General features: G+C 39.1%; 1 long non-coding RNA gene across 3 annotated transcripts; it reads left to right on the top strand.

Annotated features, from left to right (window-relative positions):
- Nucleotides 1-10,006: 10,006 nt before the first annotated feature.
- Nucleotides 10,007-41,988, top strand: LOC115946803 (uncharacterized). Of its 3 annotated transcripts, none has more exons than XR_004080830.2 (3): nucleotides 10,007-10,096; nucleotides 38,009-38,105; nucleotides 41,864-41,988. It is a non-coding gene; the product is annotated as an uncharacterized lncRNA (long non-coding RNA). The 3 variants fall into 3 exon arrangements; XR_004080831.2 differs by lacking the exon at nucleotides 10,007-10,096 and adding an exon at nucleotides 20,680-20,782; XR_004549913.1 differs by lacking the exons at nucleotides 10,007-10,096; nucleotides 38,009-38,105; nucleotides 41,864-41,988 and adding exons at nucleotides 20,708-20,782; nucleotides 23,008-23,064; nucleotides 24,221-24,332.
- Nucleotides 41,989-72,089: the final 30,101 nt, after the last annotated feature.

Below are 72,089 nucleotides of genomic sequence, written 5' to 3' on the forward strand. Positions count from 1 at the left end.
GCCATTGATTACGAAAAGTATTTAAATGATAAACCTAGTTAGGATATTATGTTATGTCTTATTAAAATGTATTTGGCACTGTTCAAATTTAGTTTGCCAAGTAATTTGCTCCAATATTAACATCTGATGTGCTGTGGACTGTGTAGTAGCCTTGCTTGGAATAAAGCATAACAAACTTTCCAGGCTTTGATTACATATTAACCAGTGACTTGTAGAACAGATACTAATGGAAGTGATGATAGCTTCTTAAATTCATATGTTTCCAAATACATAAAAATGATCCAACAGTCTGGAGATCCCCTGTAACTCCAGAAATATTTTGAGAAGCACAGTGAAATGTTTGCCAAAGACTTAAGACATTGACAAATAGTCTCTTTTGTGCATGTGAGTTCACTGCCATTCAGCCATTCAGCTGAACCACTGGGAAATGAGGGCTACTCGTAAGCACCAGGGGAAGTGCTGGACTCATTTGGTCACGTTCAGAATGAGATCATGTGGCTTGATCTTATTTAAAATATAATTATTTTTGGTTTGGGTGTGACTTGAAGCTTGAATGTCAGGAAATGTGGGAAAAAACCCCAGGGTGGAGGAGCGCAAACTAGGAATTTTGAAGTAGAATCAAAGACAAAACAATGGCTGTATGTTGGTGTCTACTTGCTGAGTCAAAAGTAAGCCTGAATGGGGTCAAAATAAATAATCTTTTTAATTAAATGCATTTCTTATACCAAAACTGCTTGGACATCAGAAGAATTTGTATCCCTGCTGAGAAGATGCCATCAACTAAGCCTTATCAATGCCACTTCACAGTCACAATTGTTTCATAGCTACTGTTGTCTACAGTGTAGATAATGTTGTAGTGTTGCAGAGACCAACACATGGAGCTTCCCTAGCTTCTGTAGTTGTATCCTGTCTTTCAACAACATAAAGTGAGGTTTTGAATGTTCTCACCTACCCACAGAGGTGCACCTACACCAAAATGTGGAGGCAGTATAACATCAGCTTAATTTTTTGTAGCTTACACTGGTCTTGCTCTGGGCAGGTTTATTTTATTGCATGGTCTAAGAGTGGGGACTTTTAATGCCAGGGGTCAAATCACTGGGGTGAAATTAAGCCAGTGTTTGGAGACATGCTACCGAAGCAGAGGTTTGTCTTTGTGCAGTTGAGGGAAAGTCCACAAGTCAGACACTCTGAGGTCTAACCAACCAGAATGAATCATCAGATTTTTGTGATGGTAGGTAAGCACATGAAAGAAGAAAATAAAGCCCAGGGAAGGAAAGAAACTAAGATTCTAAGGATCATGAAGATGTTTTAGTGCTTGATAGTCATCTTTAAAACCAGATTATGAAGAAACAAAATAATTTGAGGGAAATTTGGTCTGTTTTGAAATTTCTTTCCATAAACAAATGTCTTTATTTTATGGTCAGGTGTTTGGCAGTACACCCACTGAGGGAAAAGTCAGAGCTGGCTGATTGATGTTCTGTGATGCTACACATTATTTTGGCAGTCCAAGGTGGTGATCTGGTTCATTATATTTTCTGTTCTTCATCTATTGCTGACAGTCTGAGGTGGAAGGACTGGTGCAAGTGCATTGCTCCACAGATGGCAGCTGGCAGTGGTCTCCCCACCCAGAGGCACTGACACAGTTCTACTAACCACTGTTCATCAGATAGTATCATAGAATACTTAGGATTGGAAAGAACCTCAAGATCATCAAGTTCCAACCCCCCTGCCATGGGCAGGGACACCTCACACTAAACCATATCACCCAAGGCTTCATCCAGCCTGGTCTTGAACACCGCCAGCGATGGAGCATTCACTACCTCCCTGGGCAACCCATTCCAGTGCCTCACCACCCTTACAGTAAAGAATTTATTCCTTATGTCAAGTCTAAACCTCTGCTGTTTAAGTTTCAACCCGTTACCCCTTGTCCTATCACTACAGTCCCTAATGAAGAGTCCCTCCCCAGCATCCCTATAGGCCCCCTTCAGATACTGGAAGGCTGCTATGAGGTCTTCACGCAGCCTTCTCTTCTCAAGGCTGAACAGATCCAACTTTCTCAGCCTGTCTTCATATGGGAGGTGCTCCAGTCCCCTGATCATCCTCATGGCCCTCTGGGCTTGTTCTAACAGTACCATGTCCTTTTTATGTTGAGGACACCAGCATGATGCTGTATCTCTCTTGCCAGCCCTCCTCCACCATTCAACAGGTAACTGGTTGAATAGCAACAGGTAGGAAAAAACAAAGGACCACCAGGAGCATTGTGTATCACTGATAGGCATATCCCTAGTTGTTATTGCATCTTTAATTGGAAGATACCCTTTTCTTCACTGCATGGCTATGTGACAGAGGAATGTGCTTCTCCAGTGCTCCACTGCAGAATCGCAGTTTGACTTGCACCAGGTGTGTCTTGCTGTTCTAGTGGTTCCTGTAACTGATTGCTGAAGCTATTGGGAGTGAATTCACTGTGTACAGGGCAGGATCTGCACCAGTCGACAGTGCTCCCTGTGATGAGCTATGTACAGCTCTTTGGGTTTTGCCATCACCTAGTACAGATTGCTGTGGCTTTGGAAAAGTCATGTAAACTCATAATGTACCAACAGTAATGCAGATCACTTCAACTAATAGAGGTAACTTCTGCTGGTAAACTGTTGTTTAAGCACAACATGAAAGGGGGGAGATGGAGAGACTTACATTGGCCTGTTTTAGGAAGCTGCTTAAAACTTTTTCCAAAGAAGTTACAACTTGTCATTGATAAATGATGTTCTGTACATCCCAGCATCAATTATTTAAATTCCATTAAGTTAATAATAGCATGCAATAAGTCTGCCTGCACACCCTTTTAACTTTTCTTATTATTATTAAATTGGTGTTTTGATTGATTTGGGTTATTTTAACATGCAGTAAAAGTGGGTCTTAGGCCATGAGCCTGCAAAAACCTTAGCACCCATTATAAACTCAGGATATTTTGTACTGAGGGTGAACCACAATAACAAGGCGCTGCTGAAAAGGAGGGATCCCACTTGCTCTTCTCTTCCAACAAACCTTCTCTTCTTCCCTGGTCTACAGTCAGTTACTTTACTTCAATCCTAAAAAATCTTCACACATTTGGAGAGGTAGGCTTTGATCAGGTTAATGATCTGGACTGACTTACAGAGAGTTTGTTGACATGATCTGGATAGACAGCAGGAAGGTGCAGTTCAGGTGTGTGGAAGGTGGGTACAAAGGGCTGATCTGGATCTCTGTCATTTGTCTGCATCAAGGTGTTTGCACATGCTGTCAACAATGGGAATGGGATCTTACTTAGTTCCCAAAATTAATTTTAATGAATACCATTAGGACACAACTCACCTTGTCAATAGGATCCAAATATTTTCAGGATTTAGATAACCATAGCTCAGTGTGATCTTAGCAAATTATTTGCTAGTTTTAATCTGCAGATGCTTAAAACAACAAGAGAAATGAAGGGACACTGACAGCGGCAGAAGCAGTCAATTGGGCTCATGCATACAGCTGAACCTATACTGAACCAGGAACCAGCAATGCTCTGGTCTGAAACAGGGACTTTTATCAAGATAAATGGTACTGCTTTTGGTGTCTTAGTGAAAAGCCTGGCATAGACTATCAGGTAAGTGGTTTATACACCAAATGCTGTGTTCCTTTATAGTTTCCTTATCTTGATATTTTTTTTATACTGAGAATTGTCCCCACATATTTTATATTGTTGGGTATTTTATCACGTGGGAAGGCGAGCGGGATGGTGAGCACTCGCCGTACAACCCGGGTCCGGTCTCGGAGCTCTGCCCTGGCTGCCCCGGTGGTGGCCAGCGTAGGCACCCAGACAGAACCGGTAAGTGGGGAGGTTGAGGTGCAGAGCTTGGAGTGTAGAGATTGCCTGCACTGGTCTGGTGAGGGGAGGGTGCAGAATGGGCAGGGCTGCGCTCGCTGCTCCCTGATGGAGGTCCTCCTCCAGCAGGTGGCTGAGCTACGGGATGCTGTCAGTAAGCTGCAAGATGTCAGGAAAGCTGAGAGGAAGCAGGACTGCTTGCTCCAGGACCAAACAGCACAGGGGCCTCAAGCTTCCCCTCTAACTCATGGAGGAAAGAAGGAGGCTGTTGATCAGGGAAGCTGGGAATTAGTAACAAAAAAGAACCAACAAAAAAGGAGGAAGAAAGCAACTAAAAGCCTCGGGCTTCCTCCTAAATCTGCTATACTCACCCAGAACCGCTTTGCTGTCCTGCAGGGGGCTGATGAGGAAATGCACTTGCATCAGATACAGTCGGCTGGTGCACTGGTACAGAAGATCTCTACTGGTGCCACCAGGAAAAAGCAGCAGGTTGTAGTAGTAGGGGACTCTGCCTTGAAAGGGACAGAAGCGCTCATCTGTCGGCCTGACCCGGTCACAAGGGAGGTGTGTTGCCTACCTGGGGCATGGATCAGAGATGTTGTGGAGAGGCTGCCTGCTCTAGTAAGTCCCACGGACTATTACCCACTTCTAATGATACATGTGGGTGCTAGGGATATAGATAGTAGTAGCCTGAGGAATATAAAGAAGGACTACAGAGCTCTGGGAGAGGTGGTCAGGGGTTCTGGAGCTCAGATAGTCTTTTCGACAATTCTCCAAGACACAAGGGAGGATCTTCCAAAGGCAAGGAGGATTGGACAGGTTAATAAATGGTTAAAAGGGTGGTGTCATAGTCAAGGGTTTGGGTGTCTTGGACATGGGGCCCACATTTGTAGGCCAGGCCTACAAGGGGCTGGTGGAACTGCTCTGATAAAGAAAGGGAAGAGTGGCTTTGCTGGGAGGCTTGCCAGACTTGTCAAGGATGCTTTAAACTAGTTGTGTTGGGGGAGGGGAGCATCATTCCATCCCAACACACCCAGTCAGTTGCCAGCACCTATAATAAATACTCTGAGCAATGTAGTAATATTCTAGCCGCTCCAGCCACTGAGCTGGCCTCATTTGGAGCTCGGATCAGATGCCTCTATACAAATGCCCGTAGCATGGGGAATAAACAAGAGGAATTAGAGATGTGGGCACATCTACAGGGCTATGATATAATAGGCATCACCGAAACATGGTGGGATGGCTCCTTTGACTAGAGTGTTGGAATTGAGGGTTATAGGCTTTTTAGAAAAGACAGGCCCAGTAGGAGGGGAGGGGGAGTTGCCCTTTATGTTAGGGGTAGGCTGGAGAGTATGGAACTCTGTCTGGGGACAGGTGATCAGTTAACAGAAAGTTTGTGGGTCAGGGTTAAGGGGAAATTGGTGACAGGTCACATTACTGTGGGGGTATGTTACAGACCGCCTGATCAAGAGGAACCTGTGGATGAAGAACTCTACAGACAAATAGGAAAAGCCTCACACTCACAGGCCCTTGTTCTCATGGGGGACTTCAACCACTCTGACACCTGTTGGAGCGACGGTACAGCCCGGCACAAGCAATCCAGGAGGTTTCTCGATTGTGTGGAAGACAACTTCCTTCTGCAAGCAATAAAGGAGCCGACGAGGAGAGATACCCTGCTTGACCTCGTGCTCACCAACAGGGAAAGGCTCGTTGGAAATGTGACTCTCCAGGGAAGTCTTGGATGCAGTGATCACGAGATGGTCGAATTCGAGGTCCTCAAGACAGTGAGAAGAGCATGCAGTAAGCTCACTGCCCTGGACTTCAAGAGAGCAGACTTTGGCCTCTTCAGGAACCTGCTTAGCAAGGTTCCATGGGATATAGCCCTTGAGTGTAAGGGGGCCCAAGACTCTTGGTTAATATTCAAGGATCGCCTGCTACAAGCTCAGGAGTGTTGCATCCCAACTAAAAGGAAGTGCAGCAGGAGGGCTAGGAGACCTCCTTGGATGGATAAGGAGCTGCTGAGAAAAATTCACAAGAAAAAAGAGGCTTATAAAAGGTGGAAGCAAGGACAGGTGGCCTGGGACGAATACAGGGATGTTGTCCGGGTAGTTAGGGACCAAGTTAGGAAAGCTAAGGCCCAATTGGAGCTAAACTTGGCAAGGGATGTTAAAGATAATAGGAAGGGATTTTATAGGTATGTAGCAGCTAAAAAACAGACTAAGGACAATGTAGGCCCACTCCGGAAGCTTTTGGGAGAACTGGCTACACAAGACTTGGAGAAGGCTGAGGTTCTGAATGGCTTCTTTGCCTCGGTCTTCACTGGCAAAGGTTCTGACCACAGCCCCGAGTCTTGGAGGGCGGACGCAGGGACTGTGAAAACTTGTAGGCCCACTGTAGGAGAGGATCAGGATCTGGTTCGAGACCATCTTAAGAAGGATCTGGTTCAAGACCATCTTAAGAACATGAATGTACACAAGTCCATGGGACCTGATGAAATCTATCCACGGGTCCTGAAGGAGCTGGCGAATGGAGTTGCAAAGACACTGGCCATCATATTTGAAAAATCATGGCAGTCAGGTGAAGTTCCTGATGACTGGAAAAAGGGAAATATAACCCCCATTTTCAAGAAGGGGAAAATGGATGACCCAGGGAATTACAGACCAGTCAGTCTCATCTCTGTGCCTGACAAAATCTGGGAGCAGGTTGTCCTGGAAGGCATGCTAGGGCACATGAAAAACAAGGTGCTTGGTGACAGCCAGCATGGCTTCACTAAGGGGAAATCCTGCCTGACCAATTTGGTGGCCTTTTAAGATGGGGCTATGGAAATGATGGACAGGGGTGGAGCAGTTGACGTCATCTATCTGGACTTGTGCAAAGCTCTCGACACTGTCCCACACGACATCCTTGTCTCTAAATTGGAGAGACATCAATTTGATAGGTGGATCACTCGGTGGATAAAGAACTGGCTGGATGGTCGCACTCAAAGAGTTGTGGTCAACGGTTCAATGTCCAGCTGGAGACCAGTAATGAGTGGTGTCCCTCAGGGATCGGTGCTGGGACTGGTCTTGTTTAATATCTTTGTCGCTGACATGGACAATGGATTTGAGTGTGCCCTCAGCAAGTTTGCCAATGACACCAAGCTGTGTGGTTCTGTTGATACGCTAGAGGGAAGGAATGCCATTCAGAGGGACCTTGACACACTTGTGAAGTGGGCTGATGCCAACCTCATGAAGCTTAATCATGACAAGTGCAAGGTCCTACACCTGGGTTGGAGCAATCCCAGGCACAGCTACAGGTTGGACTGAGAAGAGATTCAGAGCAGCCCTGTGGAGAAGCACTCGGGGGTGTTGGTTGATGAGAAAATGAACATGAGCCAGCAGTGTGCACTCACAGCCCAGGAAGCCAACCGTATCCTGGGCTGCATCAAGAGAAGGGTGACCAGCAGGTCAAAGGGGGTGATCCTGCCCCTCTACTCTGCTCTCGTGAGACCTCACTTGGAGTATTGTGTGCAGTTCTGGTGTCCTCAACATAAAAAGGACATGGTACTGTTAGAACAAGCCCAGAGGAGGGCCACGAGGATGATCAGGGGACTGGAGCACCTCCCATACGAAGACAGACTGAGAAAGTTGGGGCTGTTCAGCCTGGAGAAGAGAAGGCTGCGTGGCGACCTCATAGCAGCCTTCCAGTATCTGAAAGGGGCCTACAGGGACGCTGGGGAGGGACTCTTCTTTAAGGACTGTAGTGATAGGACAAGGGGTATTGGGTTGAAACTTAAACAGCAGAGGTTTAGACTTGACATAAGGAATAAATTCTTTACTGTAAGGGTGGTGAGGTACTGGAATGGGTTGCCCAGGGAGGTAGTGAATGCTCCATTGCTGGCGGTGTTCAAGACCAGGTTGGATTAAGCCTTGAGTGATATGGTTTAGTGTGAGGTGTCCCTGCCCATGGCAGGTGGGTTGGAACTAGATGATCTTGAGGTCCTTTCTAATCCTAACTATTCTATGATTCTATGATTCTATATTTAGGTGACTCAGTACACTATTGTGCTGAAATGGTCATTCTGTAAGTCACAAAAAGAAAGTGTGTTTCTCTTCCCCTTCACTGTTACCATTTCCTATGAGTTTATCTTTACTTATTCCTGAGCAAATTGTACGTTTATTCCCACTAAATGAAAATCAAGTTGTATCTGTTTGGCATTTCAGAAGTTTGCAAGCCATCACATCAGGTTTAATAACAGTTTATGTTTAAATGTATACTGAAAATAGCTGTGCTCTGTCATGCAACGCTGGGTGTTGACACAAGATTTACCTTAGGGCTGTTTGACTGTTATTGATACAGCTACTGATCACAGGATTCACTCATCATCTTCTTCCTGGCTTTCCTGATTAACTTATCTCCTCAGTTTCTTCCTACTGCCATAATGACATTTCTTTCAGCTTTATCTGAAAATATCTTCTAGTGTCCTGGTCTTCAAAAAAAAATACCCACAATAATAAAAACCTGTCCTAGGTGTCCTCATTTGATCAGTTCAGGTGTGTTAAACTCAACATACTTGACTCTGTGCAGAATTTGTCAAGGCTGATTCCTACCCAGGTTAATGACGAATCTGGGGAGCTCAAATGAAAAACGAATCCGACTACCAGTCTGCTTGGAGACTGCTTTGGGAGTGTGAGCCTGTTTGGCCCTTTAAGGTGCCATATAGTGCAGTGTTGTTTAGATATATTTTGTCTACCTACATAGTCTGCTCTCTTGAATTTCAAATACACCTCCATGGAATCATACCTGAATTTGAGCAGCTCTTAAAAAAAGCAAAAGCAAAACCAAACCAAAACATAAAAATAGCAAAATCTTACCTGGCCTTAGGAGCTGCCACTTGGCAAATGATAAATAGCAGTCCCTAATTAAGAAAACTTAAAGTATTATAGGAAAGTGGTTAGACAGCCATGGTTTGATAATCTTATTTTGTTTTCACAAGTGACATAACAAACCTCCTTCTAGCTCCATAATAGCTAATTAAAGTACAAAGATAAATGAGAGGGGTTTAATTTTTTAATTAAAACCCCTTACAATATAATTCTCTTTTTCTGTTATGACAAAAATGGCAAAACAGTTTATATTTTACATTTCAGAGTCTTTCTGGAGCAACTAATTTTGGAAATAAGGATGTCCATTAAGGGAAGGGTATACAGCACTGTATTCTTTGTCTTGTAACGTAAGCAGAGCAATTATTTTTTTTTTTTTAGTTAAGAATTGGTGCCTTTTGGAGAGATTTTCAGCTAGATTAATTATTTATTTGTTTCTGTCAGTAATTTTGGGGGTATTGGGGTGAATAGCGTTTCGAAAACTCACATCTAATTTGTGTTATTTATGGCAGTAATAACAACTCACCTTTTCATCCCTGTTGTAGGTTTAAAGTAGATTATATTAAGGTTGGTTGCATTGAAGTGCTTTCCTGCATTCAGCCTGGCCAAGAGTTTTGCAGCAGGAATGTTGAGTTTTAGTCTAAATGTACTACCTTGTATTGTGTTCCACAGCTCGCCCCCACTTCAGGCTTCCTTGGTTCCTGGCTGAAGGGAAGATAGGGGGTTGAAGGTCGCTGAACTTGGCCTGAAGAATCCTCAAAGTTTTGGAGGGGGTTCATGTAACTTTGTGGGCATATGAGCCTGGGGCCTTTGAGGAGCGGTGTGGAGCCAGACAAGCTCCAGAGGCGCTGAGGAGGGACTGTGACCCCCGAGGCACAATCCCTCACTCAGATCTCCAGCACACAGGTTTGTGCACGTAGCTGCACCATCCCTCTGGTGTATCCAGCCAGTTCTGCAGGCTGGTGCAAGGGTAAGTAGATTAATGGTCTGGCTCTTTTTCACTCCTCTGGGGTAACTTGGAAAGCCAGGAGAGAGCAAGTCTGTTCTCATGACAGGACTTGCCCATTGCCACATTGCACGAGGTAGCCACAGCCCACTTCTAGAGCTCCCGCAGCCCAGACACAGCCCCCTCTTCTCTCAGGCTGGAGGCAGTGGTCAAGGGTATTGCCAATCATACTGCAGGTCGCGATTTCCTGAGGTTCAGTGTTCTTGGCAAGGGCTGATATCTGAACCTCAGCTATAGCTAAACAGCATGCTGTGGACTGACAACCTGTATGTCATGGTGCTCAGCCTGCCTCTCCACAATGCAGTGTACACATGGGCATAGGTGTATTTTCCAGAGGGAACATTTGCTTCTCTGTCTCATCTATGGGAAGGATGTACTTGGAAGGTGAGGCCTCCAAACTTTTCTTCCTTCTTCCATAGATTTCTACTAGAACATGATAACAAGATATTCTGTGGGCTGTTAATATTTTGTGACTTCCTTTTTTCTTTCCTGCTTGGGTGCCTGATTTAACATCTTGTAGCAAAATGCTAGGCATAAAAAATAAATCTTCCCAATGTCTTTCCTGCACCTAATAAACATCCAAATGATTGAAGTTTTAAATCACCTAAGAAAACTAAATTCATTTTTTAATTTGCGCTTCCAAGGGAAAGGAGTGCCTTTGGGTCCTTGGCAGATAGAACATTAGTCTCTTTTCCCTTTATTTTTATTTTTTTCAAACATGATGATGATTTAATCTTTTTTTCAGGTTTAGAAAAGTGAGATCCTGCAAGTAGAGGTAGGAAGTTCACAGGGAAGTCAATTCAGGCTGTGTTCTATGGCCCTGAATCCTGCAGGCCTGGCAAACAGCAGATGACCATGTAGTTAACTAAGCAAATGTACAATAACAAGTTAAATATATTATATTTAAATCAGAACATAAATATAGGTATGCATAATTCAAGAGGAGGATGCCTTTGCAGTCAGAGCAGACAGGAGGTCAATAACCCTTGATGATAGTTCTTTCAAGTATTAATATTAATGAAGTCAGTCCTTGCACAAGGTTTTTTCTCACCCTGGATGGAGAAATAGGGGCATCATCAATTTTGAATACATGTGCAGAGCATGTGGTTTGAATCTTCCCTATACGTAATTTGATGATTAACCTTGGCTTTCCACATTCATACTCAGAGTTCACTAATGCTATGCCATCCATTAGAAAGGCTATGATGAAAGCATTTCATGCCTTGCTCCAGCAATGCCAACTAATTCTAACCCAGGTAGAACTATCTTCTACCTAAAATATTCTGAACGAACTTTCTTACAATAGTATCAAGGAGCTTCCTCATTTTTTCAGTTTGCTTATATAGCCCATAAGCATATCATTTAGTGCTGCTTCTGCTCTGTTTTAAATAATCTGCCCCGATGTTAGACATATTAACACTATCTGGTCTGTAGTGCACAGGAAGGTCTGCATTTTTATGGCTCAGCAGCCAAACAGCTGAGAAGCAGTTAAAACATATTCCATTTTACAGTAATTCATTTCAGCCCTTGACAGATTGATTTCCACGGGGTTATTTGCTTCTTTCTGCACCCTACTTCATAACAATGCTTACTAGAATGATTTATTAACTCAGTGCCAAATTCTTTGATACCTTAATAGTTAGATTAACTTCAGGACATGAGGCTAAGTTATTTTTTTCCCAGGTGCTTGGGGTGATGCTTTTCAATAATGAATGAATAGGGTCATGAACTAGTAGCACTTTGGTGCCTGTGTGTGCCAAAAATGTGCTTTCTCTAGGAGCATTCAAAGCAGACATAAACAAGCTGGATAATAGCTCCTATTCAAAATAATTTCTTCTTTTTTAATGTGTACCAGTGAGCACTCAAACAGGGCATCTAGTTTGCAGATCTCCCCCATACCACTGGTTTTTGGCTTCCTTACTTATTAGAACAATATGAAGTCTCCACAGAGGCAATGTGTCCATTAAATCAGAATAGGTTAAATAAAGCTGTGTGAGTAATTGCTTTTGCAGTTCACTGTTGAACTAGAGAAAGAAAAGGTTGTCTTACATTTATCTGAAATGATTCATTTTTATTCTTCTACCTAAATGAAAAATAACCTGTTTTGGTTCAAGCAAAACTTGTCATTTGTGATCTCTCCTTTTATTTTCCTTAGTTGAAAAAAATGTAGATTTATTTTTTAAATGAAATGCTTAAAAAGAGAAATAGAAAGGTTGATTTTGAATATTGTGAAACAGAACATTTTAATTTTTTAAAAATTTTTTTTAAAATAAAAGTTGTGGCAAAATCAAGAGACTCACAAATTGTTGGAAATTCTTGAGTGAATTTCTGGAAGTGAAGTTTGCAAGCAGAAAAAAACCCACAACCAAACCACAATGGCCATCCTAGATATCTATGCTTTACAAACAGAGAAGAAAATTAGTTATGTTACCAGAACATAACTGTTATGCTCCTATCTCAGGCTAATATTTTTTTCCCTCACAGCCTCCCAGAAGTGCCCATTTAATGATGTTGACATATCACATCAATTTCCAGATAACTGAGTGCAGACTCAGGTAGCATATAATTGCCTTACCCAAGCTTTTAACGTATACATGCTGGGTACTTACTAAGAAAACTGTTTGGTAGCTGCTGCTGCACTATAATTTTGAGTCACTCACATGACCTTGGTGCCTTTCCTATACACTCTAAGTGCCATTTTATGCCATCAGCAATGTACAGTGTAATAATATGAACTTGAAGAACATTGATGAATAAAAGTCTCAGCCAAGACCATTAGGTTTATTGAGCCCAATAAAATTCAGCACAGTGGTGGATACTAGTCCTAGGCCACATTCCAGTACTGCTGAAAAAACAAGAGTTAACAGGTAAGTGAGGTGACCACAAAGTGTCTGAAGATAACCAAAAAGCTCTTGCAGTAGAGTGGAAGTACTAGGTTAAAATCATGGGACCATAGAGGATGGAAGGGTTTGTCTAGTTCAATCTCATGATCGAACCAGGTCCAGCAATAAACTTTATGAATGTCTCCAGGGATGGAAACTCAGATAAAGAAACAGAGAAGGAGTGTGAGATGTTAACTATATGTATATAGTATATATATACTATACTAATATGTAACTTGTAATATCTGTTATAACTTCCAAAAGTCTATGCTAAGAATATTTATCCTTTATCTTTGTTTACTTCAGCTGCCCACCCATGTCTTTCCCTTGGACTTAGCAAACATTTATGTTTACCAGACTGTTGTCATTTTTTAAATGTTAATCAGACAGAAAATGACCTCATCCTTCTTCTTTAATTATTAAATCTTGTCCCTTAATGACGTGAATCCAAAATAACATCTCAGACCAGGATTGGTGACTGTGTGCAAAACCAGAATTTTATTAAGAAAGGTTTTAAATTCTCAAATTTTCTTTTTTCCCAATATCAGTGACATTTTTATGCTGCAGAAGATGGGTGTTTATTTCAGCTCTGGAGCGTCTTCTGATCAAAAACACATACACCAAAAAAGATGTGCTGTAGACGAAGACGGATTGCAAATGAGCTATGGGACCCAATATCAGCTTTCTAAGGTTCAATCAAGGTTCTGGCTGTTTAGCGTTTGTAGAAACAAAGTATATGAAAATCAAAGTATCTGAGTTTCTAGTGCAGAAACTAACTGTAAATGCAAATTTGCAGGAAGGAAAGCAATGTCCAAGTACATATGTTGTGGTAGATACTCTGAAATTTAGAGCATACCTTGTGAACAGATGACTGGATGGAATAGCATATATATTTTCTTATTATTACTTTGAAAATTACTGACATAATACACTACTAGTATTGAATAAATACTACTAGTATTGAATAAATGTTTAGGTAAGAGAACCAATTATCTAGCTTGGCAGGGTTCTCTGGAGGTCATCTGCCCCAAACTCAGCACAGAACCAACTTAACACCAGATTGATGCTTTCTTTACTAATCTCTTTGTCTCTAAGGAGAAATACAAAACTAACATGAAACAAAATGATGCAATGCTTGCAAAGCAAGGTGAACCAACAACCTTCTGCTCACTGTTGTGAGATCAGTTTTCTGGGTTTTGTTATGGTAACATTTGATATGACTGTGTGTTTGCTGGATGTGGATGGAAAATGAGCTGTACCAGTTATGTTCTCTGTTCGTCACTTGTCGATGCACAGACACACGCACAATCAATAATCCTTGACTACTTTGTTCCTGAAAGACAACTTAGCGCTTCAGCCTCCTCTAAAACCTCGTGCCATGATCTGACTTCCTTTCGGCAGGTCTGGGGCATTGTATAAATTTCTTTTTTTATGCAAATGGTTTGAGAAATGATGCTTTATAATCTGCTCTAATCTTCCTGGGTCAGTTGATTTTTCTCAAAACCTAACCTGCTGCCGGAATGGATTGTGTTTTTTGCCTTTTTAGCCACCATTTTACTATTAAAGGAAGAGAGGTTAAATTATCTCTAACAGCTGTCATTTGCAAAATCTTGGTTCCAGAGTGCATTTCTTTCCCCTGTAAATATTTGGTTGCTATGCACTAATTCCCAATGGCAACAGATACTCTAAAAGGTACTTACTGGTTACCTACTTATTGCTTCTCCTGAGATAAATGACCCTCTCATTCAAGATAGCTAAGAGCTAAAGTTTGGATTTATTTTGGGTAGGATGAGAGAATGTTGTCAATGTATTCTTTTCTATGGATTACCTGATTATTTTCTATTCAGACATGACACTGAAAATCAATCCCTGCCCTTGTGCCATAGACAGTTATATCCAATAGACTTAACACAAAAATAATCAATTTCCCAGTAGGTATACTGCATGGTTAGGATATTGGTTTCTTTTCAGTAGGGAGGCAATCACATTGACTAGATGAATAAATAAGCTCCTAAACTACTTTTTTTTCCCCTCAGACATTTGACTGTTTCATGCTCTGTACTGTTCTAATCATATTTGCACTCAGCACAGACATTCAAATTTCCTGAAAATTCCTGACTAAATGTGGAAGGAACATGGCATAGTCTAAAGATAGGTATTTCAGAAATAGATTTTCTGTTTTGACATATCTACTTTTTGACGCTTTACCTTGTTTAAAAGATGTAAGTAACCCCCTCATTTTGCTGAATTTAAGTGTCTTTTTTAGTGATTTCCTGTTTTGTTTCTTGTCTTACATTTAAAGCCAGAGATACCCAGAGCTGGTAACCACTTCTAAAAAAACCTTGGCTGGAGTAGCTGTCACTAGAGATCAGAGATACTCGTTCAGGAGTCAGCTTACATGCAAACAAACCAACTGCCCTCATTTTGTAGGTTAGAGGCAAATGCACTAATTGACTCTATTGTGTTGCATCTTATTAAACCCAGTTGACTTCCATGAACAGAACAGCTACAGAATCAGATGCTGTGTGCATTTAATTAATTAAATGTGATTATTTCGATTCACAGAAAAAAAATGCCCATCTATTGTTCAGGGTGCTTTCACGTTACACAATGAAACATTCTAGGGATTTTTTGCTCACCCTTTTTAACGGAGCTGTTAGCCATTAATGGGCATTGCAGACTGACTCACTCATGAGGGAGCATTTTGTTAACCTAAAGTACAATCCTGTTCAAAAGTTCTGGTTTGTGGTTTTTATTTAATTATAAAAAAACTATATTGTAGTTCCAGGAGGAACTAAAGAAGTAAAACGAAGGGTGTGGTTATGGGTGTTGGTATGCTTTTAAAGCAGGTTCAAGCAGCCCTGGTAACTTTGATTTTTTCTTTTCAGCATTTTAATTTACATTAGTTGCTTATAAAAGCATTTGATTAAATGAACCACTGCTCTTTTCTTATGCTCATCAGTCAAGTTTGTCTTGCTTTGCCACATTTATGTTGTGACTCAGGCCAAACTCTCCTTTTCAATGCAGAGAGAAGGAAAAGAAACATCCCACTGCCATAAAAGGCTGAGGTTGCTTGCATTTCTTTGGTATTTCTTTTTTTTTGGCGGTGGGTTTGACTGTGGACTGAAACAGTTTGTAGGTGAGTTTTCTCTGCCTACTCACATAGCTGTAGCACTCCTCTTCAGCTGGTGGTCTCAAATGAAACAAAAATCTTTCTGAAAGCTTACGTGTGAAATCAGCATCATCTTCTGCATACTGGACTCACATTCTCACTGTGCAGCTATAGGAGACCTCAGAAAGCAAAGGGCATCTGGGAGAGGGACAAGGCAGCTTCATTCCCACAAACACTGCTCTCAGTAAGCAAAACCAGGGTTGTGATTACTGTGACAAAGATCCATTCAGACCTTCCAGTCACAGCCCTGACATAAATAGCCTAACAGCAATGATTGGCTTCATACTGGTGGCCTTGAAATGAGGAAGAGAATTGGGCAAAACTATACTGTCATCAGGCAAACAGATAGACAACCTGTTACTAATCCAAATAGCTAGAAAGAGTTTATAAATATTATTTTATGTCCTGGCAATGTAATTATTTATGTGCTGAAGAGAAAAAAAAAAGGCTCTGTTCTTTTGTGTTTAACTCTGAGCTGCTCTGAACGCCACAGAGGAAATTGTACTTATATTGAATTGGTTGTACATCTCAAGACTCTGTGTGTTGCAGTATTTTGTCCCAGAGTCATTAAGCATTTTATGAAGGGCTATGTTATGTGACACAATGGTCTTATCATTAGGTGTGTACATATTACATCATATACGGAGAAAGGACTTAGTTTATGCATCAAGTTTTTCAAATTAAGAATGTCCATGTCTCTTAAAAGGGCATCGGTGTTATATTTTAAATTATCATTTGGAAAGTTTCTAAGGGATTTCTTTCACGTGACAGTATGGTTTCTCAGATTTTACATCACGAAAACATGGGCACCATTTTAACATCCTCCTGTTAGAAATGGTTATTATCTATTGCTTTGGACTGGCAATCTAGATTAAAAAACCCCAGTATCTAGATTAGAGTCATGATCCTCCCAGGCATTTCTGCAACCTCACCTGAAAAAGATAGAGGGTTTACTTCATGATACAGCAGTGAGACTGATACACAGGAAGGATATGAAGAACAAGATAAATGTTGTTCAGTCTTAAAGGACAAAATTATCATGGCTGATCACCAGTATCTCATAAGCTATAAAACTGGGGTGGGCTCTGAAGGGGATTTTGAAGTTAAAACATTTACCTGATGCATTTAATTTCTATAAATGCTCAGTGAAAAATTACTTGCACCTAAAGAACATCATGAATCAAGCTTACTAGTGGCCCTTTACTGCATCCCATGGAGAAACAAACTATGGGCTGGTGACTTTATAGGAGCCTCTATTTCAGACTCAAAATGTGTATTACTGTTCCTCCAGCAAAAAAAGAAACAAACTGAACTTTCATGGAAACTCTTTCCTCTTCAGCAGTTTAGTAGGTTGCTGTACCAATTTGCAGGGGAAAGGAGGCAGAAAGACACAATGTGATTTATTACCCTTTAAACAATAATTGCAGTTCCAGAAACTGCTGCTTACGATCATGCAATGTAAAATGTCTTTGCAGAGCACAGGCAAAAGATGGTTAGTCATGTTTTCCTCAAAAAAAAAAGCTGTTACAAAAGGTATCTTTGCAGAATCATATTATCGATCATGTCTTGTTTGTCTCGTTTGGGAAAATCTTTCTTCTGGCAGAAGAAATTTTAAGTATTCAGGCCATGAAGCTTCTCCAGGAGGAGCTGCATAGATTTAGTTTCACCCAGAAAAAGGCACCAAGTAAGAGAGGCATTGAGTTCCAGCAAAACTCTGCCTAGCACTGACAACAAAATGATACATCCTCTGCCAGGCTGTTTGCAGTAAGTCAGTCAATTTTAGGAATTAAAAGTAAAGTTAAATGCGTCAATTCTGCCTCAATCCATTGAGTGCTTGGCAAATGAGTTTTCACTGCAGTCCAGGAGCCACCTCATCTCAAAGTCAACTGGACACTTCTCTGAGTTATTAATGTTTCTAGATAGAGGGACAGGACACAGGGTTACTTTGTTTGTGCAGAACAGACTTTAAAGCTTTCCTTTATTTTTTGCCTAGTGCAGAGTTCCTTTAGTGGGAGGTTTTCAGAATTTCTTTCAATTCTGACTGGGTTGTAAATACCAGAGTAGTCTCTGCTGTGGTATCTCCAGTTTAGAGGGAGGCTGGGAATTGAAGAACTGTTGCAAATTACTTCCTTAGAGAAATCAACCAAGTTTTTGCAAATGTATTTCCTTTGCAAGTTAGTCCTCACTGTTTACCAAGGGCTTCCTGGGTCTCAGAAAACTCACCTACCTACCTATATGAAGCGGTTTTGTGCAAATAAACAGTCATCTTACAATCCCTTTTCATCATGGCTGTATACAAAATTCTACTTTTTCTGCAGTTCTGAATGCTATCTATAACTGGATGAAGACTCTTTAATGGCCGCACCCCAGCTGTGAATAATCTATATCAATTCTCTGTATTCAGAAAATACCTTCTTGTCCAAAAGCGTATTTACTTTTCTACAGTTAAATCAACTGGTCTCACTACCTATTTTTCTATACAAACTTCTCTTGAGAAGATATTTGCAACAATTCATTATGATTTGCAGCTCCATACCTGAGATCTGGTTACACGCTTTTAAAGACTTGCAGCTTCATTATTTCTGACTTGAAAAACTTAAAGAAAATATTTGTTCCAGTCATGTTCAGCTGGCATTGTAATAGTTTCAGTTTCATGATAGATCCTCAATACAGCAATATGTTCTGAGCTTCTTTCTCTTCTCCTGCTGAAATCCCAAAGAGTATTTTTATGAAATTAGAAAATGCTTCAAATATTGATTTCAGCAGGGCTACTTTGGGAAAACTGAGTGTGAGCACAGGTGTTTCTAAACTAAGCTTTTACTTGTAACTATAATTCCTTCAAAATATTTAGGCAGCAATATGATTTTTAAGTTTGCTCTATACCTTTAGCTGATAGCTTAAGGTATGTGCAAATGATGATATTAGTCAACTGATATGTACAAATGTGGTAATTATCATATTATGTTGACGTCAAATCTGAGCAGCTCAGACTTTGATGAAGTTAAGAGTGAATTGAACTATAATTTCAGGACTCAGGTGCAAAGACTTTAATCCAGACTTTCATCCCACTGTGTCTTTGATTTCATCCTTAACTGTTTGCTTTAGTGATAACAGCAGATTTAGAAAATATGCTAAATTTTGCTATGTTCTTAGGGACGTGTATGTCTTCTTACTCTTAGACAGTGCAGCACGAGTCTTCGTGTCATGTAAGGAAATACTGTTTTTGTTAATCTTTTCTATTCTGTTAATCTTTTGGAAAATTATTTTGCATCCCACTTCCACAATGTAGTAGGTGAACAGAATGGGGACCTTTGCAGAATAACTAGTCATTACTCTTTCTAGACTGTTACAGCCAATTAATGAATTAATAATGTTTACAGGTCAGATTTAATGTTATGATGTATTTCTTTAAGTGACAAGAAGGGGGAACCTAGGCTGAAATAGTGAAATAAGCACAGGAGCTTCAGAATGAAAATGGCATTGATTTTATTTTATGAAACAACTGCTGTTTCTATGTTCATAGGAACATATTCTCACAGGCATTCTTTCTTGCTGTAGCTTGACAATCTGGATTTACACTGTCTTGGTTATGTGAAATACTTACTAAACAAAAATAAAAAGACATACAACATCAGTCTTGATATTCTTGGACATTCTTACCCATGTGTGGATAAAGAATGGTAGTCAAGCGAAAGTAAAGCTGTCTAGTAGCTAGGCACACTCACCCAAATAATCTGCCTGTGAATCAAATTCAACAGACAAAACTTAAATGTCTTGTTCTGAAGCCACATTTTCATTCCAAGGCTTTGTTGTCACTGGCCAAGCAGAGTAATTTAAACGGACTTTTTATTCAGCATCCAGCTTTAAATTATAGCATTACAACCCTACTGTTTGATGATATCAGAAGGCAGAAATACAGCCTCTCTAGGAGATCTTTTCTTTGCAGATTGGAAGCATAATTTCAGAGATGCAGTGTTTGTGAAAGAGGGTGCAGGGCCAAAACATCATAGTGAGATGGGGTTAGACATCGTGTGTCATAAATTCCATGAAATGGATAGGAAGTTTAAAGGCATGATTGCAAAGTATAGTAACAGCTACAAAAGTATGCCAGTGCTGTTTTTACCACTGATTCTTTTTTCTTTTGAAGGAGGCAACAGAGCAGGTACCATGGGAGAGGACGGGGTACCCACACTCTGCTCATTCAGGCTTGGTATCTGTATGAAAGAAACTGCTTACCAAGGGATGTAGCTTTGTCAGATGTGTGAAACCATTATGGTCTTTCATGGAATGCTCATTGATTATTTTGTGGATTTTGGCAGCAGTTCCTTTTTTATCAGTGAATGTCTTAAGCCCAAAATCTTAAAAATTCTTAAACATTTCAGATGAATAGGCAGAAAAATGTTTTTGCTGATACTGAGGGAAGTTAGTCCATGAGAGCTGGGAGACAAGTCAGTGGGAGTAAAGCTGGTGGGACAAGTATCCTGTTGCTGCTTTATTACAGCTTGTACAGAGCCTGCATTTTGCTCAGTATGATAGAATATTCCGCAGTTAATACTTTTCCTTTCCTTTTCTTATTGCTTTTCCTTTCTCTTTCCCTTTCTTTTTCTTTTCCTTTTCCTTTTCCCTCCCTTCCCTTCCTTTTCTTTCCCTTTCCTTCCCTTCTTTTTTATTTTGTGGGTCAGAAACACATTTATGGAACACTTGGCCCACTGGTGCTGTTTTCTACTAGGCATTTTTCACTGCTCTTCAGTGAAGAAAGGTTTAATATTTTTCCTACACAGAATATTTTTTCCTTCCTTTAGTTCAGTCTCAGTCCAGCCAATGGCTAGGGAATGTCTTCAGGCAAAGCTGTCTCACAGCCCTGCAATGGCAGCTGGGCTGGCTGCAGGCAGAGGTACAGTAGGTTAACAGTGATGAGGCAGCCCTTCACCCCTTCCTCCATGTGGTTTTCCCTCCTTGCTTGTATTTGCTTCTGTGTATATTGGCAATCTCTTGGAATAGTGACTCTCCTGACTGGTATGTAAAACCTTAAAGAAAGTCATTGTTTTCACTGTAGCTCTGAATCTCAACTGGGGGTGCTGGAAATGAAACTTGCAGTTACTGAAAGTGTAGCAAGATTTAGAGCCTAGAAACTGATTTTTCAAATAGATTTACCAGATTTGTGTGGTATTTAATAGCTTGTGTCTTGAAAGCCATTAAATTTACATTATGCTTTATCACATTACAAACAGTCATGGTTCAAAGTTACTGTTTTACAAGAAGTCACAAACTTGGATGTGGATACAACTTGTTGCTTTCTTCTTTTACTTTTCATTAAAAACAATTTTTTGTATATTGTTGCTCTGATAAAAATGTAACTTAAAACTGTCTTCTTCCAAAAGAGTTACCTACAGAGCTGAACAATGCTTTATTGATAATAAAGTTGGGTTTTTTTGCATTAGTTTATTCAGTGTACCCCATCTCATTTTCTGCAGCCCTTGGAAACTTACTGAAGCAGCAATACAAGATTAGACCCTTAAACAATGTCACCAAGAACATTGTATTTCTAGCAGTGCAGTCCAATGTGCAATAGCATGAGTATGAAAATGATTCATGCCATCTATTAAAGGCTAATTTAAATACAGTAATACTGTTTTACCATTCAGATGCTATAAATTACTGCATCTCCTGTAGTTTGAGACTACATCAAGCCAGCTTTTACAACCTGCCAACAAACTCCAAACCCAAAGGATTTTTAAAACATTGTAATTGTCACCATAGACAGATTTTTTTTTTTATTTTACTTGTATGGATAATAATCTTTCAAACATTTTAATACAATCCTAATGAAATCTAAGAAAAATGGATTTCATAGTTCATCTGCTCGTTCACTGCAGAAACTGCAGAACAGTATATTAAAAATGTATTTCTCTCTTACTCATTTTATATTATCAATCAAGTAAATCAAACTTGGAATTCTAACTTATTAGCATAAAATCTCACCCAGACACAATCTACTTGATGAACAGGCTTCTAAGTTTTTGTTATGGAGTCATAAATTATATTGATATTACTGAGGAAAAGAAATTCTCATACTTTACTCAGTGTTTTTGACAAAATACTGTATCAAGTTATGGCTGCTTGAGAAATATAATGTTTTGTTTGAAAAACAGATCTAAGCTGATTAGTTTATTAGTTGTAATACCTGTTACTCATGTTTCCTGCTTAAATATTCACCAATATAAAACAATTTTAACATTCCCTTGGGCATACAAGCACACACACACACGCACACATGAACGCGTATATCTGCCATGCCACAGAAGTCTGCCAGCTATGTACTTTTATATGAAAGTTTCTGGACTATTTAGTTCAACTGCACAGGATATTCCACTTGGTATAAATTAGAAAATCATACTTTGGGCCTAATCCTTCATTTCTTGAACACCTATGGATTTCTGCAACTAACGCAAATTAGAAAGGGGTCAGGCTCTTGCCTGCTTGTATTCAGGTAACTTTACATCTCTTATGTATGCAGGGATCCTGTAAGATACCGGAAACATGCAACAAAGTTTGAAGATGATCTTCATTTAAGCTGTAATTACAGAGGTATTAGCTGCCTGCTGAGATTGGGTCTTAGCAAATCCCCATTTGCTCTTTACACAGTGGGGCTGCTGATTTGGTCTTTTCATGGAATTTTCAAAATCTTATCTATACATCCCATCAACATGTACAGTAAGTACAGTCTCTGCCTGACTGCCATACAGAAACTGTTCTGCTATCTTCTTTTCTCTTTGCTTCCCACCCCCCCACCATGGTTGTCTTGGAACTAATATATAAATAATTATGGAAGGATTAATTGCGCTTGTACAGAAATCTTTCTTTTCTCTACAGTAAGCTATTCCTCTGTCTACACTTGAAATTATTTAGTCTACCAGAAAAGTGTATTTAAACCATTCTTGCATATTGTAAACATTTTCCTTTTGGAAGAATTCAGCACCCAGAATGACATACCTTACTGGTGCAAGTGGTGGCACTGAGCCTGCTTGTCTGCACCAAGGTGTCTCACTCTGAGCTCATCGAGTTCACAAATCCAACCCCAGCAGAAGGTGCTGAGCACTTATGCATCTGGCTTTGATGTGCCCAAACCCATCGCCTTCTTACTCTCTGTTCAAGACATATGGTGTGGCCTATGGGAATGCCACCGACAACTTTCACAGAGAAAGTGTGAGTCTCAGACTATTTGATCCCTTATCTTTTAGGAGGATACCTTTGTCCTTGTGAAAAGCTGCTATGCCCTGAGGAGAATCACAGACTTGGTATGACATGTTAACCTTTATTTGAAGTACATGAGAGATACAAGCATAATACTCCCTTGTTCTCTGTGCTAAGGCGCAGCACCCTCAATGGACAGGCACAGTACCTTGTAATGGGAAATGAAAGTAAGAAACACACTGCCTGCTGTCAATACCTCTTGAGCAAGTTTCTGTTCCTCCCCACTGTATGGAGGTCTGACTCACAGCCTATCTCAGATGGCTGTCAGATTATCAGTGACCATGATAAAGCTTTCACTTATCCCAGCTGGGGAGGCTTAGAAGCAAATAAGAATTGCAGTAGGAAACAGCTGCTCACATGTCTGTGATGAGCAGGCTCACAGGAAGTTTTTTACTCAGTTTCTGTGCCATTCATTATTTAATTTACCACCTGATGTTCCTGTCATGCAGTAAATCCAGAGAATTACTATTTGCTGAGACTTTCACTGTGTCAGTTTGTGCAGATGCGTAACACAGTCTCCCAAGTTTCTTGAGAATTTCAGATAACATGAAGGAATTTTAGTGCAACATTTTAGCTGGTTTCTATTCTGCGGCATGCTGCTCCAGCAGTGCCTACGGCTTTCCGCTCAGTTTTTGTTACTGCAGTCTGTAAGGATCTACCCTACAGTATCCCGATCTCTGCACAGGCAAGTCCCGCAGGCTGATAATAATCATGTACACATGCAGAACAATGATCATGATAAAAATCAGTGTAACAAAAACAATTTGCCTGATGATCACAAATGTTATTAATTGATTAGTGCAGCAGCTTTACACTGTGATTTAAGACAAAGACAGGTATTCCTTTTAAAGACATTAACTTAAAAATACAGCTCAGACAAAAAAAAAGGTCAAACTGTGACTCAAATACAACTATGATCTGACCGTACCAAATACCACATGTAGCAATATCACCATATTTCTACTGTGTATAGAAAACTGTAGCCACTCACAGAATGTGAGGGGGAAAAGATTTTAAAGTTAGAATTTGTTCATCCATTCCATACTTTTCAAACAAGATTACTGTTCATTAAACAAATTCGCAATAGATTTTCAATAAACCTCCTGAATTTTGACGCAGTCTTTAACACTGTGTAGTGTCACTGAGCCAGGTAGTGACACTTTTATTTGTAATAGATGGCATCTTTTTCTACATTTACAGCTACTACTTCCGCAGTTGTCCAAATGTGGTACCACTGACAACAAATAGCTCTCATTAGTGCTAATGGTGTTCTGAAAAACCTTTCCCCATCTACAAAACAGGCAAAGCAACAGCTTCTTACTTCAGAAGATGTTCTGAAGGTCAGTTACCTTACCATTTCCCTCCAATGAGGCTATCTTCAGCCATTAGCAGATGGAATAATGTGTACTGTAGTTGATATTTTGTTGGTTTGGTTTAAGGGTTTGTTTGTGCTTTTCTGTTTTTTTTTTTTTGTTGTTGTTGCTGTTGTTGTTTGTTTTAATAGCATTTTGAAAAGCAAGTAATAGTTCTGAATAAAGGAGCAGAAGAAAGAAGTTACTGCCTCTGTTGTACAGTATTGCTTAGGACTATTTTTCAACACGTTTTTGATGACACATTTTCAAAGCCTCTCAATTCTGATATCTTGTTTTATTTATTACCAATGAAAACATTTCTGACAGGTAGGTAAGTGAAGCCTTCTAAACATTGAGATTGTGTCCTCATCCTCCAGGGAACTGCTAATGTCTTGGAAGCAAACTGTGTGATCTGGTTCTGGGAGGGATTGATCATTGGAGGCTTAGTAAGTGTTACCTATCCTCTTGAAGGGAAGGGCTGGTAATTCAGCCTTTCACCATCCTGTGAGTCATCAAGCAAATAGTCCAGCAGATGGATCTGGGGTTACTCCAGGCTTGTGAGTTCCTGACGATTCTCAATATGCTCATTAACCTTGTGCTTTTGAAGAGAAACCCAGTCTGATGCCTGAAGGCTTTCTATATTGACATTTCTGTTGCCAGTAGAGTTGAAGGAAAATACCATTTGTTTTTCATGGGAAAGCCTGGGAAGTTGGGAAAGGAGTAAAAGAAAGAGTTGGTTTTAATTTATTATTTATGCTGACATTTCCCATAAATGAAAACAGGAAAATAGTCAGTTTTCAAATATTAATTATATTTTTCAAAACTGGGGCTTCTGTATTAAAACCAAATATTTTCCAGTATTTCATTTTCAACAAAGAAAATATAATTTCTTTGAAAAATGGTGGGGGGTACAATAAGTATTTTTATATGCAATGAAGGGGGCACTCTGTGTGTGAATAAGAGTTCAAACTACTTAAATATTATGTTAATGAATGTTGAGCTTTAGTAGTTTTTGGAACTTCATCTTTTTTTCTTTTCCAGCCATGTCAAGTTTAATTTTCAATAAGATAGTATTGGTGGGCAACAGAAAGTTGATGCTGAATTTGCCCCTTCTCTGCACACAACTGCCACAGAGAGTTCCTTGCAAAATGCAGATGCTGCAGGGAAATCGTGCTCCAAGTTTCCTTCCCTGGTTCAGGAAGGAACCTTAAGACAAAGTCAAGCTGCCTGGATCAAGTATTTGACACCCAAATGCTTACTGCAAATGGACATAGTACTGATTCTAAACTTACCTAGCTGTTAACCCCAGAATATGAAACACCTCTGATCATTTGTGTGAGGCAAACATGCTCTCCCTGAAAACTGTGCTACCAGAAAAACTAGCAACCTCTGCATACAGACTTATACATTACTTAAACATAAATGATAGTGTCATAGAAGAAAAATAGGGGAAAAAAGGAGAAAAACAAATGGGATCAATGACACTGTGGAAGTGCCTGCATGGCACATGGGTAATCGAAAGTAGTGAACCGCATCATGCAAAATCCTGTTCTCCTCCACCAGTGATACCTGAAACATGGATGCCTAGTGCAGAAACTGTAGATGGCCAACATCTGACCATATGAGGTCTGCACAGAGCGGTTGCCATACCCTTGAGTGTTTGTTCAGGCTTGCCAAATGGGAGCCAACAGGGGCTGAGTTTTTGCTCAGTCTTGTTATGTCCCCTCATCCTTTTTACATGGGTTTGTTGCAACTGCTGTTTTCTGTCTGGCTTTAGTGTCTTTCATCTCTTTTTCTGTACAAAGCACAAAAACTAAGACAAGCATCTATGGCCCCAGGAGGAGCTGTAGCCATGAAGTAGGCCAAGTTTTAATTCTGCTTTTCAAGACTATAGCTGTTTATGACGTCTGGCTATGTTAACATCGACAGTGTGTTGGTTAGTAAAGATAATGACTAGTACTTGAAAAATTGACAGAGTCTCCAAGAGATGTAGGGTAAGACCGGATCAAAAAGCTAAAAATAAGAGTAGTGCTATTTATTCTTTCCAAAGGAACAAAACTGAAAATGAGAAACATCTTGGTATAGCCTACAAGAACACTGACTTGTACAATGTTAATTTATTGATGGTACTGAATGAAGTGCAATGTGAAACAAGGAAACTAAAAGGCTATTAATGTCTCACTATATTTCAGAACTTGTATCTACCCTGCCACAAACTTTTTGCTTGGGCTAATATTTCTGAGAGGTCTTAGGAAACAGAGGTTCTTTTCTTTGTTTCATGTTTTTCACAGAGGTACTTTTCACTTTTTCCCTCTTACAGATGTCTATGTGGGTGAGAGGGACAGCTTTTTAGCAAACTGATAATGACTTGCAGCATTCAGTGAAGCTGTTACACACTGTACATTATTTCTACAGCTTCTATGTTTGTAGCTGTTTCTGCCTTCAGCAGGGGGTACCTGTAGTGTAGGAGAATGATAAGAAAGGAAAGAATGAAGCTGGAATCAAGAGAGAGCAGGATACTTTAATAAAACAGCTCAAAGTATCTTTTCAGACTGACCTTACTATTCTGATTTCTAAATTGGGTGCAAATCATTCAGGATTTATTCTGTTGTGTAAGGGAAGCATAAGCAAACATCACAGGAATATAGCTGTGCTATGTAGCTGCCTTTTCTATTCAGCACCTTTATCTTGTCACAAGCCATCTTGCATAGTGACAGTATAAGCAATAAATTAAAACTATAGCACTGTGTCTTTCCAAAGCTAATGGATGTAAGCCCACAGTTCTCACCCTAGCAGGCAGGCATTTGTCCCATTTGTTCCTTCTCTTTTTTACCACTAGTATACTAGTATACTTTCCCCTTTCATCCACAGGAATTATTTGCTATCATCAACACAGTTTGTTTATTACTTGATAATGGAAATGAATCAAGTTGTATACTGCTCTCTGTGCCCTGTACAGTATCATCATTATATGATAATAGCAGAGATAGATCAGAATGGTAGAACATGTTTGATTAGTATCTCCCAACAAGGGCACAAATTTTATTGGTATTTAATATCAAGAGGCATAAGAACAGAGATCATCAGTTTAGGGAGAATCTATGCTAGGCTTAGTACAATTATCACTTCTCATAGACTTGGGTATTGGGTATTATTATGTTGGTAGATGTGTAGAGTTTTAATGCCATGCATGTAGATTGATATCTATCTTTTCTGAATTTTGTTCAGCTTTATGTATCTTAAATATGTGCAATATGGAAAACAGAAGATACCTACATGCCCAGCAGGATGGTGATCACAAAGTATGCTCCAAAGATGACATTAATTGCACATTTTTCAAACAGCTGAACTTTTACATCAAAAATCCTGGCTGACTGCATATTTTAGTTCAACAGTTCGATAAGAAATAGTACTACTAATATCATAAAGGTAAGTCAAAGAATTCAGTATTCCGAAGACTTACTGTAGAAAACTCCCATAGGAATGGCAGAAATAATCAGAAAACATAAGTTAAAGCTGAATTTGATATTTTAATATGTCCGATAAGACAGAAACTGAGCAAAAAAGTGTTTAAAAGATTGATTTTTTTTTCCTGCTGCAACATCTCACTAGTTCATTAGAAATTCAATAACACTTATCTTCTGACCACAGTCTAACTCCCCACATGTGGTATCCTTGAAGAAATCATGCTATTATTATTACTATTTGTTAGTAGTACTTCCAGAGAATATATGTTTAACCATTCTACCCCTGGGCAAAATCTCCCTTTGCACCCAATGCTATATTAACTCAAACCAAAAAGATATCCCAGCCAAAATCTTAGAAATCAAAGCGCAAGACAACATCGGTAGGCAAGCCAGTAAAAGAATGAGCAACAGTCTGGCTCACCATCACATTTTGTGGAGAAACTATGGAGAAAATGTTATGATTTAAAATGCCACACAGGCATAAAATACCATTACAGGTGAACAGGAGCGAAATGACAATTAAAAGATGTGAGAAAAGGTTATTCTGAGTGGTTGTGGAATCAAACACATTTGCCAGGGCTGCAGAAGGAGGGATCATGAGAGAGGGAAACAGACACAGGCCTGGATACTTCTGTCACCTATTGAGAGCTTGGCACTAAGCTCGAAGAGGTGCTGCATGGTAGTGCTCCCTTGTAAATGGTCATGGTAGGTTGTTTTGTAACATACACGGAGTTTGCATGTACCATGCATGAAAGAGGCTAAAGGCAAGAGACACTCTTCAGTGAGATGGGCAGTGCAGGACCTGGCCATTGTCCCACCCTTGTTGAAGACTCTCCAGCAGATGCAGATCAGTGGGACACAGATTCCTGTTGCTACAGGGTCACTCATTGAAAGGCCTCTGAAGAGGAATGCTGGTGATATCTGTACAAAGAAAATAGGAAGTGAACTTTACATATGCAGAGGAAAATGAAACAGTTCTGTGTGTCATAGCTATTCCTTATTAAGCTGTTTGTAAACAACTTGCTTGTTTAATCTGGCCAGGAGTATGTGTTACAGGATAAAATGTTGCCAGTGAACAAGCCACCATAATTATAAAGACCATGACATGATGCTTTGCAGCATAGAGTTGATCATGGACAATTTACCACAAGGTGAACTAATTATATTCATTTCTTGCCTAAGTCATCAGGAGGATCTGCTTCAGGGAACTGGAGCATTTTCAGTGGAGAGCTTGACCAGTCAGAGTAAATGAATGCAGTTCAAAGATACCCTGAAAGAGAAAAAACCAGTCCTGGGAAATAATAATGTGGGGTGGTTTTGAGTTCTTTGGGCAAACTAGCCAAGCAAAATTACTGGGTTATTTAGCTAGATAGCTTCTCAAAGTGATTTGGAGCCTATTGAGAAATCCTTATTTGAAAAAAGTATGGGGTCTTCTGTTAGCCTAAGAATAACTCTAAGAACTTGCTCTGAGGGATTTTGTGAACTATATTTTAGAAACTTCTTTTCCGTTTTGGGTGAACTGATTTAAAAATTATCAGGAATACCAAGAGCTTTCAATAATTTTGGAAGGGGCAATAAGCTTACTATGAGCCCCAAAAGTGAGTACCATGGGTGCTAAAAATGCACATGGGCATCTAATTTTACACCCAAGGATGAACATAAAAGCAGTAAGATAAAAAGGAGCTTTAATCTCAGCAAAGGATAAAAGGAATGAGCTAGTGAGAATGTCAGGTAGATTAATTAAAGGAGTCACAGTGAACAATATTAGGCAGTAAATAACATTAGGGCATAACATAATTACCATTTCTAAGAGTTATTTATCACCAAGTAACCCTTTTTGGTCTAGGCCAGTCTTAATCCCCCTGGGCTCATGTACTTTTCTGGAGCCGCCACACCTTTAATTATGTAAAACCTTAGCTTTCTTAATTTTTAGGTCTGATCTGTGCTTGGACAAGTTATTTTTCCACTTTGGCTGGATGCTTCCAGCCGTCTGGCCCCAGTCCCTCATTTCTTTGCTAGATTTTGGACTAGAGTCTGGGGTAGTTCTCGCACTGAAGTGTCATGCCTTTGTAACTCACTGAGATTTCCAGGGCCCCCAGGTACCACCAACTGCATTTCTCAGGGATTTCCTCGCAGCACTCATTTCCAGTTTGATTTGAAAGGTTTTTTTCTAATGTTTTCCTGCACCTGTTGTTCTTCAACTGGGAGCACATGAGAGTGTCCTGTTAGGACAGGGGAAGGTTTCCCTGAAACTCTCTTCACAAAAGTAGGACATCTTTTGATTCTGATGTAATATTCTTTGCATTATTTTGTAGAACCAGCCAAGCAGGTGCCCCAGGAAAACCTGCAATTTTTTTCTCTACTCCCAGTGCCCAGTTGATTTGTATGTCTTTCAAGTTAGAATGAAAACCATCCCCCAGTGGAAAATGACTACTTGACTCCAGGCAAAATGTTTACAAATGTGGATTCTTTACAACATTTGGGTTTAAAAAAAAAGAAAAAAAAAGAAAAAAAAAGGAAAAATCACTATGAGTTGGTCAGAAATGACCAGGTATGTTTCAGGTTTGCATTTCAAAAGATCTTTTTTGTACAGAATTCTTTGTCTTTTAATATATATGAAAGCTTATTAAAATGATTTTAAGGTCAAAATCAGAGAAGAATGATCTGATCTTACTGAAGCAATACTCTTGGATTAATCCCAAAATAAGTCTTTTAAAACTATTAAAAATTAATTCCTCAAGATATGTCAAAAACTTTATATTTTTTCATTTTTAATGGATGAAAAGAAGAAGCTCCATTTCTTACTGGAAAATCCTCCTTGCTCTTCCCAGACAACATCTCCATAAGCTATTATGTCACTGGACCTTCTTCACCTTTGCTCCTGAGGTTCTAGGGCTGCAATTCATCTGACTTTGCCCTTTTAAAGGTTTAGTCAAAATTTGATCTTAGTCTTCCTCTGTAGATATTGAAGAAAGCTGAGGAACCCCAGAGAGCCCATACAGCTAGGAAGAAGTCCATACAATTTATGGTGAAAGTATCTGCTTTGCTTTAGAAGAGGCCTAAAGAACCAGATGAAGTTGAAAAAGTCTGGGAGATGAACTTTAACAGTAAACTGCTTTGTTGTAGTGTTAACCATAAGTACAAAAGAAGCAATACCAGTGTTGCCTTTTCTCTCTCTGAAAAAAAAAAAAAGAAAGCAGAGAGGAACAAGTGGAACTCAGACATTTCTGTGGTGATTCCCTCAGACCAGAAAATTCCTGAAAAGGAGAAAATTCCTTTTCTTCTTTCTTCATGTATCCCTTACGGTCATGTATATCACTATACATATATTACATTTTCTCATCACAAATGACATAATCTTTCATCAGTGAAATTGAGCAATTTTCTAAAATTGAAAGATCTATATTAATTAGTCCATTCATGCAGGAGCCTATTTTATTCAAGATTTTCTTGAACACCTGAATGAGAAGCCAAGGTTGGTTTAGGATGAAAGCTGACAGTACATCTGAAAATTTCAGTCTTATATGTATAATGATGCAACTGTACTACTACAACTAACCTTGTTCCAGCATTCTGAGTCCTTGTCTCCACTAGACATAGAAGTCACATTTTTATCTCACGTTAGCGAAGATTACAGTCATTGACATGTAGTGAAGACCAAGGGTGTACTTTAGCTAAGTTATATAAACCAAGATACTCTTTAAACTCTTAGCCAATGCTCTTCTCAGAACATTCTTAATTGTAAACAATTGAACAACATGTGAAAACTCTATCTTCACTTGGACTTTTTGTTTCTTTTTACCTGGCATGTGGTCAGAGCACTTTTTTTTTTCCCTAGCTCGGGCATAGTATTATCTGTGGTAAGTCTAAGAACATAATGGAGTTTGCCTTTTATACTAGCTATGCAAATGAGTAAACACTGAGAGAAGCTCATCTTGGTAAATTTAAGACACATTATGAATATCCTGATCTAGTTACACTATGCTCCTCACACGCCTTAATTGGAGCCTACTAGCAATATATTTAGAACATATTTAAACATTGAGCTCCACACAAGGGCTTGTACTGCTTGGAATACCTAGAAATACTGTATAGCCTCTTTTCCATACAAAATAGCCTTGAAATGGTTTTAAACAATGTGAGGATGAAGGTGTGAGTGACTTGGAAAAATTTACTTCCTTTATCAAACTAGTAGTGGAATACTTCTTTAAAGATGGAGCAATTGAAATGAATACCATAAAAGCACTCATTAATATATTGTTGTATTAATAATAGTATTCCCCATTTTGATTACCACACAGAACTGCTGTTACATCATTTCTGCTAGTTGCAACTCTTTTGCAAATGGCCAAGACTTTGTATTACTTAGGTAAGAAGATACATAATGCCTAGTCAATAGTTCTGTCTACTTCTGACAAAAACTGTGGAGAAAGTCTGTGTGGAAGAAGGTGCTGAGCATCAGGCAAGATAACAAGTGTCTTCAGCTTCCAGCATGAATTAGAGCACTGAGCATCAGGCAGGATTGACTACTGCATAGAAAAGCCTCATTCAAGGTCAGCACGTGGGACTGTCACATTTCCTTTGATATTCTGAGTCCATAAATGTAAGTATGTATATGTTGCCCTCTTCAGGGAGGGTTTTTCCATCTGCAAGAGATGGCAGTATATCTAACACTTTTCAAATACAGATTCAACAATGGGCTTCATGCAACATGATATCCAGGTATCTTCTAAGACATGTTGCTTACAAGTTAAAAGTATTTACCTTTCTGATTTAACTGTTTCAGAGTGCCCTTGACAAAGCTGAGAGTTAGGAGCATCAGACATCTCCTCCCATCCATCCCCATCACGAATTCTCATCACAACATGGCAGGGAGAGGCATATGTTCTGACTGACTTCAGTGGAAAAACTTACTTCCCAAATCAAGTAAACAGTGAACCATTCCTGGAGCAAGTGAATTTGAGGACAAAATTTTGGCCCGTAGGCCAAGTTCCTAAAGACAGAAACATTGGAGGAAAGGCAAAATGCCACTCACATTTGCAGTGTGGTATAAATAAATAATATCAGTGGAAAGTGAAACTGCACTGAAAATCATCCTTCCTTTTAGTACAAACAAGGAGTTCCCTGTGCAGCGAGCAGAAAAAAATGAAGCCTGGATTTCTACGGATTTGTGCCTCATGGTTGGAATCTCTGGTGTCTAGTAAAGCATAAGCCCCATTTGAAAGTTTTTCTTGCATTTCAGGCATTTAGGCCATGTCTCCTCAATGGTGTGAGCTCATCTGAAACCTGTTAGTAAATGGAGCATGCTTAGGAGTGCTTTTTCTCCTGGGAGGCAATGTTTTTTTATTAAACATATAGAACTTTATCTCTGACACCCTTTTGTCACTGACAAAGGCTGACTGACAGGTTTAAACATTATAGATATAGTCACATAGAGAGAAAGTCTGACAAGCACAGGCACAAACAGATACACATGTATATGTAGATAATATAACATTATCAGAGATCTGTCAGATTAATCTGGGCTACCTGCTGGTTCAGTACTAGCCCATAAGTGGCCCAAGTGCATGAAGTTTAGAGAACACCAGGTAGGCTCCACTGACCACACATTACAAGAGTCTGTCTTGTAGTTAAATTCTTCACTTCTGGCACAATCTGCCCTCATGAAACACCTCAAAATATAAGTGGGCCTATCAGTGCTGTTTTTTGCGCAGCTTTCCTATGATGTCCTCCATGTGTGATGCTTCCCTGTAGAGGGGGACCATGAATGTCCCCTCTCTACTGTGTAAGATTGTAATGGAAAGCCTGAAATATGTTAATGCCCACTAAAATTACAGAAGATGAGGGATATAGGGAGATAACCCACTTATTAAGACCATTTTTTCCAAGCCATTACCACTTAAAAGTTTCTTTTGTGATATTTCTTGCCACATTTTTTTACTTGTAAAAATTTTTTTACTTCTAAAAATGTGACCTTTCTTATGGATCTAGTGACCTATTCTGGAAATGTTAGCCTCCTTCAAATTGTAAGGGAAAAAAAGGAGTTCATGTGAAAAAAGAGAGTTTTTTTGCCTAACAGAGATGTGAACCCTGGGATGAAAATCCCTCTAAGGCTGTGGAGGTCTGTGCTGCCTTGTACCAGTAGAATTAAGCTGTCTGAGTAGATTGTGACCCCCAAAATGACTCAGTAGTGTAAGACAAATGGGCGTTGCCAGTTTACAAATGTTTTAAAAATAAAACATCATCTGGTCACTGCCAGTTATTAGGCAACGTAACACAATATCAAAGACTCAGGGTGATTACCTGATTTCTTCCATATCTGCTGAGTTAATTTCTGGCCAGTCTTAAAACAGAATGAGAATAAATATTGCAGAAATAAATTAAAAGAGATCAGTGAGAAAGGATGTTAAATGCTCCTCATTAATCTGCCAAAGAAGCAAGATTAAAATAATTACAGTTTAAAATTTTACACAGGTTTCATTAAACTCTAACCAGACTTTTCAATAAAGGATTACTGCTCAATGGCAATTGCTAGAGATGCTATCTAAGAGGGCGGATGCATTATCTGTATTTTATAGTTATGTAAAAATGTAATAACTTTTGGTCACAATTAATTACTATAATTCTGACCTAGAATATCGATTGGAAATCACACATAGCAGCCCTAGGTGATTAAGAGGAGATGTTGGGTTCTTCTAATGGTGGTTGGCCATGAATACTCTAGGTACTTAGTTATCAGTTACATTGCTGACATTTGCCAAGGAAGGAGAGGAGGCTTTGCAAGCTGTTTTCCTCTTCTGCCCAGGTTGACACAGAGAGAAATGGAGTATTAACTACATGCATATTAAATACAGTTGTGCTGATGCTGAGGAAGAGGAATTTGTGTGGTTCAGGATATCACTACCTTTCTTGCAGAATCAGCAGGGGTGGAAGAAGATAGACAACTTTCTGTTTATGACTGGTGCTGGCAGATGGCACAATTGGCAATGTGTCCCTAGTGCATTGATCATGCTACACTATTTACCCATTTGGTCCTTTCCTGATGAGCAAAGGAAACCTGAAATGAAAATTTCATTACACAGAAAATGAAGTACCGCAGATGTGAGATTGTCATTGGCAGTTCTTGCAGTCCTTGTGTGTGCTTTTATTTGGATGATATGTAGTTCACTGTAGGTAAAGGTTTTTCCTTGATCTAGGATAGTACTCCAAGCTCTGGGATAAAAGATGTATAGTTCTTCCAGATCCACCATGCAAAACCCATTTTCTTAGTCGGTGACTGTAAAGATTCTGGCTAGTCTTGGGGTTTTTTAAACAGCCAAGTTTTGGAAAATTCTAGAAAAGAAGCAGAGAGGGGAAAGAACATTTGAAGACAAGAGATAATCACATTTCTAATCTGTTAAAGTTCTCAGAAGTGCAACCTGGTTTAGATTACAAAGCCAGGAGAAAGCAAAGCTTCAAGTCTTTATTATTCTCTTTATGAGTTAACATGAAGTTAGGATAAGAATTTGGACATAAACCAATTTTTTGCAGTTTTTTTACCATAATATTGTTTTAATTTGAAACCAACAATTCTCACAAAGACAAACCTGGCTCTTCTGCTTACAAAGCAGATGAAATGATACATACACACTTGTCATACCGTCATTTTTTATTACATCCTATTGGAGATTCTCTTGTGTCTTTCTCCAAGTTCATGATGATCTTTTATTTCTTTTTTTTGTTTGTTTTTCTGTATTTCTGCATTTCATTGTTACATTAAAATATAATTAAGAAATTAAGGTGAATAAAAAAAAAGAGTTAGAAAAATCCATGTTAAATGAGCAGACTTATTCTTACTTCTAGTTTCAATATCCCTCCTTGGTGCTTGAAACATCTTTTCTCCAAGAAACAGCCATAATTTTTAATTTTAGTTCATCAGCTCTTCAGAAAAGACGAAAATTGTCCATCATATCTATACTTTTCTTAATTTTTTTCTTTGCTGTTGAGTACAAAGTCAAATTCCATACAATAGTAAGAAAACCTCTTATTTTCTCATTTTCTCAAGCTTAAATGTATTAATGTAATTTTTGTGTGTTATTTTAAAAGTACCTGACAAAAACAGGCATAGAGATATAAGCTTTGTTGAAATTGTTTAATAATTAAGTATGCTATAATTTATTTTTTAACTCCTTACAAGACTGCAGACTGCAGCCAAGGCTGTTGAAAAACAACTGAATTTGGCTTTTTTTTTTTTTGGTAAATACCAGCCATGCTACAAAATCCCACTAAATTTATTGCTGAGTATTTAAAGCCTCTATATAAAATGTATTTCTTTATTTAAAGTAAAATAGAAATGTCAAAGCAAGAGCTAGCTTTTGAAGAATACACCAAAGGCAGTACAAGACAAAACCTTTTTATAGTTACGCTTAAATTTACTCACAGTAGTAAAATGTTGTATAACAGAAAATGAATTAGGGTTTCTTTTTGTGAGTGTAGAAAGTAAAATATTTGACATGGAGTAATGAGGTGGTAAAGTCAAGATCGTCTTCTTTCATGGAGTCTGGTGAGGAACAATTTGGCCTGCTGTGGTATGCTGAAATCATGTGTAGGTTCTAGCCCTTCTAAGACCACACAGCTGAACCTAATTTTACCCTATTGCAAAGACCAGGATCTTCAGTTAACATCTACCACATCCTGGCCCCTTAATCTGTGTGTTATATGGTGGCACCTCCCACAGTAAAAGTTCTAATACTTTTACAGAACCTCAAAGTAATTGTTCTTGCATGAAAAACATATGGAACCACAATTCATACTTGTATTAGTTGATAGCACTGAATATGTTTAATATTGTTTTCATCACTCAATTTTATCAAATGCTGTTTAAAACTTATGTTCGGGGTATTGTAGCTTATATTAAAATATGCTTTCAAAGTTATATTTGTTTTTTTAAATAAAATCTTTTTGAAAGTATCATACACTGGAAATAGGAATAATGTAGCAATAAAATAAGTTAATGCAGTTCTGAAGTTCTTCCACAGACGCTTTTCTTTACTTGGAAGATACCTATATTCATAGCGTTAAAGACGTAATGTGTATAGTTGGCTTCTCTGCACTGATATCCTCAGACCTTCAGGCTGAACAATTCATACAATTGGTCATGCAGTCAAATACATTTTACTCATCATGAGTCAGACCAGTTTCAGAGTTTAAATAGGAGATCTCTGCTAGCTTAATACATTTAGATGAAAACAGGTGAAGAAAAACTTACCTAAAGAGCTGAGTAGGTGGATTTTAGCAAGGTAGTTATCGCTGCTAGGATGGCGCCAAGCCGGATGGAGTAAATTGGAAGGTGAGGCTAAGGGCAGTGCAAGAGGATCAACAGCCAAGCCCATAGCTTCACTAATTCTCTGCACTGGGATGTAGTCTTGTGTGTCAGCAAGGTTCAGAAAACATTCTTCTGGGACATTCTGGGATCTCTTTTGGATGTTTGAGATAAAGAACAATGTCATATAGTTCCTAATTTGGTGGTTCCAATGTGGGATGGAAACAAGAAGCCAAATATTTACATGGGTTACTCCTCAACAATAAGGAGCCATCAAGTTTTGCATTTGAATCCTAAATGATAGAATTATAATTGATTTGGTTTATTGATAACCAGACACTCCTGCTATATGCTTGGAGTCTGGGAACATTCAGGCTTGGAGTCTGGATTTGTGGACATCTTTGATTTAATTCACACTTGCTACTTGTGTACTTGCTGCCAACATTGTTTAGATAATGCAGCACATCTGACAGGCTCTGTAGGAAAATCATGTCAAACAATGATGCTCTTTGTTGTGGCCAGGCTGGAATGTTAAACCAGGCTTTAAACTATACTGGAGTCAAGAAAAGATTAAAACATTTTTTAACAAAGGCTTCAAATGTAGAAATTAAGCAACTTAATTCTTCCACATCACAACCCTTGAATCACAGCCAGGGTAACATTTACAGTGTATTGAAGAGGTTCATTCATCCTGTTTTGTTTTAGAAAAAGCAGTTTATTTTCAGCATAAAATCTTGATCTGCCCAAGTGTGCCAGGATTACACTACATGTCAGTTCAGAATTTTTTTTATTGCTTATGGAAATATAACAAGAGACATTTTACACTCTTTTTATTGTTTTTGTTGTTTTTTTTTCTCTGTATCATTAGATTCCTACGTCTGAAGACAGTGACGTCACCAATTGCTTTGACCTTGGGTGTAACCCAGACCAAAGAACATCAGACAATATTTTGCATTGTGTTTCAGGTGAAATGTTTTTTTTTTAAGGCATCTGATACTAATTTAAAGTCCCCAAACCAGATTTCACAAAAATATACAAGCATTTTTGAAAAAGAGGAATAAATAAATAAAAACAAACCCTAAAACCAAACTGTATGGGACTTGTTTTCAGAAGATTCTTTTAAAAGCAACTCAAGAAAAAAGAAACTTTCATGTACGACTCCAGCAGCTAGTGCACTCAGGATGTGTGAATACTTGCATCACTTCACTCAAGAGTGAAACAAGTTTTGAATCTCTGCTTTTTGCTTCAGAGGAGACTTGTCTTGAGCAACAAACAGTAAGCTCATTGATGAAGGGAGCTTCATTCTGCTGAAGGTGATTTCTTCCAACAAGAGAAGAGTGAACAAGATAGCACATAACTCTATCTTAGCAGAAGTGAGGCTTAGGGAAAAATGAGGCTTGAGAAGGATTTTTCCATAACAAACACAAATTAAACTTTGAATTTGTGACTGAGTTATACCCTAGTTTTGAGTTAGATGACAAAAAATCACGTCTTAGAGAAAACGCAAGATGAGAGAAAATCCATCATGTGTCTAGAAAAACTAAATAATACTAAGATGTAGGTATACTGTAATGGACTTTAACTTAATAGAACAAAATCTACTCTTATTTCACTGGGTGGATGAAATTTCAAGGAAAATAAAGCTTACTTCTGTGAAGAGAAAAAAAAATCATATTGTCTTTCACAAATTATGCAAGAACATCTAAAAAGGACACCAGTAATAGGATTATGAACCTGTGTGATTATGAACACACATGAACTATGTGTGTAGTTGTATGAGTGAAAGTGTCTTCTCCATTACACGTTGCAGTAATATCAAAAGGATTCCTAACACTAACAGATTTTAAGGTTGAATGAACAGATACAAATGCATCACCATTTGTAGCTGTATGCACGTGCCCATGGTTGATCCAACTAGCAGGCAAAATTCCATCCAAGGTATATGCACCCTGCCCCTTGACAGTCTTACAAGTATCCCTCTGGCTTTTCAGGTGCCTCCCTTTAACATGAAACAGACCAAACCAGCAGTACTTCCACCCTATACTGAAGCTGCTCTCATTTTGCTCCAGCAATCACCTACCTGCTTCATTTTTAACTTATAGTCATTGCTTATGTCAGGCATTTTTAAGTTGCAAACGTGGGCCACATAGACTTTTACATGACTCTCATTATTTTTGTCAATGGACCACTCTTAAACACTATGAACTATATTCATAAACAAATTTATCTCACAAACCAAAAATTTGTCCTTAATCATTTATGACTATGCAGCTGGACATTTCTCTCCACAGCTGAGTTTTTACATGAAACAATAGGCTTACTGTGGGCTAAGAAGCTGTGTGAAGAGGCCTTTGACATAGTAATGATATAATATTTGAAACTACATTCCACAGTCTGTTCTTTTTGCAGCATCTTCCTTCATACTTTTTCATGTTCTAAATTCATAAGTTGTTTTATACAAAAGACTTGAACTTGTCTTGAGCTCAATAGCAAGTATCTTAGTTTACCATTTGAATACAATTATTTAGTGCAGTGTTTCCCAGATATTTGAATGTCTAATCAAGGTTATTAGGAGACAAAGTTACTTCCAAAGAGAAAAATAGCAATTCCCTTTTGTTAATGTCACCTGTAACTGGAATTAACAAAGTGATTAAGAACATATAAATGAATTTTGCAAATTATATTCTGGTTGTTTCGAAGTATGAATATAAGTGAGAAAATAATGGGTTGTTTCAGCCTGGTGACTCATATACCTGCCAAAATATGAGGGAAAAAGATCAGTTATAATGGAAGCAAAAGTTCTTTTTAGGGAGAGAAGAGAAACAACTTTTTCCTTAATAGGATTCTATGAATTAAAAAAACAGTATTTTTCAGCCCATAATTTTTGTTTTGTTATGTATTTCAAAATTATTTAAAAACTGTATTTTTCCTTCATTTCTTTTCTTCTTGTTGTCTTTAATAAGAAATGTATAATTTAATAAGAAATGACCTTTAATAAGAAATGACAGAAAAGCCCAGAAGTTTTACTTGAAAATGACAAAGCAAAGGTCAAAATATTCTCAGGCACATATATTTTTAGTTTAAGTCAACTTTTTCACATAGTTTTAGTTTGCAAAGATTTTTTTTGGCAAATTCAGTATTCATTAAAAATTTTGCCACACCTCATTTACAGACATAAGCTTACCCACGTAACACTCTTTGAGGTAGCAAAGTGTCGTTGGCCTATTCTAACAAACCAAGATGCCAAATTATTTCTGGGTAAGGAAGGCAGAAATGAGTTTCATCCATTGAAATAATTCAAGTCAATGAGCTAAGTTTCCCACCAAAGGAGCCTGGCATCCTGCAGACTTCAAGCTCTTACTTGTCTACATGCTTCTTGCTCTGAGGTTTTGTGTTCCCAGCCATATACTGGTAGGTCTTGTCTCATGACAACATACCAGAGCTCCCTTTCAGCTTCCATATCTGAACTTTCTTCCCATTTAAGCAGGACAGGGAGGGTGGTACATACCCAAATCTTATCATGTTATGAGATTGGGCAACAACCAGGTTCAGGACCTGAAATAGTTTGTGAGTTCAAGTCTGGGATGTAAAGTTCTGTCTTTCCATTCAACATAAAGTTCTCCAACACTTTCCTTCAGCCCCTCCTGTGGGTCTTCACTTGGAGAAAGGGATGAGGCTTCAGTGATCACAGCTTTTACAAGCTTTTACAAATTTTGTTTCGCAAATCTCCCTTTCAGATAAAATTGTGATAGACAGTTACAGGAGGAGAGAGGAAGGTAGAAGCACATCTTTGCCCAGACAGGAGACAGGATTAAGTGTGAGATATGTATGCCTACGGTGGAGGAATTTACTCCACCTGTGTACACAGCAGCATCAACTCTGTGCACATATAGGTCTTGGGTGGGGATGACAGTCTTGTCTTTATCTCCCCTCAGATAAACGGGGCACACTGTTCTTGAAGTCAAAGGTAGAGCAAGGAAATAAAAACAAATTGATTTTCAAGTAGGGACTTCAATTCTGCTAGTAAATGAAGGTTCCTGCAGTCAGTCACCAGGTGTAATTCCAGAGTCTTCTGAGATATTGTGCCAAAAGTAGGAGACAGAAAAGAGTTATCTCTCCAGGCAAATAGATATAAAATGCATGGATCAAACTAATGAACAGGGGATAAAAAAATGTTTTCTATGAAAAATAAGCTGACTCAAGCACTGTGTGACACAGTTAATGACAGACAGGAACTGAAGTCTACTTTTATTAGTATTTGGCCTGACCTACCTGGCTTTAGAAAAGGGCCTCAATTATTTCTTTAATTGAGTGAGCTAGACTTATCGGTGAGTTTACTCACATGAGATATTCCTGTAAAAGATTAAACAATGTGAAATGATTAGAAATTTGTTAACCCTATCAAGGCAATCCAATATTTTTACCAGCTTTCAAGTGATGGTGCAGTAAATCCATGCAGGCTTTGTGACATTCAGCAAATATTCTAAATCCATCTCCCACAAATGCAAGTACATAATTTACAAGGATGATGCATGCTGTGGGATTAAACAGAACACCAAATTTAAACCATGCACTGCCTTGGGACCCTCTCAAAAAACTTTATCATCTCTTTGCAACAAACATCTGTCAATATGCTAAAGAAGGTTTTGTCTTTATATTTTCCCAATGTCCTGTCAGGTAAATCTCTGGTTTTAACTTGGTCATTCTGTGTGTTTCTTCCTAGGGTTTTGCTGGCTTCAGGGTTTGCTGGTAGAATATGGAGTCTTCCACCTGTAAGGCCTTTGGTCTGTATCCACAGTAAACTGAAAAGTGCAAAATCTTTTTTTTTTTTTTTTATTTTTCTCAGTGCACATATTCTGAAGACAAGACAGAAAGAGCTATTTGCAATCCTCCATGCCATTTAGGGCCTTAGTTGTTCAGCTGAAGCTCACAGAGGTGATGAAACCCGTCTACACTAACACTAATTGGAACTCCTGTGAACAGTTCCAGCATATGTCTTTCTACTTGCCACTTCAAAGTGGAGTGTTGTTCTGCCAAAAAGATACCTCCTCTCAAGTGACAATGAAACAAACATTACCACACCATGGAGAAATTCTTGTTGACTCTTTCATATATAGACTGAATTTGAATTCCAGTGTTGTCCATCAGGATCACTTGAAAATTATTCCTATAAATCCTGCATGTTTTCTGTTACTAAAGAAGACCACCTTTATGTGTAAAACAGCTTACATGATGGCTTAGGCCCTGTTCTATTAAAAGAGAAAACAGAAGTAGGAGGAGGTACCACCTCAGAATTCATGGGGCTATGACAGAGGCTTTTAAGTGCTTCGAATAAACCACAAAACATAATAGGGGGTTTGCTGACAAGCAAGCAAGGAAAAGATTAGGATTAATTATTTTTCTCTCTGTATTAGTTTAACAGTTGTACCAGTGGGAAGAAAAGAACCAAACAGTTTGAATAGAGTTAAAGAATTTCTAACCTTTCCATAATAACTGCATGTATCTCGACTATTAGCAATCATTGATGCTGATGCAGATCACAAGGCGATGTGACAGAAAGAGTGGACAGTTTAGTAGCAAATTATTGTAACAAGTAATGTAAAGAATCAGATGAACTTCTGCTGAGATATCAGCAAAAGAACACATGATATCATACACATCTGGCTTCTTCCTACAAATTTTTCTAGTTGTTTTTGTAGAGTTTCACAAACGTTTGTATTTATGCTTTAGAATTCCTGATATGGACTTGAAATGCAGTATTGTACTAAAGCCTGCAGTATTTCTTCCATGACAAGAGCTGGTTAGATGTTAGCTCGTTGGACATCTTCCTCTAACATTCAGTTTAGCCCTTTCCCTGTTGGGACTCAGGCATTATAATTCCTTCCATGAGTTCTCAGTCAGGGTCTTTGCTTAACAGGGAAGAGAATTAGTAGTCCATCAGAAATCAGTGCTCTTTATAAATCTCTACCTTGATTAAGAGCTGAAACATTTTCCAGATAGAAAATGATTGCTGCAGTCAACATGTTTGCTTTTTAGATGTTGCAAAGTATTCACCTGTATTGGTGGGCAGGGATGCTCAAACCCCACCAAAAGCCATGTAAATAGTTGAAGGTGGATATCAGTATAAGCAACAGAGCTTTCCTACTATAATGAAATTTTGTGCTTTAAAAAAAATTAAACAACAAACCACTATTGGAACAACTGAGGATCAAGAAGTAAAGATAGCACTGTAACAGCATTTGATTACAGGGGCTTCAAAGCACTTCTGTTGATTCAGATTGACCTGAATAACTACTTCACTTACAAGGGAGCATGCTGTGGGATTAAAAAGGGCACAATACCTAAACAGTGCTCTGCCTCAGAGCTATCTCAGCCACTTAATCATCCATTTGTAATAAGTGGCTACCTATATCCTAAAGGAGGCTTTGCTCTTTATGATAAAAGACTCAAGGACGCTGTCAATGACTACAGCAGCAGAGCAGAAGAACTTGTTTTTCTGTAAATATTTAATTTCTCATTCTCAAAAAGCTAATCCGTGTCAGCTTTTCCACAGCTGACTGGGGAAAAAAAGTTCTGTGCTACTAATAATGCATCTGGTACCTTATAACACACTGGAGACATGGGTATCCAAAAGACTTGTTTAAATATATAGTTGACTCTGTTGGCAGCTGGCCTCATCTGAATAATCTTCACTGAACTAAGAGCTCCAAATTATAGTTATGAAAGCCTAGACTATCATCTGTACAAAGTCTTTAGATTTTGCTCATACAAACCTCCCTCACACTTCTAATATGTCAGCACCTTGAAGAGCTGAGCACCTATTTTCTGTCCAGTTGTTTCAGAGAAAAAAGCTGTCCAAACCCACTGAAATATGAAGTGCATATGTACAAATGCAACTATACACTTTGGTTCTTTTCTATAGGTTTAGCTTTGGTTGTGGTGTACAGGATTAACTTGCATACCAGCAAGTGTTGGAAAAGATCTGATGACTCAAACAGGGAAAGGATAGGCAGCTTTCTTGTTTTCCTTTTAATTCCTTCAAAGAAGAAACTAATCTTTCCTGTTTTTAATGGACAAGCTCTTTGTAAGCACAACAATAGGTTTCCCTTTCAAAAAACCTTGCCTCAGTGAACCAGACGCTTCCTGGAGCAATAATAGAAGCGTTCACACAGTCACACAGGCTGGGAAGGGGCATCTGGGGGTGGGAAATGGGGAGAGATGGAGACTAGGGAACTACAGAGAGTAGTGAAATGCCTAATTCTTGCCCCTACAAGATAATCTGGGAATATGATTTGAAGTAAATAAATATTCAAATGGTCCTTACTGAATTTGAACTTTTCTCTTGAACTGCATTAAAAATAGGTACAAGTCTTGTTTTCCAAGCATCATTGCTTTACAATGTGCATGTCACAAAACAAGCACATATACAAATGCTGGCCTTTTTGCTGCAAAATCCTCATATGCTTTTATTCAGCCTGGACCTGATTCTACGAGAGACCAAGCTATCACGAAGCTCCCTCTAAGTTCAGTGGAAACTGAAGGCCTGAAATTATTTTAAATATTGTGCTTTATGGTAGCTTTTTTTTTAGGCTTTCATTTTCAAGTCATCTTTGAAGCCTTGGTGCTGCTATAGCTTTAGCTTTAAGGAATGGTTGTGCTCCATTTTAACCTTTCACATTTTATTAACAAAATCAAAACCAGGACAATTAGATACCTCCTGATTTTCATTTGTTTTAATATTATGGGAATGTTTGAAATGGCACAAATCTTAGGGAAAGTACTTCAAGCCGTGGCTGCAGCAGCATTGGAGTTCTGGTCACAGACATCAAAGATAACTTGAAAAGAAGAAGAAGAAGAAAAAAATTGAAGCCAATAATTCTTTACATTTGGGGATACTTCTGGATAATTTAGTTACATGTATCAAAAAACAAAAAAGAAAGAAAAGAGAATTAACTACTGTTGAAAACCAAAATATTTTAAACTTGCAACTAAGTAAAGACATTTTCCTATTCTGTCTTCTTCAGGAAAGACACGAGAAATAAAACTTTCTGGCAGCAGTAAAAGTTTGAGTAAGCAGGCATTCAGAATATCTGTTGAAGAATATCTGCCACTGGCTTCCTGTATGGCCATTAGAAAATTAGTACTTTGCTCTTGTTCTTTGACTCAGATTTTTCTGCCTCAAATATCTGTGCACTAGCAATTATAGGTTGGTTAGTAGTGTTGGTAATCCTACATGTATTTAAGATAGATCCATGTCTTAAATGCTTAAACCAAAGAGTGCTTACTGTGTTGCTCTAATAATGGCACATTAAAGAGAAACATGGCAATAAATATATAAATATATAATATCTGAAATATCTCTTTTGTTTGTATTCTTTCACCTTATGTTAGACCTAAATAATATAGTCCAATATAGATTCAAAAAATATTAAGAAACATATGTTTTTATTATGTTATTTTTAATTGCTTCTTCACTGCTTTTTTTTACTGTGCCTCTCCTAAACTTAATTTGCAAACACTTTGGAACTCAGATAATGACTGAAATTATGATTCTGTGAATTAAGGGCATTTTGCATGTGTTTTCATAAGTGCTCTGTACCCTTTACAGTAAGGCTTATAAAATATTAAGGAAAAGTCCTTTTTTCAATGTTCACTGACAGTGCTGGGCTTTTGAAGGACAAAGTTTTGAGAAGTCCATGGGCATGAAAAACAAAAACATTATTCACTGATAATTGAAAATAACATTTGCCTCACAAGTTTTAAGGACTGCACTAAACCTGTACAGAAGCCAAACTTATGAGCTATTGTCAACTAATAGGATGTGGCAGAAGGTTAAAAATAAGCAATTAGACTGGTCAAACACTAGTAGAGGCATAGAGCAAAGATCACATATTCAGCTGTTTTGTAAAACTGACTCTTTCAAAGATTAAAAACAATAATTTAGAACTTTGAGAAGCTATTTTCATTGCTGTTCTTGTACCTACTTATGTAAATGCTTTTAGACTAACAACAAGACATTGTTCTAGAAAATTACAGATTTGACTGGAATATGCTAGATTGAATTTATAGCTGTTATTGCTGTTTAGCTATTAACTGACAGGCTTCTGTGCTTGCCATGAGTCTTCCTTGCCTTAGTGTGTATTAGCATCTAGTGCTCATTAGTGGCTGCTTTTTGCTTTCGCTGCTCATTGTACCACTGTACTGCTTATCACCTTACTCTGCTGTGCCTGGGAACCTTTTGATAACAGCAGTGATGATGAGCCTGGGCTGGCAGATGGCCATGGCATCACTGCTGTTTCTGTGCTGCTGTACAGGGCAGGCTGGGACTGCAGAGTGAATTCAAGTCAAAGGGACTGTGACCTGCAGAGTTGTCCACATAGGAACAGGACACCCCATAGTGTCTGTGATTATGTCTGTGCTGCAGCACATGTACCCCTGAAGGATAAGCTCATGCTGACGAAGGTACACCTCTAAGCATCTGTGTCTTTAGGTAAGTCCATGCTGCTGCAGGTAAAACTTGAAGCATCAGAGACTGTGCATGAGGTCATGCTGGAGCACCTCAAAGCATTGGCCATGGATAAGCCCATTGCAAAACAGGTATACCACTGGAGGGACTGAAGCCATGAGCATGTCCATGCTGGAGCAGTTATATCTCTGAAGGCATTGTGACACTTAGAGAAGGGCACACTGGGACAGGTGGATAAGTCTACACCATAGCAGATATACCCCTGAATTGACTCTGCTTCAGGTAAGGCTCCATCTAGAGAAAGTATGCCCCGAGGGGACTGCAGTCTGTGGATAATGCCAGGCCACAGCAGTGGCAAGGGGAGGAATTCATTGCAATGTTAAACCCTGTGGTCCAGTCTACAGGAGCCAAGAGTGAAGATTGTAGTGCAAACACCTTTAAATTGTTGTAACCTGGGATTTGAGTGGCATGTTATGGGAATTCCTACAGCAGGAACCACCTGAACCAACTGAGAAGAGGGCTTCCAAGAAGCAGTGCAACAGCTACCTGACCTGAGCTGGCTTTGGTGCCCAGTAACACAACACACTACCTCTCCTGTTCTGAGGGGCCACCATAACAGACAGAGCCCAAAGCCATGAAAAAAAATGAACCTAATGGACATTTTGTGGGTATTTTGCAGATATTATACAGGGGTAGTCCATAGACTAAGGGCATTATACCCATGTACTGTGTGCTGTGACATATATACTGTACTTATCACAGGATGTGAAGAGGGTGGTGGTGGTTAATAGGAATGTATTGGATAGTGTGGGGCCTGAATATGATGTAAATGTTATGGAATAAAGGGTGGAGAATGTGCTGATTTTGGTTGGGATAAAGTTAATTTTTTTCACAGGAGCTAGTATGGAGATGTGTATTCGAGATTCAGTGTTGCTAACACAGCAGTGTTTTAGTCACCGCTGAGCAGTGCTTAGACAGAATCAAGGCATTTTCTGCTTCTTACCCCACCAGCACGTAGGTTGGGGGTGCACAAGAGGTCAGGAAGGGGCACAGCTGGGACAGCTGACCCCAAATGGCCCAAAGGATATTCCACACTATATGGCATCATACTCAGCATGCAAAACTGGGAAAAGAGATGGAAAGGGGGGGGATGTTTGGAGTGATGGCTTTTGTCATCCCAAGTCACCACTATGTGTGATGGAGCCCTGCATTCCTGGACATGTATGAACTCTTGCCTGCTGATACGAAGTGGTGAATTAATTACTTGGTTTGCTTTACTTGTGTGTGTCTCTTTATTTTACTTATTATGCAGTCATTATTTCAACCTATGAGTTTTCTCACTTTTAGCCTTCTAGTTCTTTCTCACATCCCACTGTGGGGAAGTGAGTGAGTGGCTGTGTAGGGCTTAGTTCCCTGCTGGGCTTGAACTATGTCAATGGGATACTTCAAAAAATGTTCCTGACAAGAATAAAAGGTAATTCCGCAACATTCATTAGTGAGAGACATCTTACAACACCAGTGGCAGTAATGGAGATGTATGATTTAGGATCCATGACATTCACTCTCCCAAATTCCACAGATCCTTATAATTTACCACCAACTCCGCTTTGCTCATAAACATCTTTGAAAGTTGGATATTGTTTCAGCTTATGAGCATTCATTTGTCTTTCACTAAACAAGAAACAAGTACTTGAATCCACCTTACTCTACACAATAAGTTTTAAAAAGTAATAAGAAGCTATATTATTTTAGGTGAGTAAGATTTTGGAAAAGCTTATCTATATCTGTAGGTCTTGGTGTGGTGCTCTTCCTAATGAAGTGTGGTGCTTGATTTCCTCTGGCAAAATAGTAACTTCAGTTGATTTCTTTTGTGATTGCATTGCGTCTGGTTGTTCAAGGCCATGTTGGGCAGAGCCTTGGGTGCCATAGTATAGTATGAGGTGTCCCTGCCCATGGCAGGGGGCTTGGAACTAGATGATTTTAAGGTCATAGAATCATAGAATAGCTAGGGTTGGAAAGGACCTTAAGATCATCTAGTTCCAACCCCCCTGCCATGGCCAGGGACACCTCACACTAAACCATATCACCCAAGGCTTCATCCAATCTGGCCTTGAACATTGCCAGGGATGAAGCATTCACAATCTCCCTGGGCAACCCCTTCCAGTACCTCACCACCTTAAAAGTAAAGAATTTCTTTCTTAGATTCAATTTAAACCTCTGCTGTTTAAGTTTGAACCCATTACCCCTTGTCCTATCACTACAGCCCCGAATGAATGAATAGTCCCTCCCCAGCATCCCTGTAGGCCCCTTCAGATACTGGAAGGCTGCTATGAGGTCGCCACGCAGCCTTCTCTTCCTTTCTTAGCCTATCTTCATATGGGAGGTGCTCCAGTCCCCTGATCATCCTCATGGCCCTCCTCTGGACTTGTTCCAACAGTTCCATGTCCTTTTTGTGTTGAGGACACCAGAACTGCACACAATACTCCAATTGAGGTCTCACAAGAGCAGAGTAGAGGGGCAGGATCTCCCCCTTTGACCTTCTGGTCACTCTTGTTTTGATGCAGCCCAGGATACGGTTGGCTTCCTGGGCTGTGAGCGCACACTGCGGCTCATGTTCATTTTCTCATCATTCGAGAAAATGTTCTCATGTTCATTTTCTCGTCCTTTCCAACCCAAACCATTCCATGATTTTATGATTCATAGCAGCCTATATGGTGCTGTGTTTTAGATTTGCAACCAAAACAGTGTTGATAGGACACAAGTACTTTAGTTACTGCTTAACAGTACTTGCAGAGAGTCAGAATTTCATTAACCAGCAGGAAACTGGAAGGGGACACAGCCACAATAGCTAATGTGAATTGACCAAAGAAATATTCCACATCATATGATGTCATGTTCAGCAATGAAACTGAGGGAGTTTTTCTAAGTAGCTGTTGCTTGGAGACTGGCTGGGCATTAGTCTGCTGGTGGGAGGTGGCTAGTGGTTACCTTTGCATCATTTGGGTTTTCTTAATTTTTTCTTCACTTCTTAAGCTGTCTTTATCTCAACCCACATTTTTTCCCCCTTTACCCTTATGATTCTCCCCCCCATCCTGCTGGGAGGAGCAAGCAATTGGCCAGTGGCATACCTGTTGTGGGCTTCGCTGTGGTAAGCTGACTATAATGGTCCAAAGTAAATGTTAACAATTTTCAGTACCAGAGCTCCTACATTTCAGCTGTAATATGAATAGTGTTTTCATATTCCCAAACAAAAGAAAAATGCATCTATCTATCTGTTTTATCAAAGTCTCTGGTGCAGTATTTCCATCTGTCTGACCTGGAGGTCTTTATTCTTTCTTATGGCAGGTGAGCCACCTAGAACAAATACATGGAGCTCCCTGTGACAGTGACTTTGCTCTGATACTGTTTTCCAGATGTTGGTGGTCTCCTCTTGCAGAAAGGTTTTGAAGTGGTTCCTCTCTCTCTTCCTGCTAAAGGAATACTTGCAGTTACCGTATCACATAGATAGTCACTTAAAGAGGAAAGGGCACAGAATTCTTTCAGTTTCGGGACTTTTGTCCACAGGATCAACACTGCATTGCCAGTGAAAGGAGTCTATGCACCTGAAATTCTGTGCGGAGAAGGAACTGAGTAACCATGAAATTTAGCAAGGAGGAATAAAAGATGACAATTATTATAGTCCTAACTAATTAACTCTAGTCTATGTGGAACAAGTGGAAACCAGTGATCAAGTCTGTGTGGGCCCAAGCCATTTTTTCTTTTTACACCTTTTTTACTCTCCTTTAAACCAGAATCCTACTCCTGCTGACTGGCTAAGAATGATTTGTCTTTCTCTACTAGTTTTTCCCAAAGGACTCAATCACTTCCACCAATGGTTCCTTGTTCTGCCTTCTGAATGACAGAGGCTGCATGTGGATTTAAAGAACCAACGTATAAAATTATGTAGGTATTCTGGCTTTAAACTGAATTTCACTTCTCTTGCTTTGGGTCTGTATTCCACCTCTAGCCATAACTCAGTGGGTCTCCACAGCACACAGGGTGTTCCAGAAGGTAAAAGGGTAATGAGATATACAAAAGCCCTGCAGTTCTCAAAATGCAACTCTAGGAAGCAAAATGGTCCCACTGCTCTAATGAAGGTAGGGCATAAGGCCAGTCTGGTAGAGAATTCATTTTGTTTTCCAAATTATGCCTGGCCATTATAACTTTTGAAAATATCAGAAAGTGGACTGCAATCTCCAGAAAGATTTATTGTTTCAGTAAAACTTCAAATGGAGCCAATAATCTATCGGCACTTGAAAAAGAAATGGCAATCAAGAAAGTACTGAATCCACTAGACATATAATTTTCTACTGTGGTGTGAACAAATGACTATGACAGGGTATCTTGGAGTTTCTAGCTGAAAAGTAGACTGCTTTCTGTTTAATTCCTCAGCCGTGTATGTGTGCTTGGACAAAGATGGTTGGTGCATCACTGACCAGATCTGCCAACATACTTTAGCCCTGACTTGTAAAATAAATTGCACTTGATATTTATTTAGTCACTAGGTTTGGTTTCCTCTGAGTTACAAACCTACATCTTAGACAAAATGCTGTGTGATTTTGTTGTGAATTTAGTCCATAAATTCACACCAATATTTGTTTTTATCAGTATTAGATCAGTCCTGGCAGCTCTCCTTGCAAAAGTAATCCCTGTGACAGAAGTAACTGTTTTCATTTCCACTGAAAATAACTCAGAAAATTTTCAGTAAGAGATGGGCCTGAACCAAAATTCAGGTTCCAATCAGCTCTGTGCACCTTCTTGCCCTACAGCAACTGAGAAAGAATGTTTTCTTTGTTTTAGCTTAACAGTCAAATCTAAAGTGACCTACAAAAGAGATAAATGGTTTCTGCAGAGTTCCTTTTGTGGTTTATTTAAGATGATTTAAAAGAGATTGCCTTTAGAGTATTTTTAGCAGGTTTTGTGCAGTCAATTTTTCTAATATTTTATGGATAAGCGAAAGCAGTATGCCATACAGTGAATGTAATTATATATGAGGAAATAGTATATATTTAATTGTGGCTTAAATAACAGGCTTTTCCATTTCTTGCACATAGAAAGAAAAGATGACTTTGGGAAGGATTTAACATTCTGTTTTTTCAATTAAAACCAGAGGTAGTCTATAATTACATCCTAGATCTCTAATGGGTCTTCTAGAAAATCACCAAAAAGCAAACAAACAAAACCTTAGAGCTCTGAATGTTCATACTTTCATTGTGTAAGGAGGTTTTTGAGTCAAATGAAAAAACTTAGGAATGTTTCTGACAATCTAGAAGGGTAAGGTTTCACAGGTCCAAGAAATGGGTTCAGGACTAGCCATTAGGATTTGTGTAGCAATCAGCCAATTTGTTCTGCAGGTTAGGAGTGGGAAATGTTGATCCTTCAGTACGAAGGGCCCAGGGATGCCACACTCAATAAGCCTCATAAATCTAACAATGTCACTACTGGCATTTAAGAGTGCTGACTGGGCACAGTTTTCATTACTGTTTAAGGACCTCAAGGGCTTAAGTTGCATTTCTTTAGCAACCTGAGACTACTCCTTTGCCTGTATCACATCATGTAGTTGTCTTCAGAACAGAACCTGCACCATCTGCTCGGCCACAGAGCTCACATAATTTCCAAATGCTGAAGGTTTTGCTCCCCACTCAGGTTTCCAATAGAATAATCTCATGTTTTCAGTTAGTTTTTTCTTGTTGGCAGTAGGATGCTCTGAGGTGCATAGCAAATAGCTTATACAGCCTACTGACCTTCTTCCACTGTGCCATGGGATGGCTTCAGTGGCACAGTCCTCATTCTTCTGTTACTGACATCTGCTCACACATTCCCCATGGTCATAGCTTGTGAATAGAAGAGCAGGCCCTCTAGATAAGAACATGGTGTGTGGATAGTTATGTTAAAACCCAAGACTCTCTTGAGAATTTAGTTTTAAGCCTAGATTAGCCAAGACATATACAGTGAAAATTAAAATCCAAGCTGATATTCTTGTCATAAGGTAAAGTAGAAAGATTATATGTATAAAAGATTTGAAGTGTGTATATTTTCCTTCTTCCCAGAATGTAGATGCCAAAATGTAATCCAAGATTTTCACCACTAATTGAGTTTCTGTTCTTTGTCTGTTGAGGTCAGAATTGTAAAATGTCTGAAAGACACTGTCTGGAGTTTTGCATTTAGTTTTTTATGGAGGAGAAAATAGTTTGATTTATAAGAATCTGTTAATTAGAAATCTAATCTTATCAGGGTGTATCCTGTGACCTTCTGAAAGTATTTTAGCAATGGTAAAAGAACTTATGTTCAGATTTTTCTCATATAATATGTCTTCAGTTTTGTCTGATACTGAAAAAAAAAGTTTGTTTTTTCTATGGTTGATTATGTTGTTGTAGATAATTTGTACAAAATCCCAGCAGCATTCAATTGTGTAGCACTGAGCTGCAGCTCACAAGGCTTGCACTCCTTTACACCTTCCTGAAGACTGCTGCTAAAGAATTTTAATACTCTTGTGCCTCAGCTTTCCTGTTCGTAAAATAAAGATTGTCATATTCCACTCCTCAGTAAAATGATTTTATATTTACCAGTCAAAAAAAAATGTTTCACCAAGCAAAGATAGAGAGCATTCATTTTTCAAATCATTTGGCATTAGTTTTGATATTACTTTTGTTCTATAAATAGTAATAAATAATAAAAAAAATTAAGCCAAATATTTTGAATTTTCTGTTTTCAGGCCTCCATCTTATCCTCAATAAGAATGTCATCAAGTCACTATTAAGAGTCTGAAATTTTTACTGGTAGGCTACTTTTTATTAATAACAAAAACATGCACAATGAAATATGCATCCAGAACCTCCCATAACTTTACACTCTTTAGAGTAAATAACAGTATTTATGACCTGTTATGAATAATTAAATTATTATCATTATTTCCATAGCAGAGAAAACATGGAAGAATCATTTTACAGAGCCTGCTCTACATTGGCTAGTGTTCAAATAAAGGCAATTTTCCTGTCTCTGTGTGTTTCTGATGCTGGAACTATATATTTGTTACTTTTCTCTAAGAAATGAAAGACCAGGGGTCCACTTCGGTGTAAAGATGTTTTACTGGTAAATTTGGGTACTCAGGAAAAATAATCTTATGAAGAGATTTCTCTCCTTCTATTCAAGCAGTTGAGGGTTTCTTTTTGCCTACAGTATAAGCTGCCCATCCTTTTTTTTTTTTTTTTTGGTCTCAGCTTGGCAAAGGAAGGTTCATTTATCACTTTGACTCTTTTGGCTTTCAAGTCAGCAAAGTAGAGTTTGAACACCTCTTACATCTTTTCCCCATTCCCGCTTTTGAAAGACAGCCACAAGTGCTATGCTGAGCTCAAATAAAGACAGACTTTCTCCTGAAGAACTTTACAGGTAAATACTTGAAAGACTAGACATTCTAGGAAATCCAGATGTTTGGAAGGACTTGAATGAAGAAAGGGTGATGTCTTGGCTGAAGCTAAGTATGAATGTTTTTACCAAAGTATGCTACTAAATTTAGCCTGAGTGGCTCAACAAATTTCCCTTTGTTACCCAGAGATTTCTCACTATTATGTTTTAGGGACTCATTTGGCTCAAAAAAAGGGGTCCAAATGAACAGCTCTGGAGACCAACAACTACATTTATTCACCTTGTAAGCTTTAGAGAACTGGAATTTCTTACATCTGACTAGGGATGGAACACTTCTTGTAGCATGAGAATAACATTCCATTCATTTTGTAATCTTTTCTTAAAGACAGCCAAGGTGGTGACAATTCTGTTAAGAATCTCCTTGGGTTATTTTATAGCCAAGTCATCTTTGGACAGTTTTATTACATATAGTGGCTGTGTGCAGCTATTGCAGTCATGGAAACTCCTGTATTCCCAAATCCATCAGACTACACCACTGTTCGTTTTCAAATGAACCAGCACTTGTTGGTTCTTATTTTTATTCTGTCAAAACTCCCATTGCCAATCAAGAGCATACTAACAATTCCAGGATTTGGGCACTGCTCTGGATTTGAACTGACCTCTTTTTTTGATGCAAAACTCCCAAAGTTCATTCATGCTACTGATACATTTGTGCCATGTTATTAAGGTGCTGGAGCTCTAATTCACTCCATTCTCACTGGTGCAATCTCAGCGTTATTCCATGACTTCAGCATAGGTAGTTTTGAAGATGTGGTCTGGTAAGTTAGGTATCCCCTGAAACGTATATATGTGGGAGCAATATAAACACAGAGAAGAATATACTCCACATTAGCACTAGAACAAATGAGGTAAAAAAGAAATACACTCTTCTGACTATCAGAGTATCTCCTCATTATTGTCAGTATAAGTGAGAATAAAATTTGGATTCTTGATTGTTTTAATATTTTATTTTTATTCCATAAAATCAATTTAGAGAAGCAGTACCTTTAATGATGAAATATCTGTCCAAAACAAAGGATCAACTAATTGTTTGCAACTTCGAAAACACTTTTTAGGGTTGTGTTATGGAGTGAAAAACTCTTATGCATGGAGCTCTCAGAGGAGATTTCATTCATTACTGTTTTAAACAGATGCTTCACTGAGCAACATATTTAATTAAGTCCACAACTGTTGTGCTTAAACAAGACAGATTTTTACTAGTGCAAGCATAAAGTTGAATTCACAGCAACAATTAACCAGACTTGTTTGTACGGTGTGTTTTATCAAACAGGTAGAATGGCTTTTCAAATACATTAATTTAAGTGTTGATCATCATTAAAAGCCCCCCCCCCCAAAAAAGCTCCAGATCATAGTATGCTTGAAGCCACTTGTCATGGTTTGAGCATGTTTTGAGGGTGTTTTTTGTTCAAGGTTTTTTTTTCCCAGCCAGGTGGAGGAGGGGAGTCCGGGAGGAAGGAGAGACAGGACACCTGACCCAGGCTAGTCAATGAGGTATTCCATACCATAGCACGTGATGCCCGGGATGCATACTGGGAAAGAGAAAGCTGGAGGGGAGAGCTGTGGAGGAAAATGGAGGAGTGAGCACATGGTGCTCGGCCAGGCAGGGTGGAGTGAGTTGTGGGTCGGTGGCTGGTGGGGTGTTGTATTCTTTTCACTTGCTGTTTGCTGTATCATTATTATTTGTAGTAGTAAATGGCAGTAGGGGTTTTGTGTTATGCCTTAGCAATTAAACCGTTCTTATCTCAATCCGTGGGGGCTACATTCTTTGGATTCTCCTTCCTAACTCTCAGGGAGTTGGGGGACTTGGTTTAAACCACGACATTTTTTGGCGCCCAACGTGGGGCCCGAGGGTTTGAGATAAGAACAGATCTGAGCGGATTTATGGTCTCTTGTCACAATGCTGATTTATTGGCTCTTAGAGGTTTTTCTCTGGATCTCGCTGTTTCGGGATTTTACCCGGTACTTGGTGTATGGATTGGATGTGTTTGTGTTTGTGTCGGAGGCTTGTAATACGGTGGGGCTCCGGCAGCAGGGGGGGATGGACGTGGCCGTGGACTTGAATTTGTACCAGGCCGTCCCGCTGCTCTTCGCCGTCCTTGTCCTTATCCTCGTCGTCGTCTGTGTGGAGCTGCGTGAAGCCAGGAAGGAGCGGCCCCGGGAGCTGCCGGCAGCTGAGGCTGCCAGGGAGAGCGGCACGGGGAGCCAAACGGCTGTGGCAGAGCAGCGGGAGCAGGCGGGGGAGGAGCGGAGCAGGGCGGTAGCTGAGCAGGGGGATCAGGCAGCCGGGCAGGTGAGTCCTGCGGCCGTTCCCGACCCTCCGACGGCCGAGAGTGTCCCCCGGAAGTCGCCCGCCGACCCCCAGCAGGATGCAGGAGACTACGCAGCACTTCCCAGCAAGGCAGAGGAGGAACCGAGTCCTGCCGCCGTTCCGAACCCCGCAGCGGCCGAGAACATTCCCCGGAAGTCACCCGCCGAGCCCCAGCAGGAGGCAGGAGACCAGGCAGCACTTCCCAGCAAGGCAGAGGAGGAGGATCCGGACTTGGGAGAAGAGAAGCTGGTGGTGGGAGAACTGGCAAGCACGGCAGCTACATCAGCCCCAGTGACAAGTGCAGCAGCATCATCTGAGAGTTCTGATGGTTTTGAATGGCTTTTGGGTGCCCTTGGGACCTGCCTGCTGATTATTATAGGGGTCAGCCTGTTGGCACAGACACAGAGTGTGTTCTATCCACAATCATTTTGTCTGATCCCAAAAGTTAAGCAGAGTCAGGTTTGGGTCTTGTCTAGGGTTAGACAAGGATATAGGAGCCCCAGGAGACTGTCCCCAAGGCTGGACAGTCATGAGTGGCAGGGCATGTGGGACAGTATGGCCAGGTATCTGATCCACTGGGCCCCTCCAGTGCTTTGGAAGCATTGGAAGTGGAAGGCAGCTGTATGGAGTCCCCAGCAGCAAGCTGTAGAACTGCTGAAGGGGACAGTGAATGATTTTGAGCCTGGTGGGCCCAGATACTTCAGGCCATCATTCCAGAGATGCAACATAGAGATGTCTCATGATCGAGGGGTGGACTTAAGAGTGATGGTGTATTGAAAATGTGGGATCTGGGCATGACGTGAATGGTATGGAATAAGGGGTGGATAATGTCATGGTTTGAGCATGTTTTGAGGGTGTTTTTTGTTCAAGGTTTTTTCCAGCCAGGTGGAGGAGGGGAGTCCGGGAGGAAGGAGAGACAGGACACCTGACCCAGGCTAGTCAATGAGGTATTCCATACCATAGCACGTGATGCCCGGGATGCATACTGGGAAAGAGAAAGCTGGAGGGGAGAGCTGTGGAGGAAAATGGAGGAGTGAGCACATGGTGCTCGGCCAGGCAGGGTGGAGTGAGTTGTGGGTCGGTGGCTGGTGGGGTGTTGTATTCTTTTCACTTGCTGTTTGCTGTATCATTATTATTTGTAGTAGTAAATGGCAGTAGGGGTTTTGTGTTATGCCTTAGCAATTAAACCGTTCTTATCTCAATCCGTGGGGGCTACATTCTTTGGATTCTCCTTCCTAACTCTCAGGGAGTTGGGGGACTTGGTTTAAACCACGACACCACTTCATAAAAAATGTAGGTGGCTGGTCTTTCTACAAAGTCTGCTGGTTCCTCCATGGCACTTCATGGGAACAAGACTGAGCTTTCAGGTATTGGTGATACACATAGATGCATAAATATATGTATACATTAAAGATTATATGATGTATAAATAATTTATAAATAAATAAATAACGTTCTGTAATGATCATAAACAAGCATATGGCACAATTGTTTATGTTTTAAACAAGCAAGTAGGAACCACTTGCTTTTGGTTTCAATATACAACCCATAGGAATGCTAAAAGGAACTGACTAACACAAGACCTAAAGCCACAAGCCCTGACTACACCATATATCATCAGGTATAGCCAGGGCTAGAGTACACAGTGACACCTTCACTTTCCTCAGCTCTCTGCCACAGGAACCTCATCAGGTTCAGAAAAATTGCCCTATTATTAACAGAGAAATTGCAGTGGTGTTCTATCTGGGCTAGTCAACTGACCTCAGTGGAGTTCCTCTAGTGTAAATAGTAGCTGAAACATGTTAAGACCTCTGAGAAGAAAGATTCCAATGAGAATATCATGTGAGACTCCACAGTCTTACATTCCTTTGTCTTTTCAATAGAGAAGAAGCTCTTTTTTTCCCCTCAAAAAGCACAAGGTCCTTGACTTGTTCTATAATGATGGAAATTTCAGGACTCCATCTGAGTGGAGGCTATGCAAATTCAGGGAGAAGGGTGTGCTTCATCTGCCGTAGTGCTGTGATGTGCAGCACTCCACAAACCACATGAACCATCAGTGGCATATCGCTATTTCTTTATTACAAGCAAGGTCAGAACAGTTGTCATTATTCTGTGCAGTCATCATTCCTTTGTGTTTATGCATTTGTGGTGTAAAACACACTGCCATACACACTTGTGCATTTGAGAAAACCTTAGTGCTAATTTCTGTCCACATTTATATAAACTAAAGCGATCTAGTCTTATGGCACTAAATACTCTGGAGATTCTGTCCCTGCTCTGCCACAGACTCCTTGTGTCAGCAGCGTGACAAATGTCTTAAGCTTTATCAGATTTCCCAGTGCCTTCTAACTCCTCTTTGCCTCTGCATAATTTGGCCAGTACATGTTTAGTGAAAAAAAAATTGTGGGCTGTGCAAACAGGATCTCATTTTTGTTGCAACAATTAAGTAGCATTGTAATGTAAATTATAACATTACTATTCTCTATTTCATTAGTAGCACCATTTGTACTATTCTTTCAATATTCAGAGACCAGACAAAGCACTATTTTTCCCTCCCATGGTAGAAATAAATGATGACATACTACTGTATCCCTGATAAAAGAGATGTGTGTCAAAGCACTTGTTGCTACACAGCCTGATAGTGGTGCACATAGAACAAAAAATCTTATGGTTAATTTAAATATTTATTTTTTTAAGCACCAAAGAAAACCAGCTTTTCTCCATTCCAGGGCAACAGACTATCAGATTTTGCTACAGAAATAATTGCATTGTCTGGTAAAATGAGTAAGTTGTTGCCCATGACAAAAATCTTTGTTCTTTTGGGAACTTGTGGAGAAATTTGCCTTGGGTGAAATTCTGAGTTTTGCTTCATCATTTGTTGTTGTTGATATTATCTGTTATCATAAGAAAAATTCAGAATGAAAATGGTAGTAGTTTCACATTTCCACAGTTCAATAAATGTCTGAAATATGGAATATTTTGATAGCTTGAGGTCTGAGCAAAAAATAAACTGAGATCATTTGGTAGTTTCTCAAACTGTTTACAAATAGCTCGAGAAAGATAAGGATGTTATTTTGCAGTTCTGTCAGCTTTCCTTTTGATTGTTAGCCTAAAATTATGAAATAACATGTATTCCAAAAGAACGTTAACATGAGCTACCTTTGAACATGCAGAAACAGGAGATCCAGTACTCCTTTTGTCTTTCTCTCCACCAGTTCCCTTCTCTGTAAAATAACATTAGAGTTAAAAAGGAGAATAATGAAAGGTGTGAAGACTGCCAAGAGAGTTGCCATGGTTTTAAACTCATTTTTAGACAACGAAGCCAGAAAAAGCTCAGCACAGGAGCAACAACAAGAAGTCTAAGTAATGGTCAATAACATTATATGGAACACTGTGAGGAGTGAAGGCGGACACATGTCAGAATTCTGACCCACAGGCAAATACAGAGCCCATTCTCGGTCTCCTTCAGATGGCAAAAATCCCATTTACTTCAATAACAAAGGACTGAAACTTCTATTTGGAACAAGATGATCATAATTATTTTAGTTGGCTGAAGTTCTTGTTTTCATATTTCCCATAACTTGGATGTAAAATGACTTTTCAACAATAGATACAGTATACTATAAATGTAGTATTCTTGTTAATAGTAGGAGGTGTCAAAGAATTCACAGTTTACAGATAATTATTCTTTTCTACCTGCAATTATTACATTTAATTTTGTGAAGCAACACTATGTTTTCAAGCTATGCTGTGTTTCACAATGCCATGCTGGATGTCTGCTCATGTAACTGAAAGGTCATAAGTGTTTAAATGTAGTTTCTATCTTATTTGTAAATTCAAGGTGCATGTTACTCCTGTAGTAAAGATACTCCAAATGTCACCCGGTAAATCATCTTTCACTGAGATAGCTTAGAGACCAGAGCACAGTGCAGCAAGGAAAACAAAAGGTGTATTAAAGAGCAATTCAGAAACAGAAAGATGTCACAGATAGAAAAGGTTAACATTAGAACCTGGCTTGGTTTAATAAAAGTACATGAATAGTTAATAATATAAAATATTAAAATTCTTCTTGATGCTGGAAATATTATTCATAATGTAGTGATGAATGTATTGAGGCCTCTGAAGACTTGGTTGCTTTTTTGAACCTGTTGCCTCTAGAACTAGTTGTCATAGAGATTACTGTCATTATTATTATTATATAAAGTTATTGTCAATGCTGTTTAGTGTTTATATTGCTCTTCTACACTGTCTATAAACAAAACTTTTTTTCCAACTTTTTTCAGGTTATTTGCCAATCAGTTGATTTATTTTAAAGAAATTAACATTTTGCAAAGCAATAGCAATAGTGCCTACAAGTGTGGTCAGACACACACTGTTTCCTACATTAAATCCAAATGGGAAGCTTTTATATACATAGTTATTTGCAATAAAACTTCATTCTAATGCCAAGTATTTGCTGACCTGGTAGTGAAAGGGTCAATTGAATTTATTGGATTTAATTTTTTACTAGAAAAGCAATTTTGATAACTTTTAGTTTCGGTAAAGAAAAAAAAATTGTGAATAACTGTTCCAGTTATATATATTGAAGGATCATATTTTTAGAAATACAGAGATAATTCAAAACATACAGGCTCTGAAGAGTACCTCTGTACACAACCTTTTCAAAACAGGTTCCATCAGTGCCATGGCATTTACGTTGCACTTTCTGTAAACCACAACAGGCTGAGGTGAGTAATTGAGGTGACTGACGTGACAGGAGCACTTCAGGCTATTGCGTCCCTTGGATGATTAAGGTGACCAATTATTGTCAAAGAGGGAAAGGACTCCTGCTAAGTTGGGCAAACCAGGTGTTTCAAGTGCCTGCAACACCTGTGAGAACTGGATGCCTTGAGTCACTGGAGTGACTGCAAAGACCCAGACACCTGACTGACCTTAGGCAATCTACACTCTTCTGGCTGTTATGACAGAAAGAGCTGGTCACAGAAACTCCTCTTTTCCAACCCTGGACATCAGCTGTGTTACAGAGGTTACCAAAAGTCTGATATTTGTTAAACTTACTTTGGAAGTTTAAAATTCCTGTCCTTGAGCTGCCTAAGACCACATGGTGTGGCTTTCCAGCAAAAATCTCCCTAAAGATAATTGAATGAAATAGTGAGTGATATATTTTCTTAATTTCTCTGCTAAAGGGCCACTGCTTTGACTCCCACAATAGGGTGATACAACCATGGGTACAGAGACCTTCAGGAAAAACGAAGGGGGTAATCCAGGGACAGCAAGCGTTGCTGACAGTAGACACAGCCAAATAAGACCTTAGAGACAGCATAAATCCAAGCTGCTGACGGGGCTAGTGAAGAGGCATTTTTGGTGGTAATAGTGGAGAAAGAGAAAGATGTGATGAGCAAGCGCAACTAAAAATCCAACACATTCTTATACTGTTGATTTCTAGCTATTTTAATTCTGGCTTTTCTGTTACCAAAATGTAACAGGGCATAGGAAAGAGGTCCAAATGGTGTTCTGAATGAACTATAATAAATTTTATTTCCTTAAGCCAAAAAGTATATTTAGCCTTGGTATGATAAACCTATCATTGTACTGATTGATGGGAACAGTGAATAGATACTGTAATCAAAGAGCATATTTATGAAGTGATAAAGTAACTACCTCCAGAGGTTGGTGCCTCCAGCTCGGCAGGATCCTTTTTTTGAAGTTACAATGGCTCTGGAGTCTGGACAGCTCCTGGGTTTGTTTCTCTCCAGCCTGTACGACAAAACGAGCTGTGGGCATGAGTAGTGTAGTGGGGAAAAAACGGAGCAGTTCAGGTAAAGTCTGCCCTCTAGTCTACCCTTTTATATTGCACCAAGCACTGCACTTCATACCCAGTGCTCCCGGAATTTAGCATTCCCTGAAAACGTATTATTATATGTTCTATCTCTTCCTCTTTGTTTATGTTGCATTAAGATGATAAGAATAGTAATGTGCTGTATATTCAGCCATCTACTTAACATAAAAAGCAGTTATTCATTAAAATATGTATTTTTTATTTTTTTTTTTTCCAGTTCAAAGCAGACGTCTTAGACTAAGGTCATTGAGTCTTACAAGTATTAAATCATTAAGGGTAGGTTTCCTTTATTACACTGTGGGCTGTGTAGTAACATAGCAGCCAGTCTTAAGTGGTACTCATCATCTCTAGGGAGATGTTGAACAGCCTCCACTTTCACTGAAACCATTGATTTGTTTTGAGTTGGTTTAGATTTTTGACATCTGTTCAGGTTGTACATCATAGTTAAAGGAAGTAAGAATAATATCGGTGCAGCATGTGAAAATTAGTTTTCCACCTGGCGCTGTGAAGAATGGAAGGATTTGTTCATGGGTGCAAAATCTTTCATATTATAAATCATTCCTTTATCTTATTATCTAGTCACAACTGAGACCTGGTTTGCTCTTCTCCTTTGAGTTTTTGTAAGAGCGTCTCATATGAAAATTAAACAAATGTTCTCTCGGAATGGTCTGATGATATAATTGTAAAATGAATTTTTAGTGTCTCTCAACTCCTGGAACCGTGAATGTACTGAACTTTTTATGAAATATCTTCTTTCACAGCTCAGATGATCTCTGTACTGAAAACTGTAATGAAATTCAAGATGTGCATGCAGGGCTGAACAGCCTGGAGTGAATTTGGTTGTGCAAGAAAGCTTTATGATGAGGGAGGATGAGAATGAATTAACACTGAAATTGTATTATATCATTCTCAGTAGGAGGAGTATACTTTAATTGACCTGTGTATGAAAAACAAAGAAATGTTAATAGCCTTATTTACTGAAAGATATAAGCTGTATAATATCTTTGTCTGCCTCTAACATGGCCATATACATTATAATCAAACACTTATGGATGTCTTCTTTATTTCTTCCCTCTTAACATAATAGAATCAACCAGGTCTTAAACCACACTGGGTGATACTGTGATAAGCATCAGGGTGTACCCACACAATTCAGCAAACATTAAAGGGGTTGAATGCAGGAGTCTGGGATGACTTTTACACCCTCTGCAATCAACTGATTCCTCCAGGGTGTGAGTGTGTCAGGAATATGGGAACTGGGAACCAAGTCTTTTAAAAAGCAAATGCAGAAGGAGGTATTTATATACATATATATGTATATGTCTGAGAGCTATAATGACAACTGCTCTTTCAGCAGTTTGGAGTCAAGGAAAGATATTGATGATATGCAATGTTTTACTTATATATTTGTCAATGTATTCTATTCTATTTCTGATTCATTTGCCATGCTGGCATCATCCACTTCAGAGAAACTTTTTCAGACATTTGTATATGAATCATAGCATGCACAGCTATTTGAACATTAGCCTCTCCCACACTTCCATTTCCTATTCACATAGCCTTGTCACTTTGCTAGGATGTCTCTTGTTCCTTCTGTTTCACCTGTGACTCTGAGCTCGTCACACTGTTTCCTTGCTCTGCCTCCTCTTTTGCCATCCCTGGGCACTGGGGATCTTCCCATTCAGTGGCTCCAGGATAGCTCCAGTTCTCCTATCACCAACTGTACTGACCAGGCTAAAGTTGTGACCATAGCTCCAAGCAGGAGTTTCTGTAGCCCAGACAAGGCTATAATGAAGTACACTGGCTGCAAGTTGAAGGCAGATAAATAAATAACAAAAATAATTTTAAAAAATATTAAAATTCATTTTCTTTAATTCTTAATGATGTGGAAGATATTTAAGATTGGAAAGATCTTGCCTGAAGTTGTGATGGATTTTTTGTGGCATGAGATCTTTCTATAAAAAAATCAACACAGTTAAAAAAGATACTGTACCTCTAGGAGAAATTAATCTGCTGCAGCAATTTCTTACAGCAAGGTCTTGTGTTATTGAGGAGGCAGCCTGGATGTTCACAATGGTCCTTCTAGCTTCAGGTATCAGTTCATCATCAGGAAATACCTAGTCACCATTTGACAACTCTCCATTTTTGTTGTAGCCCATCTCTTGTCCTACATGCATCTGCAGGCAATGAAGAGTGTTACTAGATACAAAAGTCATGTGTAGGCAATATTTTTCAGCAAACACAGCTATTCCAATACAGCATGAGCAGAGCAAGCAAAGCTATTAATATCATTGTCTGTACTGATTTTTCATAACCTTATCTATGCTGTCACAGTCTTGAAACTACAGATATCCCAGAGGTAGCTTACCTACACTTGAGGTTATATCTCCTGACCTACCTCTGTGCACCTAAGAAAAATGAAAAGCAATCCCTGCAAAACACCCTCCCTAACAGGTTTTCACAAGGATGAAACTTACAGTCCTTAAAAAAAAAAAATCAATAAAACAACAGACCAAACCAAATCAAAAACACAAACCAAACCAAACTGAAAAACAAACAAACCAAACACCAAAACAAACATACCCCTTTTGGTTAGTTAATAAATTAAAAGCTTGTAATGCATCTCAAAATGGTAGACTTCCACCCTGTCACACCTGCATATAGCCAGTATCTTCTGTTTAATTAAAGTATGTGTTCCAGAAAGGTGTCAAATAGAAGACACTACCATGGCTCAGAGGCGCTGGCTGTAAGAATCCCGACATGCCAATGTCTTCCCTCATGAACTCGTTTGAGTGACTAATCAATTAAAAGTATGCATCTTGCTTGTACTGTGAGTCTTTTCTAGCCACTGGTTTTACAGCCCAGCCATTGTTCCTTATTAATTTTATTCCTCTTCTAAAGTCTACGAACATATTGGTTTTCAATATTGTTGCTATATCATGAGTGTAAACCATGATACGATTTATGGGCACACTCAGAAAGCATCTGAAATCTCTGTGTTTTTCTTTTAAATCTTCTGATAGCTGATACTACAGAAAATCTTAGTTCCTGTACCAAAAACCCCATGAATCCTAGGATTTGGGATCCACTTACTTCTGTAACTGCTAGGATCAAAACTTTATGCAGAGACTGTGTTTAATTCCCCTGGAGATAGATTTGGGCAGTAAGAGCTATGAATCTTTTCAAAAATGACAACTTTTGATGTTTTCCTTTCCTTGTTCCACCTGCACCAAGTAGAGATGTAATGACAGTCCTCTCTCCTAGGTAAGTGCAAGATTGAGTAGGACTCACATTCCTAATGATCTCAGAGAAGAAAGAAATAAAACTCAGCATGGCCACTCACAGCTCTGCAGCAGCTGAGGGAGCAGTGACCCCACAAAGGGATTTTTCAGTGTCACATCTGTGATTATCACTGCTATGCTGCTGTACACTGGACTGATAGTGCTGTGGTGATATGATACAGCTTTTAACCTATTATCAGGACTAAATAGCTATCCAATGCATTTTTTTGTGATCATTTACCATAAAACAGATTGTTCCACTTAAGAGGAAAATGGTATCATGTTCATGATATTCTCTGGCATATTGTAGGTTTAATCAATCTTACTTTAGTCAGAATATGAGGACATACATAGACCTTTGTCTGATCTCTTGTGAGTTTTTGTACAACTCTTTGTTATACAGTTTATCAATATTCCTATGTATATCCTGAAAATTTTATCTTCCCCACCCCATGTTTCACTTCTGCTTTAATATTTTCTTTAATAAATTCCATGAAGGAGTAATTCATTGCACGCAAGAAAAACAGTAATGGAAATCAAATGCATGAATATTGCATAAATTCAGTATATTTGCTTCATGCCCTGAGGGCACCTTTATTTGTACTAGATAGTGTCTCACGAATAGTAGAATGAATAGGAAAACATGAACCAACAAAGTTTACAGGAAACCAGAAATTGAAGCTTGTGAGAGGAACAAACTGAGGACATATCCCACTCCAGGCACAACTCAGTTGCCAGCATTATTCTGTGCTTAGCAGTCAGAGCAGTTATCTCAAAAAAAAATCCTCTGCTTCTTTATAGTTTCATTGTGTAGTGTGAAGGGGTTAAATATCACATCTGAAATACTACTGTTATCCTGGCTTCCAGCTGGGCCAGTTTCACTCATTGGCCCTATAGGGATGCACAGTGAAGTCCAGAGCATTTGCAGACATGGGTTCTTGTCAACACATATTTCATACATTGATGCCCACACAAATCTATCTGGAAATTCATGGGCCATATACTCTCTTTTTCTCTCCATGTTTCAGTGAGCTGCCTGTGGGTGCAGACAGCATTGGCTGTGCAAGCAGGTTGCCTGGACCCACCCTAGGAGCTTTTGGCATCCAGCTAGGTCTTGGTGGTCATTGTACACAGGCAGCTGCTTCTGGTATCAATTCTTATATTTGAGCTGAATCCCTCTCTAGAGGCACCTGGTCCTTTTCATCTGCTCTAGAGACAAGGGAATTAAATTCCTAACAAAGGCACCACAATTTGGGCACTAAAACTCATCAGAATCTAGAACAGAATGCTTACCATGCTATAGTTTCCTCCCCCAGTATCAGCTACAAAGCAGTGCTATTATGCAGACGTACTGCAGTGTATGGGTATCTGAATTGACAATAAATTGCCTATACGTTAACTGTTGAAACCAGTTGTAAAGCTTATTTGAGCATCAGAGAGTGACAGCCTTTCTGTTAGTCTGGGCTTGAACTCTTCTTGATGACTCAACAAGTCCTCCTGAGCTCTCCATTTTGTTCCCTCTTTGACAGAAGGCAAACTCTTGTCCTCCATGTTAATAGAGCAATTGGAGAAGCTACACTAGGATCTGCGGGTGAAGAAACTGCTTTAGTGCTGGCAACAATTGCTTACTCAGCAGCGCATGCAGTCAATGCATTTTACTAATTGTCTATTTATTTCTGCACTCTTTGACTCTTGAGACTTTGTCATGAGACAGGCCAGATGGCAGAGACATCAACACCTGTAATTAAGAGAGGAATAAATGCTGCAGCACTATGGCTTACCCCCGCTTCTGGCTTTTTTTTTTTTGTTTAATCCTGTTGGCTGTGCTTATGGGCTCTGCAGTTAGTGACACTGAGCTGCGTTTTGAATGCTGAATTTCTTAAAAGAAACCATAACTTTTATAACATGGTTCCTAGGAAACAATTTTCATTTCCTAATTTAGCTGATGACAGACTTGGGAAGGCTTCTTCTGAGATTCCCTTCTCATTGCGCATAAAGGATAGAATGCATTTAGTATAACCAGACACACAGCAAGGTTTAAACAGCAGAGTTTAAAGGCAGACAGTGGTGAAATTCTGTATGCACAGCCCCAGCTGAAGAGTAATGCCAAAGGATCAATTATTAGATTCAATTTTCTACCAAATTTCTTCTTCCTTTTTAGGTAATTTGCAAATATCTCACAAGGCATTTTTCTTTATTTTGTTTAGCTTTCCAAGAAAGCAGGAAATGACACTGCCTCTGTCATAAACCTTAAGTATTATGGTTCAATTCACAATGTGGGGGAAAAAACCCACACTGCCACTATTCCTAGTCACCTCTTGATGAAAAAAATAAACACTTTTTTTACCAATGAATTTACAACTTTGTGAAACTGACTGATAGCACTGAGAAAAGTATTTGTAAGATCAAGGCAGAAAACATTCACAGTCCCCAAGTATATTTATTTTTGATTGAAAAATCATTCCCTTTTGAGTTCTGAAGTCTGTAACTAAGAACCTGCTATAACACCAGCACATTAGAACACCTAAGCCGTTTACATTACTATGCAAACTGTTTATTCAACTGAATGTACTACATATAGGATGTTTATATACCTCATTCTGTTTATATAGGCCATTATTTGGTTTAAGCAGAGAAGAACCAGTTAAAACTTACATGAGACAGTATGTTGACAGTCTGGGTTTTCTTTTCCCTTTAAATCTTCCTTAAATAGGTGCTCTTCTAGCCCCTAGCAGCAAATGAACAAAAGAAATGTGTTCTCTTTTTTTTCCCTGTCAACCTATGCCTACAGGACCTTTTTGTCCTAGAAGTGGGATTTTACTTTCCTCCAGTGTCTCTGGCTTAGTGTGGTAATGCTGTGTCAGTCCCACATATGCCTTTGGCTGCTGATTACTTTTCATTTCTCTGTCACTTAGGCTGCTCATTCATCACATGAAAACTCACATCATACTGAACTCCATTATCCAAATAAGATGGGGTAGAGAGAGAAACCTTAGTTTCTCCTTTTGTGTGTGCAGCTTGTAGGCAGTAATACAGACACAATGAACTTATTGGAGTTGGGAGTAATGGTGTGAGATTGCTCACACCATTACTTTAGATGGAAATTGAGTCTGTGCTGTCTGCACTCAGGTCTTCTGGAGGCTCTCTTTTCTGCTTTATTTTAATTCTCTTTGCCTCAAGGATAATGAATATGAAAACTTTGCAAAGACCTTTCCAGCCAACAGTCAATCCTAAGCATCAGCTGTGTAACACTGGGATTTTTGCCTTTGAGAAAGTTGTTTATTTATTTGCATTATTTTCCTTGTATACCAATTATGAGCTCCCCTGTCTACCCTAATCCTCTGGAGCAATCATTTTAAAGCAGAAACCTAATAGCAGGAGCTTTCATTTAATCAAAATTTCATTGTTTATGCATTACAAATTAAGAGCTTGTTTCTCCCCTATTCACTTATACATTGTAACTCCAGGCTTCTCTGTCAGTGAGCTCTGAAGTTCATTTCAGTTCTGATCGGGGCAGTTGGAACTTTTCAGTGGAACCATTTTACTATCATCACTTGGTCTTTTGTGTTATGATACCACCTGGGAAAGCCAGACCCCTCTAGACAGCACTAGGTGCTGTGCTAACACAGACCACAGAGGTGGTCCCGAGCCCCACAGCCTTGAAATGCTGTAGCATGTTTCTTTAAAAGCAAATGATAAAACAATGTCAGATAATAGTATTTCATTAATTAGTTTTGCAGTCTACAAGGACACAGTCTTAGATGAGGATCCCATTGCTGGAAGAAAGAAGTCAAGTACACTATAGAACCATAATTGAAGTACCATAAACACAAGTTTGTTATCAGGTTGTGGCTTAGATTCCCAAAATATGCACAGATACAAAACATAAGTGTCTGATGAGGAAGAGATAAATGTAAGTTAAAATAATTATTTATCTAATTCACACAAATAGGTATTGTCTTTGGTGCAAAATGCAGATGACCAACCTGTTTAGGAAAACAGGTCTTTCGCCTTGACAAACATATTACCCAGTTCAGCTTCCTGATACAGCATTGTGTGTCCCAAACCAGGAAATAAATTGCATCAGGAGACAAAAGTGACCACAACCCCATCACTTTCAAAATCAGTTCGGTGATTCACCTTGACTTAGCATTGGTTCAACACCTCCTTTGTAAGTCACACCACACCCGCATATGAATAAAACAGTCCAATAAGCAACCTATAAATTATTCAGTTTATCTCTGCTACAAGGAGAGTATGAGTTGTTATTCCTACTCATATTCTTGAATTATATCCAGGGTAGGGAAAAGGTGTGTGCTTGTGTGTGTAGTGCAGGAGATGGCTGAGAGGAGAAGGCATGATAACACTCAAGGTTTGCTTTAGATCTTAGAAGGAAAGGTAGCTCTGAGAATTTTCACTTTGCCTTGGATGACATTTGAACAATTTTATAAAAAATTGGTGTGATACATGATGGTGAGCTGTACATTCAAACAGAGAAGCTGTTGAAGAAGTTGCATGGAGTCAAATGTGTTGTAAATCTTGATGCGTTGTAAATCTTGATGCATGAAAATGAAATCTTGAACTTTTAACAACTTCCATCCTTGCATCATCTCCTTGAATTCCATTCTGAAGAGGTATATGGTTTAACAGACTGGAAATTCCGTTCAGTTGAAGAACATGGTGTGTAAAACCAAGCCATGTCCAAACTTTGTGGAAATACATAAGTTCAGTTTTGCTGAACCATCAATGGATTTGTATCAAGGTGGCTATGCTTCAGGTTCCTTTATTGTTTCGCATGAATTTGACATGACTCATGAATGTAGGGTTTGACTTAGATGAGGGGACACCTTCCCATAATTATGATAAAGGCTCCCTTGCTGCAAAAGAGTAAGACTGGAGCTGAGCAAGTACTGTATGAAGTGTGAAATCCATAACTTCCACCAACAGCTCGATGACTTAAATACCCCAGGCCCTAAAACACAGAATTTCTTTTCTGCTGATTGCAGACAGTAGCCCTTCAGGACATCTGATGATCTGACTACTTGTCCAGCCTTCAGGGTACTGCTAGCAGAGGAGGGAGACAAAAGCACATAGAACACATAACATAAGCAAAGAAGTAAAGCAAACCTGGGTACATACCAGATGATAAGGTATTGTGGAAAGAAGAGTTCTGCTCTTGTCAGTACCTGAATTTTTGAGAATTGTGATAGAAGAGCATAATGAATTCAACATAGAATTGTAAGTTCAGGGCCGTGTCCTTGCAAGAGTGGAAGCAAACAGTCACAGAGGCACAGCCAAATGGCATAGCAGAGCAGTAACATAAGTGCTGCAGTATTTAATTCCTAAACAAAGTGATCTAGAAGAGAATTCATCTTGGCTGTGGTCCTTGTTACAGGCAGACCAAAAGCAAAGGAGTATGGCACCTCGACAACTCAAAACCCTTCATTGTCAACAGATGTGAGCACAGCTGCTCACACAACACCGGTGTTGAAATGAGCACTCAAGCAAGGGCTGACATGTGTTTAGGGCAGAGCAGGGCACAGTGAGTGTACAAATCAAACGGGGGGTTGGGAGAACAACACTTTCTGTTCACAGAAGGACCAATCATATGTTTAACAGGTTCAATCTGTTCTCATCCTGATATAGTAGCATAACCACATGGCTTTGTTATCCTGGTGTAGTCTAGTCAAATGAAAGGGATTTTTTAAATTAGAACCATATTCCAATGGCTGCCTGCAATCTATAACTCCATGTTCTTCTGAACTGAGACATTTCAAGGCTGTATCCTCTCTATGACACACAGTGTAGCTCAGGTTAGACACAGGGGAACACTACATTGCTCTGGCTGCAGGGATTCTTCTGCAGATTCCCTTTTCCTCTTGTAAGGGATGAGGATTTTCCCATTAGCCCAGAAATTGCTCCCTTGCAAGGCTTGGCTAACAGTGTGGTTGTGCACATTACTCTACTAACAGAAAAGGATAAAAAAGATCTTACGTTTGTTTTGTTTTGTTTTCACTTGGGGGTTAAATGCCTTTAGGGATTAAATATGCATAGAACTTTTTCTAAGTCTTCCTCCTGTCCCAATCCCACTCCTGACATTTCCTTTTCTCCAGACCCCACCCACAACTGCTCAACTTTCCTGTCATCCTTCCATATCCTCACTCTCATTTCCAAGCCTTTTCCAAAGTGAAGTTTCGTGCAGAATCTTCTTTTATGATAACTTCCCAGTTTCTAGTTTACTGGCAACTGCTTCATCCTGCTGTGGATAAAAATGCTTCAAAAAGGGAGCACCACTGCAGTGCTCATGTGGGAATAACAACAGTGATTTTTTCCTATTTGTCACAGATGTTCTCTGAATATTTGAAAATGTATCACAAGCATACTTCATGAAAGGATGTCTCTTATTTTGCAGTTACCCCTTCCCACTCAGTAAGAACTTCTATTATTCCCTCTGTGGATGGCATAAAAATGTTCAAGAAAAGTGTTTGAAATTTGAAAGCCTGATATTGTATTCATATTAAGATATCAAAATAAATAACCCAACTCTCTGTAGAATTTAACTTTCATTCATAAATATCTGCATATCTTGCT

Source organism: Melopsittacus undulatus, chromosome 1 (assembly GCF_012275295.1).
Source record: "Melopsittacus undulatus isolate bMelUnd1 chromosome 1, bMelUnd1.mat.Z, whole genome shotgun sequence".
Classification (NCBI taxonomy): Eukaryota; Metazoa; Chordata; class Aves; order Psittaciformes; family Psittaculidae; genus Melopsittacus; species Melopsittacus undulatus.